Source organism: Sturnira hondurensis, unplaced genomic scaffold (genome assembly GCF_014824575.4).
Source record: "Sturnira hondurensis isolate 20B ecotype Veracruz unplaced genomic scaffold, ASM1482457v3 Scaffold0023417, whole genome shotgun sequence".
NCBI lineage: Eukaryota > Metazoa > Chordata > Mammalia > Chiroptera > Phyllostomidae > Sturnira > Sturnira hondurensis.
The window spans coordinates 134,652-205,900 of NW_028096048.1; the positions used below are offsets into that span (position 1 = coordinate 134,652).

Sequence of the window (71,249 nt, forward strand, 5' to 3'; positions counted from 1 at the left end):
GAAGTGTTTGTTCTATATCTATGAAATATGCCATTGGTACTTTAATAGGTATTACATTGAATCTGTAAATTGCTTTGGGTAGTATGGACATTTTGATGATGTTAATTCTTCTTTTGGACAGAAATCTTAACTAATAGTGTCATTTAGTCCAAAATATTAGGCTATTGTTCAGCTACATAGTACATATGGTTCTGGAAAACATTTTTTTCTTTTTTGCAGAAGCAGAACTCATGAACCTCCACTATAGGAAGCTGTTCTAATTAGAATTAATTATTCAACATAGTGTAGAAACTCAGCTCATGTAAGCTGACTTAAGTTTTTGAATGACAATAAAGAGTTGTTGACTTCAGAGCTCTAAGAACCAGTCACCAGGTAGGTATAAGTAATTGCCCTGAGGCAGAGATTTATATTCCAGAATGACAGAACAAGCAGATCTTACCAAAAATGTCCACAACCTCATGTAAACTATCATCCACCAACCCATGGAAAAGTATATTTCGTAGTTTGTTAACTTGTATCGAGAGTATACTGAACAATGAAAGGAGTGGTTGTAGTTACTCTGGAAGGCTGCCTGGGAAAATTTGTTTAAATCAGCACACAAAAAAAAAAATAAAAAGAAGAAGGTGTTCTCTATATGTAGAATGACTGTATATTCTAACTTCATCTGAGATAATCCTGATTTATAAATGTTACTTCCCATTGTTATAATACCAACTTTCATTCACTTAACAAATTCCTGTTTTGGGTGATAAATTATATGATCACCTTATCCTTAGGAATCAATAATGATAAGNGAGTGGTTGTAGTTACTCTGGAAGGCTGCCTGGGAAAATTTGTTTAAATCAGCACACACAAAAAAAAAATAAAAAGAAGAAGGTGTTCTCTATATGTAGAATGACTGTATATTCTAACTTCATCTGAGATAATCCTGATTTATAAATGTTACTTCCCATTGTTATAATACCAACTTTCATTCACTTAACAAATTCCTGTTTTGGGTGATAAATTATATGATCACCTTATCCTTAGGAATCAATAATGATAAGTTGTTCAAAGTGAGAGTACTATCCTTTACCTAACTATCCTTTACCACCCTCTGTCCTCAGGACCCTGTCCATCTTGGTCTGCCATGGTCATTTTCAACCTGAGCAGTTACAACCCAGGATCCTTCATCCTGGTGGGGATTCCAGGCCTGGAGCAATACCATGTGTGGATTGGGATTCCCTTTTGTATCATCTATATTGTGGCTGTGGCGGGAAACTGCATTCTTCTCTACCTCATTGCGGTGGAGCGTAGCCTTCACGAACCCATGCTCTTCTTTCTCTCCGTGCTGGCCATGAATGACCTCATCTTGTCCACACCTGCTGTTCCCAAAACACTCAGTATCTTTTGGCTTGGGGCCCGAGAAATCACATTCCCAGGGTGCCTTACACAAATGTTCTTCCTCCACTATAGCTCTGTCCTGGATTCAGCCATCCTGGTGAGCAAGGCATTTGATCGCTACGTGGCCAGTTGTTCTCCCCTGAAATACAACACTATCTTGACCCCCAAGACCATCATCAAGCTTGCTGTGGGCATCTCTTTTTGAAGCTTCTGCATCATCTTGCCAGATGTATTCTTGCTCACACGTCTGCCTTTCTGTAGGACATGCCTCATACCCCACACATACTGTGAACATTTAGGTGTTGCTAAGCTCTCCTGTGCTGATATTTCCATCAACATCTGGTATGGCTTTTGTGTTCCCATCATAACAGTCATCTCAGATGTCATTCTCCTTGCTGTTTCTTATACCATCTCATTCTCTGTGCTGTTTTTTCACCTCCCTTCTCGAGATGTCCACCAGAAGGCACTTGGCACCTGTGGTTCCCATGTGTGTGTTATCCTCATGTTTTATACACCTGGCTTTTTCTCTGTCCTTGCCCATTGCTTTGGACATGTTTCCCATAGTTTCCACATCATGTTTGCTAACCTCTGTATAGTTATTCCACCTGCTCTCAACCCCATTGTCTATGGAGTGAAGACTAAGCAGATCTAAGCAGATCAGAGATAAGGTCATCCTTTTGCTTTTTGCCAAAGGTAGAAAATGATATTCCATTGCACAGTGGAAAAACTAGTGTATATTAATGTCGCAATAATTTTTAAAAAGCAAATGCTTGAAAGTAAAAACTGCCTTCAGGTACTTTTGAGTACCAGGAAAATATCTCTATGAAAGAGGTGATTCTATGTCTAAAAAGTTCCTTGATGATTTCTTTATTTGTGGCTATTCTACAGTTTATGACCAAGAAAAAGGAGATGAAAATAGAGAGTTGAGTTACTCTAAGTGGAAAAAAAACAATAAAATTTTGGAATTTGAGATTTACAGTTACGGAGAAAGTAGTACAGCAAGTGTTGAAACAAAGACATGAAAAAGGACAAAGTGAAAATATCTATTAGAAATGTATTTTTCTTTTGTCTATAGAACATGGTTTACTTCAAATCCAAAACACAAAAATTACTCATTTTTATGGACATACTCATAATTTTTACTGCATAAATATTCAGTATTTCTGTATTCACAAGTGTATGTTTATTTCTAAACTTTAGGCTCAAATGATTCATATATATATATATGAATCATTATATATATATATATATATATATATATATCAGTTTAATACAGAGGACCTGTACTTTAATAGATTTGTTCAGAAAATATTTTACATAAAAGCACACAAAACATTTACTAACACTCTTGTCTTTACAACCATTCTTCAGCTGAGATTTGGCTGAAATTCCGCACTTTCTACGAAACATTCCAAGACTGAATATAAGAGAATGTAGTACAGCAAGTTCTCACTTAATGTCATTGATAGGTTCTGCAACTTTAAATGATGTAAAATCAAACAGATTTTACCACAGAGTAACTGAAATAAATAAGAATTAAGTTCCTATGACATCTTCTCAATCTTATAGTGAAATGACATTAAATGAAATGATGTTATTTAAGGACCTGCTGTATTTTGCATACTTCAGCTTAGAATTGTAGCAAAAAGTTCCCCTTTCTTTGATGGTTTCTGCATGGATTACACTCATAAAACAGGAGACTTCAATTTAATTGATTTATAAATAAAAAGTTTTTTTTTGTTTTAACTTATCCCGAACTAAGAACCAAATAGTAGTGTGGAAATTGGATAACTGACACATAAGGGCTGTTTTCAACTAACAGTGGAAGAATTTAATACCTGTTGGTATAATATCATTTATTATTTTGTGTCCAATGACTACCACCTGGAGTGCTATTACCTCAGTATAATCAGTTGGCATCAAAATATGAAGTAAAAATACCTACAGTTTGTATATCAGTCCTTACCTGAATAAACAGATCTCTTAGTGTGTCACACAAAGTGGGATTTTGTTCTAAAGTTTCAGTGAATGTGGCGCATGTGTACAACGTGGTTAACCAGTTCCTGCTTTTTCATTTCCAAGGCTCTTCCTTATCTGGAATCAAGTGCACAATTCTGACAACCATATCATAATGCACTGGCTTATGGTTTGTATATAAAGTGTAACTCAAGCTTACTTTGGTCTATTATACATGCTTTATTAAAACAGTACTGGTGTGTAAAGTGTCTGCAGAGTCCCTTCCAAGGTGCTCTCACACATCCATGTCCACTCACACAACATTCACACTATGTATGGCTGCAGGTATCCACACTAGTAAGCTGTGAGGGCCAGACTCCTAAAATTAGGCAGCTGTTGGGCAATAGAATTGTTGATTTGGTTTTCGATTTTTTTGATAAGAGAAAAGCATGGAAAAATGTGTTTGGCCATCACACTGCTAATTAAGCTTGTGTATATTAATGTATGTGGCAGTAACTTTGAATATTCCTTTTATATTCTATGTACACAGAATAACATAAAGGTTTTTCAGTCAACAGAATATTCCAACTTCCGTGTCAATGCTGCTTGTACTGACTTCTGAATTCATATAGGGGCTTTCCCTGAAAACTATTCAAGTCTACGTAAGTGAAATAAGGCACCACTAATATTGATTTGATCTAGTGGAAGGGGCAGGATGAAAACGATTGCAAATGATCTTACTGTTGGGTTACTTAAATCCACTTGAAATCCCGTCTCTTAACATCCAAAGATTTCTTAGACATAAAGGTGTTTTTTGTTTCCTTTTTCCTGACAGAACCCAACAAGACAAGTTTTGGGATTCACAGTTTACTGTTTCGGTAGCCTATCAAATTGTCGTGTGCCCCGCCTCTCCTGCCCGGATTTCCTTCTTCCCCGGATACTAAAACAGAAGCACAGCACCGGAAATGGGAATCCCTTGCTGTTGCTGAGATTTGTGCACTTAAGTTGCAAATACATTTTTGATTGTCTTTGATTTTTTTTCCCTAAAAGAAAAAGTAACCTTGTAACTTCCCTGCTCTTTAAAAAAAAAAAATCCTGTCTCCTTTTCAGGATGATGAAGCCCCAAACAGGCACCACAAACAACTACAACAAATGATTTTGGCAGCATATGTAAGGTCTAGTATTCAAATTTTCTTAGACTCATTTAGCTTGTACACAATCTGTTGAACGTTTTTTGCAGCCAGTGAACCAAACCCAAAGACACTGGACATTCTGTGAAAAAGGAGTAAGAATTGCAGTTCTGAAGATCCTTGACTTTGGTTGTTTACAAAGTTCAATCCTGTTTATTGTGATTCTTGGTATCTTCTCTCTTTTTTTTTCGTTTATGAATATTTTATTATTTTATTTTATTTGTTATTTTTTAACATTCTTTATTGTTGTCCAAGTACAGTTTTCTGCCTTTCACCCCCACCCCTCCCCACCATCTCAACCCTCTTCACTTCCTTCTGGTTTCCACCCCCGCCTTGTTATTGTCCATGTGTCCTTTATAATTGTTCTTGCAAACCCTTTCCCCTTTTCCCCTATAATCCCTTCTTCATTTGTATATTCTGATTGTTCTGGTTTTAGCAGTCTGTTTACGTAAACATGTTTTTCTTTAAATGGCATTTCACATTCTCGATCACTCTCCATTTGTATGACGTTCAAATCTGAGAGACCATCATTAAATGCATCTTTACCTAGGCAAAGTCCTCTGGAGGCATCCCTGCCAGCAAGTATTCCATAAGGACCCAAAGGGCAGTAGAATTTTCTGCCTCTGGTCAAGTAGAAGACCCATTGGCTGAAAGCAGGGTGTGCGGGGTAGGGAATATTGGAGCAGCTGCTCCGAACTGAAGTCGCTCCTCCTGAGCGGCAGAGTGGCGGCGGGGCGGTCCTCGCTGACCCTGCCCCAGCGCCTGGAACCCGGGACCCCCAGAGCACCCCCAGCTAGCAGGCCCCCAAGCAGCACCAGCGCCACCAGGGCTACTAGCGCCACGTTCTGCAACAATTCCCGGCCCTCTGGTCAGAAGCCCCGGCACCGTGGCCGCCCAGCCGCCCCTTTCTGCTGTTGCACCCTCGCTGCCCCAGCTGGTACTGCCTTCCCTTCGGTGCTGCCCCCACTGCCACTCCCCAGGGTGCCTAGCTTCACATCTCTATCACCCGTCGCCACCACTGGGCACCAGCGCTTTCCTCCTAGAAATTTCCTTATTCAGGGTATTAATGGGTGGATTTCGGACGTTTGTAATAAATAATGTTTGATTCTAATTATTGTCCATGTTATGCTTCACCATAATTCCCTTTGAATGTTCCAGTCCTCCCTGCACACACGGAACATTTTCAGCTAAAGTCTTCTCTAAGCAGTGCATTCTATCAGCAGTGCTGTAATGGAAGTGAGAAATGTAGCATATTTATCGGTGCCAAGGGTGTCCGCACTGGTGCTGGGAGGGAAGAGTAGTTCCCAGGCTCTAAACACCTTGAGGAAGTGAGCTCCCCCAAAGGACATGATCCCTGAAAATAAAGAAAAATGACTGGATTTCTCACTGAGGGGAGCTAAAAATCTCTTTGACCCCTCCTTCATTGTCATACACAGATGAGACTCCAAACTAGTTCATCTGGACACTAAAGTAGAAAGTGCACGCATTGTCCAAAGGACTAGTGGAGCTCTTATCTACGAGTGTACTTTCTTGGTCACCAGAGAGTCAATTAGGTGACACACTTCTGCAATGAGGAAGGGGATGAGGAGGGCAATATTACATTAAAGGAACATTCACGGTAAGATGCATCCAAATGTCCAAAGCGTTAGAGCTGAGCAAATACTATATGCTGTATTGAAGAAAGATATAGAGTCCTTCCAGTAAATTTAAAAATAAATTTTTAAATTTATTCACTTGGGAGTTATTTATTGAGTAAATAATATATTCCATACATTATTCTACGCATTTAGAATATGAGGTTAATAATAAGGAAAGAGGATCTGCCCTGCTTCTATGGAGCTTATATTCTAGGAGGAGTAACAAACAACAAGCAAGAACAGAAATACGTTCATTGCTTTCAAACAGTAATATAACCAATAAAAAGTAAAGCTGAGGAAGCCCTGGCTGGTGTAGCTCAGTGGATTGAGCACGGGCCTGCCACCCACACCATTGCGGTTCGATTCCCAGTCAGGGCACATGTCTGGGTTGCAGGCCAGTCCCCAGCAGGGAACTCACAGAGGCAACCATACATTGATCTTTCTCTCCCCCCTTCCCCTCTAAAGATAAATAAATAAAATATTTTTAAAAAGCTGAGTAAAGAATACAACTGGCTGGAGAAGAAGACAGCAGAGAAGTAGGGAATGCAAAGATTCTGGGCTGGACACAGCGTGGTATGGATTAGGGGAAGAAAAGAGGTTGGGGAGTCTGAAGCAGAGTGAGGTGGGGATATGAAGTGGGGAATCTTTTGGATAGATTCTGGGGGACTGAACTCATCCAAATCTCATTCTTAGCAGAGGAAACTGAAGCCCACAGAATAAAACAGACTTTTCCTAGACATTCTATAAGGAAGACATAAATGTGGAGTTAGACTGGAACCTCTAACCCCCGCAGTTCGGTGATATTCCTTCCCATTGAATGTAGCCTTACTCTTGTGAAAACAGATTCCACAGGAAGGAAAAAATATCAGAGCCTGTTTTTATGAACTCTAAGTTACCTTAAATTAAGCCACAATGGCTGAGGATTCTGCTTGCTGTGCCAACTTGCTAAAAATATTCACAAATATCAGAAGAGATTATCTCTTATTCCCTTCTGGCTATTTCCATCTTGCTGAGAATGTGAATTGGCCAACAGCTGATATTCTTTAAAGTTTGCTGAAGGAATAATAAATAAATAGAGTCTGAGCCTAGATAATTTAAAAGTACATACATCTTTCACCCTGCTAGGAACCCAAACCCACGATTATTCCCCTACATGCACCAATGGCTCCCATGAAAGCTTAATGACCTAGAAAAAGAACAAAGGAAGAGATTGTTTCCTGCACTATCTCCATTTCCTTCTCCTACCCTTTGTCTTTGGCCCAGTTGTCTGTGATTATTTTTCTACCCCTTCCACTAGAGTTCATTTATTTTCATGGCTTTATGGACACTTTGCTGGTAACTCTAGCTTTCAATTTTTATACTTGAGCTTCCTTATAAATTTCAGTGTCTGCTTTCCTACCTAAGGGCAGGAACTAGGATTAAAAAATTGTAGATGAACCCTGACTGGCATAGCTCAGTGGATTGAGCACGGGCCTGCGAACCACAAGATCGCGGTTCGATTCCCAGTCAGGGAACATGCCTGGGTTGCAGGCCAGTTCCCAGCAGGGGACTCACAAGAGGCAACCATACATTGATACTTGTCTCCTTCTCTCCTTCCCTTCCCTTCTAAAGATAAATAAATAAAATCTAAAAAAAAATTGTAGATGAATATGTTTTGAAGATGTGAAAATACTAGTCCAGTGTTAGCTGTGGTGTTAGTATTTTTACTAATTACCACTGCCATTCTCATCTAGGATCCATCATGTTTAAACCTGAGCTCCCTACTATTATTTAGAATTCATCCAACCCACAGCATAGGAAATATAGTCAATAACATTGTAACAACTATGTATGGTACCCAGTAGACTTATACAGATGGTCACTGTAAGTTATATAAATCTAATCACTATGTTGTACACTGAAATTAATATAATATTATGTGTGAAATGTAACTAAAAAACTAATAAAATAAAATACTCCCTTTCCTTTACAGTTTATAGGAAAACAGATTAGGTCCAGCTTTGCTCTTCCTTCAAGTTCAAATTTACTACCTCAGCTGCCAATGACTGGTGAGACTGGTTGCAAATATTCTGTCCCATTGTCGACCATGAGTAAAATTACATGTTTTGGCTTGGATTAAAAAAGAATAATTATAAAAAAATCAGCAAGTAATTTTCTTACACATAAATTGTCTCCTCCTATATCTTTTTCTTTTTGTGAATTCCACATCTGTTATATCAGATATGAGCTATTAAGATCCTACCAATAAGGGAATTGACTTATCTTTTCATCCTGAGAATTTAGAATTCTAGTCTATAGAAGTAGGCATCAACAAATATGCCCCTCATGCTCTCTCTTCCAGACTTTCTATATTTCACCATCCTTTAGGTCTTTGTGATTCAATTTCTGTTGCCTCTTAGATTTTAGCCGTATTCACTCAGCCATCTCATTTGCCCCCATCTTGGCCAGATCCTTAAACCTTGTACCTGGGCCATATATTGCATATATGGTAGATGTCATATGCCAGTCTCAATTAGGTATAGTTATTGTGTTCAGAAAGATAATGTAGGGCTTATTTAAAGTGAGTAGTGAGACAGATTTACAATGTCTTCCTTAGAAGGAAAGAGACAGTTAGAGGTTTTTAATGTCTTGTATCTGCTATTTTTGAACCTTTTTATGTCATAATTCTAGTCCAAGAACTTTCACAAAGAACCTGCTATATGAAAGAAAATTCATACAAACTGGGAATAGAGATGTGAAGCAAGTGCACATTTTGCATACAATCAAGAGGCTTAGAGTTCAGCCTAGGGAGGATATCACATGTGTAGATGCTTATTCAGATTATCTTACACACTGCAATGACAACACTAGGGTCTTAGGACAACACAATGGAAGCCTGCTCAACCATTTCTTGGAATTAAAAAAAGCTTCCTGGGGGAATTCATTTCTATGATTGTAGAATAACACAAAAACATTGAGCCCCAAGAATAAGGAGAACAGAACCTGCCACCAGAGGGGTTTGCCTGAGACTAGGTGTGAAACCATATGTTTCAAAGATCTGCAAGTCTAGGTTGATGGGGGAATCTTCTCTAGTGATGATGACATTGCTCAGGGGTTGCAGGCAGTGGGCAGTGAGAAATGTGGGAGCTCATAAAACAATATTCAGTGGATACAGGGAACTGAAGGAAATATCAATAGATGAGGTTTATAAACTATCTCATAGCTTGATGCTATTGTTGGCATTTGAAAACTAATAATAAATCATACATTCTCTACTTCTAGCAAACTAATTGTGAAGTAGGCATAAGAGTCAGACAGATAGATATAAAAACACAAACTTGTTTCTGGTAGCGTTTAATTTGAGAATGTGACATGACTGTACCTGTAGATTGGCTTCCGGCTATTTTATTTCCAAGTCTAAGCTTTGGAAGACACACTGAAGAACGACTGAAGATTCACAGAACTGTCACACTAGCTTATTTGTTTGTAGAAGGCAACTATCAGATTACAAATGTGGATATACACATATGTGGAAATATGTAGACAAGGTCCTTGAGATAAGCTCTTCTCAAACTGTTAATAAGGAAAGATCACTTTTTAATTTACAAAAACTACAGATTAATGCTTTCATAAAATAAATAATTAGAAAAATAAAATTTAAAAATAGCTTTAGAACATGCCAGTCTTATTTCTATTACATTAAAAAGACACAAAATACATTACAATAAATATAACCAGAATAAATACAAAAAGTAAGGACAGAAATTATATGTAATGTTTATTGAAAGTGTACATGTTAGTGATTAATGCAGAGAACTTACATTACAGAATAACATTTAGTTTTTCTATAATTATAAACAAAAGTTATGAGGGGATAGTAAAAACCTTATATATAAATGTATATACATTTCCCTTTTGAAGCAAGACTATGTATATCAATTTTTAACATTTTAATGTACCAAATGAACTTGCATCTATTTTTAAATATATTTTATTGATTATGCTATTACAGTTGTCCCATTTTCCCCTCTTTATTCCCCTCTACCCTGTGCACCCCCTCCCACCCTGTTCCCCCCCACCCCTTAGTTCATGTCCATGGATTGTACATATAAGTTCTTTGGCTTCTAAATTACACTATTCTTAACCTCCCTCTGTCTATTTTCTACCTACCATTTATGCTTCTTATTCCCTCTAGCTTTTCCCCCATTTTCCCTACCCTTTGCCTGCTGGTATTCTTTCATGTGATTTCTATTTCTGTGATTCTGCTTTTTTGCCCTTAGGTTCGGCTGTTGATAGTTGTGAATTTGTTGTCAATTTACATTCATAGTTCTTATCTTCTTTTTCCTAGTTAAGTCCCTTTAACATTTCATATAATAAGGGATTGGTGATGATGAACTCCTTTACCTTGACCTTATCTGAGAAGCACTTTATTTGCCCTTCCATTCTAAATGAAAGCTTTGCTGGATAGAGTCATCTTGGATGTAGGTCCTTGCCTTTCATGACTTGGAATACTTCTTTCCAGCCCCTTCTTTCCTGTGAGGTTTCTTTTGAGAAATCAGCTGACAGTCTTATGGGAACTCCTCTGTAGTTAACTCGTTTTTTCTCTAGCTGCTTTTAAGATTCTATCCTTATCTTTAATCTTGGCTAATGTAATTATGATGTGTGCTTCCTTGGGTCCAACTTCTTTGAGACTCTCTGAACTTCCTGGAAGTGTATTTCCTTTGCCATATTGGGGAAGTTCTCTTTCATTATATTTTCAAATAAGTTTCAATTTCTTGCTCTTCCTCTTCTCTATCTGGTACCCCTATGATTCAGATGTTGGAAAGTTCAAAGTTGGCCTGGGGGCTCCTAAGCTTCTCCTCATTTTTTTGAATTCTTGTTTCTTCATCCTGTTCTGGTTGAATGTTATTTCTTCCTTTTGTTTCAAATCATTGATTTGAGTCTCGGTTTCCTTCCCTTCATTGTTGGTTCCCTGTACATTTTCCTTTATTCCACTTTGCATAGCCATCATTTTTAATCTAATTTTCAACCATATTCAACCAATTCTGTGAGCATTCTGATTACTAGTGTTTTGAACTGCACATCTGGTAGGTTGGCTATCTCTTCATTTGGGATATATATATATCGGTCTGGGCACACCTGTTATGTAGTAAGGGGTAGATCCTTAGGTATTCCTCAGGGCAGCGCAACCCACATCACTGTCTCGTGGGAGAGGAAACAATGCCACTTGTTCAGCTCTTTGCTGGCTTTCAGTCACTTCTAACATTACCCACAATCAAACTGGGTTCTCTGGTGCTGATTCATGGGTGGGTTGTTTTGTGTACATTCTAAGGCCCTGTGTGTCTCTCCAAAGAACTCTCCTGTGAGGCTGGGAATTTCTCCTGCTGCCTGAACTCCCATAAGTTTTTTCAGTCAGAGATTTTGAGGCTTTATTTCTCCTCGCTGAAGCCCTGGGTTGTGTGGTCTGTCTGCCTCCCCAGTTGTTCCTCCTGGTTTATCTGCATGCCAATGAGGGACTTCCCACTCCACCAGCCACTGTCTCCCTTGGTCCTCCAGCTGCCACCTTGTTGTGAGTCCTTTCCACCCAGCTGCCCATCTCCACCCTTGCTATCCATCTGGATGAATGTTTCTTATTTAATCCTTGGTTGTTGGACTTCCATGTAGTTTGATTTTCTGGCAGTTCTGGTCATTTTTTTGTTTTTAAATTTGTTGTGCTTTTTTTTGGTTGTGCAAGGAGGCACAGTGTATCTACCTAGGCCTCCATCTTGGCTGGAAGTCTAACTTGCATCTTTCTTGTTAATTATCTAATAGGTTGAATTGATGAGAATACTACTTGTACTCAATAATTTATAATTAAATCATCTTTGTGCATTTTGTTTGGTTAGGTTTTGCTTTTTTAGTGTGAGTAGTAGAGAAACCTACTCACAAAAGCTCTATTAATGGGAATGTAAGAAATAATTTTAAAATAATTTCATTATTTTAAGAACATTTATTTTATTTTTTATTTAAAATCAGGTGGATAGTGCTATATTTTATCATTTATGTTCAGTGATTCATTAGTAGACATTCCCAACAGTTTTTTATAAATAAAATAATTTTTCTAAAAAAGAAATAGAGTTTAAATCTTTGAATTTGTATTTGTAAAATTTGGAGAATAAAATTCACAACATTCTATTAAACTTGTAAGGTGTTCAGTGATAACTTTTTGTAGGTGCATAGTATATAGCTCATCACTTATTTTATTAAAATTATTGTTATTTTATTAGATGTAATAATATTCTGTAGAAAGCTCAACCTTTCAAATTTATAACTTCTGTATTTACCTCTAAAACTTTTCTGATTAAAGAATATTGCATGAAGGTATTAAGAATAAAAAAAAAATACCAAATGTAGTCAAATAAGAAAGTCTCACTGCCCAATTTACACCTTAAGAAGTGGAATAAAAAAGAACATTTATTTTCCAGAAGCACTGAAAGTTCATCCCATAATTTAAATATCTCAGCAAAACTTTCCCCCACAATAATCACCATTCTTCATTACGCAGTTACTTGTTTTTGATCAGCTCTCATTCTATCACACAATGAAGAGAATAATCTTGAATTTAACTCATAAATTGTTATAACTCCCCATTCATACTATAGCACTAAACACATTATTTAATTTAGCTGACTTGTGCTTTTCACCACAAACTTTTTGCTTAACATTTTGATGTAAGCTCTTCCATCTTGGTAGCTACTGCAGTGTTTATGTGTACCTATCACAGTTCCATCAGAATACACTTTTATACCAAACTTAAATCCTAAACTACATTTGTTGATATTGCATCCTTCATAGTTTTATATACAGTTCAGAGATATTGGGTTTGTCTGCAAATATGTTGAAAGAATAATTCTTCCTTCACATTATTGCCATGCTGAAGTTGCACATACAATAAAATAACTATCATGCTAGCAATATCTGTGCATTCATCAAGATGCAATGAAAAAGACTTTTCCAGCCTTATTTATTTGTTTTGTGCATTGGACTTCCATATCATTAATGTGTTCCTAAATGTGCATTGTTATGTTATTGGAAAATGGGCAGCTTGCTTAGGGTAGGTACCCCACCAAAAGTAGGGCAGGTTGACTTCCTTACTCAGAGCCCTCAGCAATAAAGCATCAAATTTGCACAGTAGACTTGTTGCTTGTGGTCTCTGGGCCATATCTCAATAACTGCTTTTGCACTCTTTAGGTTATACTGTGTACAGACACACACAGACACACAGACACACACAGACACACAGGCACACACACACACACACACACACATACACTCTCCACAAGGAAAAGACCCAATCTGATAAGGAGATATTGGATTATTCTAGAATATTAAACACACATGATTACAGTAGCATAATTCATGGTAAATTGTTAATTCATTCTGTGACAGTGCAACCCCTGATTTTATTAAAATTAGGTCTCAGAACAAATACGAACTGTGGGTGACATACTGTGAAACATATGCCATTATCACATTCTATTATGTACCTTTAAGTGAAAAAGAGCACATTTTTTTTGGAGAAAAGGATGGTGTTGTGAAACTTATATCTACTATTAGGGCCCAATATCTACCCTATGTGGGTCCAGCAAGTATTTCAGATGGCCAGGGTTTGTCCTGAAGCTGACTCTTTCCAAAGCGTACTACCTAAAATAAGGTTGTGTTAATTCTCCTGGGCTCAGGGACTTGCTAGGTGCTTTATGTATGTTACTCTAATCCTCACAACATTTTGAAGAAGATACACTAATCCTCATCATATAAAGGGAAAAAAACCTAAAGTTAAAAGAATTAAGATACTTGCTCAAGGATATGCAGTAGAAGAGCCTTATGCAAATCCAGTTCTGCCTAACTCAAAAACTCAGGCTCTTTCCATCAAGTCAGTTGCTTTGTTTCTTTGTAAAGCCAAGGGGGAAGAAACAATACTAAGTAATGATGACTGCCCATTTCTAGATGGCAACTAGCTTTGCCCTTAGAGTGAAGCATGTCTCCATCTGGATGTGCTGCTGTCACATCCGTGGTTCTGCAGAGGCCTCTCTGTTTCAGTCTTTACCTTTCCCCAGTTCCTGAGTGTGCCAGGCATATAAACCTGGGGTTCGGGAGAGTCGTTCGGGAGAGTCATCAGGGGTGGCCACAGACATCTGCTAATTCCTCATAAGCAGTTCACACCTGCCACTAGCAGGTCCTCAATTCCTCCAGGGACTCAGGGTCCATGTCCAATTCCTCCAGGGACTCAGGTCCATGCCCTCCTGAGCGACTTAGTGAAGAGAGACCCATGAATCTTTATTACCCATACCCATTCTCTCCAGCTTAACACAGGAGCACCTTTGGATCCCTTAGGTCTCAAGTGCAGTGACTGCTGAATGGACAAGCAGGAGTGGCAGAGACTGAAGTAGCAGAGGGTAGATAGATAGACCCTCTACCTACCTAGCAAGCGTAGGTAGAGTCTGGATGCCCATTCCTCATCTTTAATCCCATCTCCACAGCAGTGAGGTGAGAGGCTCCTGTCCCATCAGCAGGAATTCATCAGCCAAGATCAGTCACACTCTAGACAAACTTTGGGACTCCTGAAAATGTCTCTTCCCCATTTCATACACAAATTTATTTCAGATTGAGCCAAACACTGAAAGTCTTTCTAAAAGTGCCCATTCTCAAGGAGATGCTCCAGGAAGCCTTTTAGTCCTGATGGAAATGGGTTGTTTGGACTTATTGTTAGAAAACAACTTTGGGGTGCAAAGAAGACCAGTGTGGCTACTAACTTTGAGAAATGGGGCTAAGATGTCTCCAGTTCCATTCCATCTCACCATTCCTGGGTCAGAACAGTGTGGAATTTTGTGTATTGGGAACAGGGAGGAGAAGACAGTGCTGCCAAATTCCCCATTTTATTTAGAAAGAGTCTTGTACTCAATCTAATTTTCTTGGGTCTATTGGCAAAGGAAATTCTTCCTTTGGTTTTATCAGATCAAATCTGAACCTTTCAGCCTGCCTTTTAGCTATGATTTTTTGAAGTCCAAGACCATTATGCTTTCAAATTACTTTAGCACAGTCCCCAAGTCATCTTATTTTTAAAGATATAATAAAGGATTTTTAAAAAATCAGATTATGAAATTGAGAACTAAGAGTTTAGTGGAAAATGATGGGATTCCAGGAGCAATAAAAGTACTAAGGATAGTAATAACAAGACTGTTTAACGTGTTAGGCATTTACTGTATTTCAGGCACTGTTGTACCCTACATAATTGCTTTACATGCTCTATTTATTTATATTTTAAATATTCCTGTAAAGTAGGCATGTTCATTATTATCCTGATTTCAGTGATAAGGAAACTGAGGCATAGAGAAACTGAGTAGCTTGCCCAAAGTCACACAGTTTGTATGTAGCAGAAGTAGGATTCAACCTTGCATGCCTTCCTCCAAAATCAATGTGGGGATCACATGTTCTGTTTGAAGCAAGGCTAAAGTCACCCCAAGTAATATAACAAACCTAGACAGCTGTCTGAGTTCAATTAGTGATCTCTTTTCACTGTGCCTTCTTTTCCCCATAATGCATCCAGATGCATTTAATATGTTCTTTGATTTTCTACTCTTTCATAGAGGACAAGGAGTACCTTGTCCCTTAGCTTCCATAGGCAGGACACAGTATGTAAGCTCCTCTGAGTAGAATAACTCTGAAGGGCCAGAAGCCCTCTGAGAAAGATCAACAGAAAAAGAGGAAGGGAATGCACTCTGGCTTGGAATCCCATGGAGAGAAGGTAGAAGATGGTGGGAGACAAGTCATAGTCTGGCTGGTGCATGCAGGTCTGTGTACCACCAGCAGCCCCACAGTCTTATTTCAGAAAGAAGGATTGTGAATGGAGTCGGAATGAGGACTCCCTCAGAGTGGAAGTGGGAACCCAGAGCTGCCAAATCTGCCTGAGTGATAAAGGCAGCTTCTGCCAAGGAGAAAACTGTTGTCACTTGAGGAATAAGGCAAAAATTCCAGGAGAGGAAACAGTCCTGGAATGGGATCCAGGAGATCTTATTCCTGGTCCTAGCTCTGTGTGATCCAATCTGTTCTATACATCAGGTTCCTGATCATAGCCAGGGGCACATGTGAGTGCCACAACTTTCAAGTGCATTGCCCCCCAGGGAAAGCACCAGGACTCCAAGCAACAGGTCAGAGGTAGTCCTGGGCCTGGGAGCTCAGAGAGAGTAGAGAACCTATTTCACTCCTCTGTCAAAGTATCCTTTGCTGAACTCCTGACCTATAGAGGAAGCTTAGTGCTGTTGGGCCTGGAGACAAGGTGAGGGACTGGGCAGACGAGGAGAGCAGAACAGGCAGGTGGACAATGGAAAGGGTGCGGCTGTACCTACAGAGAACCAAACACAGAACAGGCTGAGGCTGGGCAGTGAGTCCCAGCTTCCTTCCCCTCCCCATCACTTAGCCAAGGGGAAGAAATGAAGGAGCAGAAGTGTGGGCTATGTACACAGGGGAAACAGAGAAATTGTCTCTGGAATTTTGTCAAGAGGAAGTATGCCAGTAGGCCCTACACCCTGAGTGCAGGATTTTCTTACTGGACTCCTGCCTGGGTACAGTTGTGCTTACCCTGTGGTTTTGGGAGAGATGTTCTCAGGGCCTGATGGCTTTGATATATCCTCTTTCTTTTGTAAAGGCTTGGCCTTCCCTGTTGGTCCTGGCAGAATGTTCCCAGGGTTCAGAGGAGCCCACAAGTACTCCCATTGTGAGAGGGGCCCCATGATCCAGTGAAACCTCATCCTTCAGAAGGAGGCTCTGGTTTCTAAACCCACAAGACTTCCATGTAGAAAAGTCTAGCCTGGTTTATTACCTGGCCCTACCTTGCAAGAGTCAAAGTGTGGGGGTGTGAGAGAAGGCCCAGGAGGCAATGCTGACAGGGGGCCAGAGCAAACACACAAGCTTCAGAGCTTCACCCAGGGCCAGAGACCCTTTTTTCTGCTCACCTGCCCCAGGTTCCTCAGTCCCCAGGACGAGGTTAAATATCAGATGCTATACTTTATAAAGTTCAAGGACCTTACTGTGGTATTTAGGTAGAGCATGGAAAGCCTTCTTCTAGGCTATTTTTGTTTTTTGACTACTTAAACCCAGATAAGTAAATTCCTGCTACCCCCATCATTTTAATCTGACCACCAACTGCACTATTACTGTGGCATCTGACTCCAGTTGCTTCTACTGCAGCCTGACCTGGAGGCTCTGCTGTACCCTCAGGGGGATCAGAACTTTCCCCAACTGAGTTCTGTATAACCTAAGGACTTCCCCCTGGACAAAGGACAGAAGAAAAAGAGCCACAGAACTGAGTCAGGACATGAATGTCTAAACTGGTCAATGCAGGAATTAAGGTTTGTGACCTAGGTACGTAGAGCTACAGTGTATTGAAGATGAAGGAAGGGATGTCAGAGGACATGGGCAGCTGGGGAAAAGTACTGGACAGTCTGGGAGGACTGTAATGTTTCCAAGAGTGGATCTGAGCTATTAAGTGGCCTTTGGAAAAGGACCTTAGGAGAGGAGATTTGTCTGAGCAGTTGTTCTGTCAGTAAGTGAAGTAGAAAATAGCCATTGCATATTTTCTTCCTCTGCCTTACCTCTCCCCTAGTATGGCGGGAACACAGAGGCTGTACAGCAGTTGGAGGGATTAGGCGTAGATAACACGACTGATGTCATCTGGGACAGGGCATCCAGAAAAGCACACTTCAATGTCTCCATGAGCCTGAGCTGAGGAGGAGACATCCAGAGAAGACTGTCAGAAGAGCAATAGTGTTGATACAAGTCCTGGTTCTATTTGTCAGATGTGTGATCTGGAGTATGTCTGTTAATCTCTCGGGAACTAAATTCCTTGATCTACCCTATGGGAATATTAGCAACCCCACAGACTGTTGGGAAATTTGCAGGTCAGGCCCTGACCAGGTAGCTCATTTGGTTGGAGTGTTGTCCTGACATTACCGAGGTTGTGGGTTTGATCTCTGATCAGGACACATACAAGAATCAACCAATGAATGCATAAGTATGTGGAACAACAAATCAGTGTTTCTCTCTTTCTCTCTCCCCCCTCTCTCTCTCTTTCTTTCTTCCTCTCTCTCTCAGTCTCTTTTTCCCTCTCTTTCTCTCTCTCTCTCTCAAAAAAAGAAAATCTATAGGTCAGCATATGCCAAATTCGTAAAACAGTGTGTGGTACAAGGATGGCTCTCAGCGAAGGCTGTAGTGCCCTGAGCCCTGATCCCCATCTCCATCTACCCAAAATCTTTGTAGAACTGTAGATTGCCTCTCACAGGCTCCATGTATGCCTTGCATGGACAGAGCCAACTGGAACCAGGAGATGGATCTAGATCCCATATTGCCAGCTTTCAACTAAACTGTGCTCATCTCTGGGCCTGGGCCCTTTGTCTTGTGGTGAACACCAGGACTACAGGCCTTGGATGCCTGGCTTTCTGTGCTTGTGTTCCTGCTGTATGTGGCAGCTATGGCAGGGAATGCCCTTCTTTGGGGGCTGGTGGCAGTTGACAAGACACTACAGGCACCCGTGTACTGGCTACTGGGACTTCTGTCAGCCATGGACTAGGTTCTGGCCACAAAGCCCTGGCTGTGCTCTGGGGTCTGTCAGATGAAATCTCCTTTGGGACCTGCCTGGTTCAGCTCTGTGTTGTCCAAGTGAGTCCTCATTGCTGCTCACTGTGGCTATAGACTGGCATGTGGCAATCTGCCAGCCTCTGTGCTATGTTTATTGCTGACCCAGCATGTGGTAAGTTTAATGGCAGTAGCTGCTGTGACCTGTGGTACCTGCATGATGGTGCCCCTTATAGTCCTGCTCCAGAGACTGCTCTATTTTGGACAACAGGTACTGCCCCACACCTACTGTGAGCACATGAGTATGGGTCAGCTGGCCTGTGGTGACACACATCTCAGTGCCTGGTACATGTCACATGTTGTGACGTCACTTGTCACACATTGCCTTCTCCAGCACTGGACCTAGGGCTCATAGAGGCTTGCTCATTCTCCATGTTGCTCATTGCCTGCCATCCCATGGTGCCCCCCCCAAAGGCCCTGGATATCAGCAGGGCCCATGCCAGTGTCAGCACTCTTTTCTACAAACCTGCCCTCTGCTCTTTCCTGGCTTAGCATTTTGGCTGCCACACAGTGTTCTGCCACGTTCACATCCTACTGGCTAACCTCTCTATGGTGGTACCACCTGCTTTTAATGTCTGAATCTGGGGGTACAGTGAGAAGTCAGGAGGTAATAAAGGATACATACAAGGGAGCTACAAAGACCAAATTCCTCATTGGAAAAATGGGGGGTGGGTGGTGAGAAACTCACACTTCACAGAAAATCTGATATCCACCTGGCATTTGGGTGAGTGTGACACTCATCACTGCCTGAGAAGTACTCAAGAGGTGTAGCAACACCAGGGACTCAGAACTATGATTCGTTATCCAGGACTCAGGGAGTCCAGTTGAGAGCCCAGAGGACTGGGGGCTCAATAATAGGCTCCTGTGACTGGTTAGAAGATATTGGGAGGGAACTTTCCTGAAGGACAGACATTGGAGGCTGTTGATATCAGGACCTTGAACTGGGGGCTGTGTTTGAATGGTGGGAAGGGATAGAAATGTTTAGAGGGCCTACAACAGTGCACGAGACTAATTTCTAGGGGTAAGACAGGGCACATAACAGAGTAGACCAGTATGGTGTTGCTGAAGCAAACCTCCTAGATACACATTTTGGCTCTCATCCAAAGGCACATGGTTCAGTTAATGGCTCTGTCCTTGGGAAGAAGCAGGTAAGGTTGCATTTCCTACTAGAATATTTCTGCCCTCAAAGCTGAAGGACACACCATAATCCTTCCTGAAAAGGACCCATCTGAAGGCCCCCACAGAATGTATCAGGTTTGCCTTAATCTGTTTGGACAGGGGGGCCCAGCAGAAGGAGGACAGATCTCAGCTTGGGGATGAATGAGGAAGACCCTGTTTGTAGTCAGAAACTCATTCCCATCCCACATCTGCAGGCACCAGTGTGTCGCAACCTTTCCCTCCCACCACTTATCCTCATACCTTCTCCACAGCCTCTCCCATTCTCAGTTCATTCAGATGTTGAAATCTGTGCCCCTCCTGGTGAGACTATTCACTTGGACCAGAGATAAAAGCCTGGGGGAACTCAGAGGTCTTAGTCCATCCTGCAGCTGATGCAAGATGCAACCCATCCAAGCCCTTCTGACTACTCTGCTGCTGCTGTACCTGGGGCTCCCAGGACAGCCTCAGGTACGGGTGGACAGTGGGGGGATCACAAAAAGGGAGGGAGATGATTCTATGCTTTTATCGGCTCCCCCCACTGCTCAGATCCTTCAAGAACCCCCAGGTTCTGGAAGCATGATGGTGGAGATAGATGAATGGAGGAGGAGAGAGTACCCTGCCTGCTCTGATGATCCCTGGGCTTAGGTGGGCACAGGGTGAGGGAGGGAAACAAGGACAAAGGTGAGTGGGAAGAATTCTGGACTGTCTACCTGCTCCTCCTGAACCTTCATTTTATGCAGAAGTTCACTACTCTTTACCTGTGCTAAGGGTGCAGGAACTGAGGGAGGTCAGCCTGGGCTGTGGTATGCATGTGACCTCTGCTCCATTATCCCCCCAAACTACACTATTGAGCTGGAGTCATGGCAGGCTGAAGACAAAGCCAGACTAACTACTAGGGACACAGAAGCTATGTGTGGGACTACTCAGAGGAGGATCAGGGACATATCTTAATTCTTAAAGATTCTGTAGAGAAACCACAGCTGGTGCCACAAGCCTAGTCAACAACTTGGGGAGAAGTCTGCAATCTAAGGCTGGCTTATCCAGCTTCAAAATTGGAGTGGACAGATGGCCATAGAGGATAATAATAACTAACAGGCTAATAAGAGTCTTAATAACTTAAAGTCTATAATAACTAATAATAACCATAGATTATTAAGAGCCTTTGTAAATGAATCTCTACATGCATTTTTACTTCTTAAGGTAAAACATAAGTATCCTTACTTACACAAAAGAACACTGGAACAGAGAGAGTGATCACCCATTGTTGCAGAGCCAGAAGTAGAACTGAGGCTGTCTGGCTCTGGAATCAGTGGGTTATAAATTAAGATTATAGGTAAAGGGAATAAGACCCCAAATTATGCATCTCTCACTTCTGGAAACTTTCCTCCTCACTCTACTTAGCCGAGGTAAAGCTGCTGCCTGCCACCCCCACCCTGCTGGCGTGCATCACACACACCCCCTGACGGAGCTGGAGCTTTGCAGCTCCCTTAGGAGCACAGGCACAGGACTTAGAGCAAACATGAGCCCTGCAGGCAGATGGCAGCCTGGTCACTTATGAATCATGTGACTCCATAAAGTATTATTTTTAAATAGTCAGGACCTCTAGTTTATTTATCATAAAGTGTACATTACAAGTCCTACCTTGTCATGTTCTTGTGAATGTTGAATACCCATCCAGACTCTCGTGCCTGATCATGGGGTTAATATTAATTTTCTTTCTTTGGAAATTTGTAACTCTCTGCACCTACTGTCTTCGAGACAACGAAAAGTTGTGGGGGTCCGCTAAATCTCTACAGTGGGGGTACTGCAAGGAACTGCAGCCCCCAAACCAGTCCCCTCACAAGTCTCTTTGGAGTAGCCTTACTCCATCTCACAGAGCATCCAGTTATGGGAATTGCAGCCAGATCCAGCCAGTATACAAAGTAGGATGAAGGTGGCCCTATGAACAGGAGCCAGAAGGGGACTGTAGCTTCAGTTCTGAGAAGTCAAGGAAAGGGTTCCTCACACTCATGGCTGAAGAGTGCCCACAGTCAAGAACAGCCTCCTGTGCAATGAGGCAAGAGAAGAAGGGTCAGCCTCTTCTCTTGCCTCATTGCCAAAAAGTCCACTGTGCCTCAACATATATGCTTAATGTGCCTGTGACCTTGCAGGTGATAAGAGATGTGCCAGGCTCTGTTGATAAGGATGGCATATGCCATTGTATGGTTTACCTGCCCAGCAACCTCATCCCCTTGAAGCAGCTGGAACAGCTACTGAGTACAGCCCAGGAGCTCATGGGCAAGTATGAACAGGAGCTGTCCAGGGTGAGTACTAGGGCTGGGGCTAGGGTTGGGGCTATGTCTGGGACAGGAAGTAGCAAAAGGATGAGCTCTGGTGGTAAAGAAAAAGCCTATAGAAGCACAGCCCTCATCTTTGAGGCAAATCCTTAGTATGAAGGGAAAACTAGGTACTGCTTTGGGGATCCTCAGGGGTACTAGCAGAGAGGCTTATGTAATGGGTATTTCCTACATCAATGGGTGAATTAGTGAGTTTGGATTCACTGGGGGCTGGGAAGAGCATAAAAACAAGAAAAGGCTTGGAAGTGGAATGACCAGTGCACGGGAGGCAAAAGAGGATTTGAATAGAAGAGTTAAAATAGGGACCGTCAGTGGAGAGATGTATGGGCCAGGCTGGTGAACTTGGAATTGGTGCTGTAAGTGAGGATGGGTAAATAGAAATGTTGCATCAGCAGTGTGATGTAGGCAATTGTTTTATGTGATGATCACTAGTGGAGCTCTTTGGGAAGGTCAATAGGATGGGACCAGACTGGAAGCTGCAAATCAGTCCATTTACTCCCTTACTAAACCAATCCTGAGAGTATGTGGCTCTGAAAAGGAGAGAGAGTCTGGGTGGTTCAGGGGAAAGACTTACCATATTTTGCCATAAATAATATACTCTTTTTTTTTGCCCAAATTTTTGAGGGAAAAATAAGGATGAGCATTATACATGGCTAGTACTAATTCTGTATCTGTATACTGTAAAATGGGATTATTTTCCTGAAAGTTTAGGCCAAAAATGTGAGTGTGCATTATTCATGGGAGCACATTATATTTTTCCTGCAGGGAAAAAGATGCTGGTATTCTCAGTTGTGAAATAGGAATAATGTTAATGGTCACCTCAAGAGCTTTTAATGGGAGCAAGTAGGGTGACAGATACGAGAGAATTTTGTAGGCTGTGTGGCACTGGTCGGGGGGGGGGGGCTGTAAATAGATGGGAAGAACCATAGTTACTGAGGTTTGAGGTAACTGATTGTCCATTCTCCCATGCCCAGGTCAGTGAGTATGAACATGTCACTGAAACTCAGGACAACCAGGTCCTGGAAATGAATCGCGCCCTGAAGTTCAGGAATCCTATTGCCCTTGCTGCCTCCTATGAGTCCCCAGCCTTCAACCTGCTGCAACTGGAGCTGGAGGGAGCACAGGAGTTGGCAGCCCAGCTTAAGGCTAAGGGAAGGGTTAGTGCAGCTGAGGACCTCCTCTACCAACTCCAGAGCCAGGTATGTAGGTGGATTTAAGAACCACTCTCCCTTGCCCTGGTTGGTGTGGCTCAGTGAATTGAATGACAACCTGTGAACCAAAGGGTTGCTGGTTCAATTCCCAGTCAGGAGATTTGCCTGGATTGTGGGCCAGCTCCCCAATGGGGGGGGGGTATGTGAGTGGCAACCACATACTGATGTTTCTCCCCCTCTCTTTCTCCTTCCATTCCTCTTTCTTTAAAAATAAAATAAATAAGATCTTAAAAAAAAAGAATCTCTCTTCTCTTTCTAGCCCCTGTCTCATCTAGTTGAAAATTTGAATTTCCAAAATCACTTCTTTCTGGAGAAGACCCTGAGCTGAGAAATGTGGGATCCTGAGTTCAACTCTTTTTTTTAAAAATTTTTTTAAATGTTCTTTTTTTAAAATTTTATTTATTTATTTTTTAGAGGGGAAGGAGAGAGGGAGAGAAACATCAGTGTATGGTTGCCTTTTGTGCCTCCCATGCTGGTAGTTAGCCTGCAAGGAACCGGCCTGCAACCCAGGCATGTGCCCTGACTGGGAATCGAACCACGATTGTCTGGTTCGCAGGCCCGCGCTCAATCCACTGAGCTACGCCAGCCAGGGCCCTGAGTTCAACTCTTAAGATCATTCAGTGACCCACATTTCTGGCATCTCATTTCCATAGGTGGCTAATGCCAGCCTCACACTCAAGCTTCTGGCTGACTCTGACCAGCGCAGCTTCCGCGCTCTCCACCAGGAGGTGGATGTCCTTGAGAGCCGGCTAAGTGAGTGTGAGAGGGAGAAGGAGAAAGAAGAAGCCTCCAGAAAATCCAGCCCATTCCTTCCCCCTGGTGAGGTTTCAGTTTAAATATTCCAAGATATCATCTCCCCAAGGACGGGGTTGGGCATGTAGGGTTGGCTGTGGTGTACTGAGGGGTGGGCAGTAAAGATCTTGATGTAGAGTAAGTCTTTCATTCCCTTGTTTGGTGCATCACTAAGGAATGCAGACCTGGAATGGTACGCTCTCACACATTGGCATACCCACATACATAGACAAGTAAATACACCCACAATCAGACATATGCACTAGTCTCTATTCAGGCACAATTACACATGCTTATACATACATTTGTATAGGCACTCAGGTGCATGGGCATACACTCTAATGCACACATAAGTTCATACTCTGCTCTCTGTGGGTCATATGCTTCACATCAAGCTCATACCTGGCCTGCTCTCTAGGCTCCTGCGCTCATGGAGGCCTCCAGAAAGTCAGCAGACCCCTCGTGGTGCAGCTCAATTGGAGAGGCTTCTCTTACAAGGCAGGGGCCTGGGGTCGAGACTCAGCCACCAACTCATCCTCTTCCCTCTACTGGGTGGCTCCTCTGCGTACAGATGGAAGGTGAGTCCAGAATGTTTTTTCTTCTACAGCCAGGTTCATTCCAAATATTCCCTAACCTATCCTGACAGGTTTCCTGTTATCCCCATTTCAGCTTCTTCTATTTCTACACCCCTGGGAAAACTTAGTCTAGGCCCGACAGGTTACCTCCTAGTGCTCCTCTCATGGATTAAGGATGGCCCAGATGGCCCTAAGCTTCGTTTACAAATTCACTGTCTGAAATGTCCCATCCCATCTAATCTAGAGCTGGCTGTCTTCAAGCCTGATCTCATCTCCAGAACAAATTCTTCTATACCTGGGCCTCAGAATACTACCTTCTGCTCAGAAAAAGTTCAGAGGATAAACTTGGCTATGCTAGACACTTGGAGTCAAACAGATCTGAGATTGATTCTCAATGCTGCCACTTAAGCTAAGTGACCTTGTGAGTTAACATCTCAGACCCATCTTAGCCAGCTCTAAAATGAGAATATCACATGAGATTATATAGAAAAGTGTAAATGATATAATAGGTGCAGAAAAATGTTTGTTAAAGAATGGCTAAATGAATCTATGAGTAGACAAATACACTCTTCAATAAACTGGCAGTCTGGTTAGGAAGGCAGATGCAACTCCCAGACCAGGTGTTTGAAGCGAGTACAGACACAGTATGATATAGACTCAACTGAGTAGGAGGTCATGGGAGGAAGGGGTGAATGTGGATTGAACTAGTTATTGAAGAATCCCAGTTGAGAGTTACCTATGAATGATGAGCTCTCTGCTGATAATAATGCTCCCCAATTTCTACAGATATTTTGTAGCATATAAAACACATTTGCATTCATTATTCTTTTTAATCCCTCTTACTGCCCAATATTAAGAGATGGCAATACTTACAATTTAGGAATAATTTAAGAGACTTTCCGAAGTTATCTTCTGAATCCAGGTTCAAAACTCTATCCTACTACAGGGCATCTGTGCCTCAATGGCAAAAGGAAAGCAATGAAGTTTAAGAAAAGATTACCCATAAATAAGAAAAAATAATAGCTACCACTTGTTCATTACTTACTTTGAAATGAATGCTCTAGTAATTATTTTATTTGCGTTATCTTAGTCTTGACAAGCAGGTAATTTATTTGTTTTACAAATTTTACTTCTGAGCTGAGTAACCTACAGCTAAATATTTAACCTTTATGAGATCTATTCTCCCAGCCCATGGAGAGAAAACCTATCTAAAAGTTATTTTATTATAATTAAATAAGATAATGCAAATATATATATATATATATATGTAAAAAACAAACAAAAGATAAAAAAAGAAAAATAAGAGATAATGCATATATAGTGCTTATTAGGTATCATTGTTGTTGATGTTATTAGTATTACTGATACTGGTTTTTTACAATTATTTATTCTCTTGTAGTATATTGTAAGTAAAAAAGAAAGATTAAAAATCAATTCTGCTCGATTCCAAAGCCCCCACTATTACTGAGGACATTAGCCTGCTCATTTTTTTAATAGCAGTCTATTTCCTTGTTTCTTGCTGTCACCTGCTGATTCTGGTTTGGCTTAGGTACTTTGACTACTACCGACTGCACAAGTCCTATGATGACCTGGTACTGCTGAAGAACTATGAGCAATGGAAGATGGGCTATGGTGATGGCAGTGGTAATACAGTGTACAAGAACTTCATGTACTTTAACTACTATGGCACAGGTGAAATGGCCAAAGTGGACCTTTCTTCCAACAGCCTGGTTTTGCGGCGCCCATTGCCAGGTGCCACCTACAACAACCGCTTCTCCTATGCTGGTGTGTCCTGGAAAGACTTAGATTTTGCTGGTGATGAGAAGGGGCTATGGGTGCTCTATGCAACAGAGGAGAGCAAGGGCAACCTAATTGTGAGTCGCCTCAACCCCAACACCCTAGAAGTGGAGGAAACCTGGCGCACCAGCCAGTACAAGCCAGCTCTGTCAGGGGCTTTCATGGCCTGTGGGGTGCTCTATGCTTTACGTTCTCTGAGCACCCGCCAAGAGGAGATCTTCTATGCTTTTGATACCAACACTGGGAAGGAGCACCATCTCAGCATCCTGCTGGATAAGATGCTAGAAACACTGCAGGGCATCAACTACTGCCCCTCAGATCACAAGCTGTATGTCTACAATGATGGCTACCTGGTCAATTATGACCTCAGCTTCCAGACACTGAAGAGAAGGCTACCAAAGCCACCAGTTGAAAGGTCATCTGGAGCTAAGGCTCCACCTAATGCTGTCAAACCCGGCAAGCCCCGCAGGCCTTGAGATCCAATAGTAATAGCATTGGTAGAAGTATGTCCTCTTCTTCACTCCCCAAAATAGCCATTAGCCTTAATGATTGGTAGCATTGATTATATCTAGTAAATTTTTTATACTTAATATCTCAATCAGCACATTAAAGTTCTCTTTAATGATGGTTTAGGTGGATTTGAGTTTTTTTTATATATTTTATTTATCTATTTTTAGAGAGAAAGGATGGGAAAGAGAAAGAGTGGGAGAGAAACATCAATGTGTCGTTGCCTCTCATGTGTCCCTTACTGGGGACCTGGCCTGCAACCCAGACATGTGCCCTGACTGGGAATCAAACTGTGACCCTTTGCTTCACAGGCCCGCGCTCAATCCACTGAGCTACACCAGCCAGGGCTAACTGAGGTTTGATTGGGGAACAAAATATGGGCTGGAAAACATTACTGTCTCTTTACCAGAAACCTAGAATTGTAAGAACTGCAATTTTTAAAAAAAAGTATATTTTGTGTTTTGAAAACTGTGAATCCAGCTATAATTATAGAATTCTGTGAGCTAGATTTAGAATCATCTTAGGTCTAGAACCCCTGGTTCCAGTGCCACAGATCCAGGGGAGCTGATCATTAGATTGAGATGTGTAAGTTCCCTTCTTATCCCCAACCACCTGTGGGGTACCTGGGAGAATAAAGGGCAGTGTCTTGGTGTGAAAATCAGTGTTTCACTATCCTGAGTATATCTCACTTCAAGTACAATTGGGAGAGGGCTTAGATTTGAGTCATGCTCTAAGAAGTAAACAACTGATAGCTGAGTATGAAGCAGGCCTGACTTGGATTGGGGTGGAGGTCCAGGCATTCTAGTAAAGAATCCTTTAGTGTGATAGCAGGAAGTCTCCTAGACAACTATCTGTAGTTTCTTTGTTCAACTTCAACTCACTGATAACATATGGGCCTGGAATCTCTACTAGTCACCTATCATCATGATGAACCTACCCTCTAGGCAAGAAAATGGAATGTTTAAGGTTTCAGACCCTGAAGTCTTCACAGTCATACAGATACTAGAATAACCAACACACTGCTTTATTCTTATACTTTCACACATATTCATTCACAAATATATATCCAACTAGACATGTGCATTCTCCTCGTTGCACATGTATGGTATTTCTGTCCATGCCCAAACATCAACATTGACATAAATATGAATTTAACCTATTTATGAATGCATCTGCTACCAAAATAAAAATCAATCACTGTTTTCCAAATTTGCATGGAACTGAGAATCTGACTTTTTAGTTGCCATTAGGAATTTCACTGTTAACACCCTTTACTTTTACCTCTCGGTTTACAGACATTTCTTTCTATTAATGCTTCAACAAAAAGGTAGGCATTTAAGATGAGACTAGAATATTGAAAGAAATTATTTAAAAATTCGGCTGTAATAACACAGAATAGACCAAATGAAAAGCAAATTAATGATACTTTGCACGAAACAACTCATTAACATTTTGTTCTGAACGCCCCTAGAGCAGGGGTGTAAAACTCATTTTTATCAGGGGCCACATCAGCCTCTCGGGTGCCTTCAAAGGGCAGAAACAATTTTAGTATAAATGTAACTACTGCTTAACTGTTAAGGAGTTGAAATGACATTCAGCCCTTTGAAGGCTGCTGCGAGGATGACATGGCCCCTGGTGAAAATGAGTTTAACACTCCTAGAGGAAGCCTCCATGGCTAGTCCTGTTCCTGCTTCCAACACACAGCAAATTCTGCCCGTCGCACTCCACCAGTGCCCTGGGAACACTCTCAGTTAAGTCTAGAATCCCAAAATTCAGACACAAAGGAAAACACGACCTCTTCTTTCACTTAAGAACTTTGTTCTTGCTCCATTTCCCGTTCTAATTCCCAGCTCCTACCAGATCACTAAAAACGCTATGAGCTTTTTTCTGTAAGAGATTCTGTTCTTATCCACATTTATGTACTTTTACCTATGGCTTCAGTAGACACCGCTTTTCTTACTACATGCTTAGAAACTCAAACATAGCACAGCATATCCCACGTAACCAATCTGGTTTTTTATTTATTTTTTAATAGTTCCATCCTGAGAACTTGTGCCCAATTTCCTGGATAATTGTCTTATTTTATTTCATTATGTAGACATGGACTCACTAAATATGTCCTCTTTTCCCAGTTAGTCCTGGCAGAAACTGTGAGGCCAGAGTTAACATCACAGTATCTTTTTTCTGAAGAGGTTATGATCTTGGTTGGTGGGGCAGGGGAGGGGAGGGGCAGACCTGGGAGGAGTCATCTCTACTTAGCCCACCTTGTACCGGGTATGAATCAATAATCAAGACAGATCTCTGCTGGGCCACCTTTGGAGAACTGGAGTCGGGGTAGAACTTCACAAAATACCTGGCTCAAGCATCATCACTCATCCTTTTTGGAGCAAAAAGCCTGTGACTTGAAAACACACCAGCTGAGACAGAGGCCAGTGGTCTCCTCTCACTCCATCTGCCCCAGCTTCCACTTGTTCCCCATTTGCCTTTCCTCCAAGGTTCATGCCGCATGTCATCTCTCAAACATACAGGATGGCCCAGATTGGGCATCTTTCAGGTCAGCCTACCAATAAGAACATTTCTTCAAGTATCATTCGAGTGATATTAAAGACACCAGGCAAGCAGGAAGACTTTATGATAGCTGCTGACACCTCAGTGAGGCAGTTCAAGGAGAAGCTATCAGCTCATTTTAAATGCCAAATGGATCAGCTAGTGCTGGTCTTCATGGGCTGCCTTCTCAAAGACCATGACACACTGAGCCAGAGGGGCATCCTGGATGGTCACATCATCCGCTTGGTCATCAAGTCTAAACAAGGCTCCAGATCCCTGACCCATTCCTCCCAGAACATGCCAATGAACAAACTGCCACTGGGACAGAAACACCAAAGGAAATAGCAGCGAGGTATTCCGACTTGCTGTTATGAGTCACGCTTCAGTGGAATCAGCCCTCTTTGTGGAGCCTGATGCACCCCAGGGGCTTACCCAGGACCTGGAAGTGGGTAGACCTGAGTGCTTAACCCAGATGCAGAAAAATTCAAGCACCCTGTTGCTTCTGTCCACCACCGACCTTGTGAGACAGTCCATCTCAGAACACCCAGAAATGCAACAATTGATGCAGCAGAATTCAGAAGTCTCACACATCCTTGACAATTCTGAGATCCTATGACAGACCCTGGAACTGGCCAGGAACCTTGCCTTGATTCAGGAGATCATGCAGATCCATCAACCTGCACAGACTCTTGAGCGTTGTCTGAACTCACCTTCACAACTGGGTCTAGAGACAATCCCAGGTGGAAACAATGCCTTGGGCCAAAGCTATGCTGATTTCAAAGATCAAATACTGAACATCTCACAAGATCCCTTTAGGGACAACCCATTCACAGCTCCCATAGAAGGACAAGTGCAAGAACAAGTTCACTTTTCACCCTCACATCCACTATTATTCCGGGAAAGGCTGGACCAGCTTCCTGTAACCCAAGTCATCTGTACTAGTTCTTGTGATTTATCTGCAATCACCTCATCCAATGCTATCCCCAACAAGGTGAGCCATATTTCTAGGGGTAATACTGCTACTAATTCCACCAACGGCCAGAATCATACCTGTGACATTCAGCAGTGAGCTGGGGTACAAGCCTTACCTAGCAGAGAGCTCAAACAGCAACTCCAGGCAGAAGACAAAGATGCCACCATCTCTCTAGATAGCTCTGGCCAGAGGTTGAAGGATGACCTCGAACTTTCAGAAGAGCAGATTAGTTCCTCCCAGATCATAGGAAGCATGATGAAATTGCTTTTGAACAACTCCTGCCTGGCAGTTCAGATGATGATGTTCATGAGTATGTTCCAGCTGAATGAACAGTGGAGGCAGCAGCTTCTCACCTTCCTGCAGCAGACACAGCTTTCTGACATTCTTATAGCCCTAGCCAACCCTAAGGCATCTCAAGCAATGTTGCAGATTGAGCATGACCTACAGCTGCTGACTACCGAGGTTCCTGTTCTTCTGCCCTGGATTTCACCTTATCTCTGGGGCTTGGGTTGTCTTCCTGCCCCCAGTTGCAGCTACCTTGACACAGTGCCCAGGGCCTGGGTTGTGCCAAATAAGGCTGAGCCTGAAGGGCTTGAGTGCTGCCATAAATCTGGAGCAAGCCTGTAGAGGCTACAGTCCATACCTGAAGATCCTTCCCCTCTTCTACAAGCCCCTGAGACTCATTTCAGCAATGGAATCACTTCAGGCCATGGGATTTGAGAACCACCACACCAATCTCCAGGTGCTCATTGCTACTGAGGGGGACATCAGTGCTGCTATTTGCAAGCTCAGGAGATACCAAGGATCTAACTCTCATGTCTATTTCCTTGTTACCTGCCTGCTGACCCATTTGATCACCTCATTTGCCAGCCAGAGAAATCCTGGAGTAGGAGAAAGTGACCAATACTTTCTCCACCAAATAATTTACCATTGGCCATTACTGGAAGACCTGTCAATAAAATGGCTATACCCCACTCACCCCCATCTGAGGTTTCGCTTTGTTTCTTTCACAAAAAAGGCAACTATCTGAGTGCAATATCCTAGTCTCACCTACCTACATCCATGAACACACATATTCACATCACATGTCTATATTAATATAGAGAATCACTGGTGCACACAGAGAACCACATGCACAGATACAATACAATGATTACATGCCCAAGAACATGCATATTTAGTGTCAGACAGATGTGAACAGGTGCACAAGTTCACATGTCTCAGGTCCATATATATTCACATATATAGACACAAATTGAACACATAGGTATGCATGGCCATATACTCACATAAATACACACTTCCTAGAGACACATAACAGATCCACATGACTGGAAGGCAACACATACAAAAGGGAAAAATACTCCTGATGGATTCAGATATTTAGTCATAAAGACTTGATTTCTCAAATACAAATTGTTCAAATTTGAAAGTGGAAAAAGAAAGGCCTGGTGGGTCAGTGTGGGAAAAAGTCCATTTTATTTTATTTTATTCTATTTTTTTAATTTGTAAAGCAACTAAGGAAATATTGTCAGTTTAACAATATTGTGTATTTCAATCATAGAAATAGTGTGTCTTCCTAGGTCATCCTTATTTTCATCTTTAAAGTTTGTTACCTTTTTCTTTTTTTAATTTATTTTTTTATTTAATTCTTATTCAAGTACAGTTTTCTGTTTTATATTCCCTCCCCTGCCCCCCTGGTGCTCCCCACCTCCCTCCCATTTCCGCCCCCACCTTAATTATTGTCCATGTGTCCTTTATACTTATTCATGTGAGTCCCTCCCCTTTTCCCCTATGATTCTCTCCCCTCTCCTCTCTGGACCCTGTCAGACTGTTCCGTATTTGAGTGTCATTGGTCATATTTTGCTTGCTTGTTTGTTTTGTTGTTTAGATTCCTGTTAAAGGTGAGATCATATGGTATTTGTCTTTCACCACCTGGCTTATTTTGCTCAACATAATGCTCTCCAGTTCCATACATGATGTTGCAAAAGGTAGAAGCTCCTTCTTCCTTTCTGCAGCATAGAATTCCATTGTGTAAAAGTTCATTTTAGCCAGGTCTTAATGACTATTCACCCTACTAAAAGTTTCTTACTAACTGACATTTTTACAATCATAGGGCTTTTCTGGACTGTTCCTATTCTCTATCACAGGCAATCGCTGGCACCCTCACTCACATTCCATCTACAAAATGCACAGGCCTCTGTGGGGCATAATATTTTTCAGCAATATTCTTTAGCATATCTAGTGTTTGCAGCTCTTATTTTCTATAGTTAGCCAAAATCTCATCACCTTTTCCCCCCCAAGAGTATCTCAGCCAATTGGTTTAAAAACAGTTGTAACTCAACTACTCAATTATTAAATCATCTAAGAAGCTCTTGCCATAAGTTAATAAGTATTAAGGCATTGAAGAAATAGTGATAAAACAAAGACTCATTACTTATGAAATTTACTTTCTTTTGTGGTGCTACAGTATTCACCTTATGGACATGTTAGGTGGTGATACACACTATGAAGAAAAATTAAGCAGGTTAAGCTGTTCTAAATAAGGACTAATCAGGACAGGCCTCTCTGAAAAGGTGACAGTTGAGCAGAAACCGAAAGGAATTTGAGATTTAAACATGCAATGTCCTGAAAGAAGTATGTTCCAGGCAGGGAAGGCTGCATAATAAAACTAAAAGCCATCAGGTAGGAGTTTCATTTCTTTGAAGAATAACAAAGAGATGAAGTAGCTGGAGTGAACAAGAAAATGGTGATAAAAAGAGATCAGAGAAACCATGAAGAGATTTGTAGGTCTGGTGAGGAATTTGTATTTTACTCTGAAAATCCCTGTTGCACTTTGAGAAAAGAAGTAATTTTTTTTAAAAATTTATCAGCCTGGCTGTTGAGTTTGGAATAGACTGTGGTAAAGAAAAATTTGGAAGCAGTAAAACTAGTAGATGTCTTTGTAACATAACAGGTAGAAGACAGTAGTGCCTTTAACTAGGGCAGGATCAGTGAAAGGAGTGAGGAGTATCCTGATTCTGGACTCAGGGGGTCCAGAGATGTCGCAAAGGGGATCTACAGAGATGTCAGTGCTCCTCGCAGACCTCCAATTCTCCAGCCTTGACATCTTCATCAGCAAGAGTGAAGGACAGGTCCACAAAGCTCCAGGTGTGTCTAGCAAACTTGCTGCCAAAGACACCCATTCCACCACTGCAACCTACCAAAAAGATATGTCTCAAGAAAGGAATTATAGCTAAAACTGATGCTATATATATCTCCCCAATAAAACACCTCTACTAATCTAATTAAGCCTTTACCTTGGTTTCCTCAGTTTACAAAAAAAAGCCTAAGCTCTCCAGGTCATCTTTCTAATTATCATCCCAATATGCTTGAGCATCTCTCATCTGACTCAATATTCCACTTGTCAATTCTTCAAATCTTTCCATCCTACCAATTAGAACTCATAATTTAGCAACAGCAGAACCCTTCTACCTTCAATTTTCCGAATGTTCCCTCAACTTTCTTTGTTGTAACTTAATTCTGGTTGTCCACTCGGGACACTGCTTCTCCAGCAGTGCTGGTTGCTTGTTGCATTCCCTATGGAGTTAGAAGAAGGGGTCAGTGTCCTCCCTGTACCTTCTTTTGCAATTTGACCACAATTCTATACCTCCAACATTATTCCATATCTATCGGTATAACCATTCTGCCATAGCACTCACTTAGCAAACTCATAATGATCTATCCAACTCTGCCTGCTCTCTCTTTAGGCACACAAAAAGCAGACAACTGTGCTGACTAATTTCATCTAAATTTATTACCAAAATCCATAATTAGTCTGTTAGTGATCCTCCTACATTTTCCTATTCCAATATTTCTCAATAGAATCTGCATTAAAATAATCTGAAGAGTGTGTAAAACATGAATTTCTGACCTCCATCCCAAGAGGGTCTGATTCAGTAGGTTTAGAGTGAATCCCCAGATGTTGCTGGCCTGGGGAACCACACTTGGCGATCCAATGCCTGAGTCAATTCACTATCTTATTTTTTTGAAATGAACATTTTATATATTTTCAGCTCTTCTTAAACTTTTACCATCCTCATTTCTATTTTTAACTACAGCTGGTGTTTTGAGTATTCCAACAAGGAGACAAACGTGATCAGAAGTGACTTATACCTGTGTCCACTACTAAATTAGCGTTCATACTTATACATATTGCCCTCCAACCTGTTGTATTGAATAACCTGTCCATGCTCCTAAATCAAACTCTGTAATATATCTTCACAAACATTTACTCTTGAAATTGTTTTCTCTTTCTTATGCATCATTTTTTTCTCATTGGATTGTTTCCATCAGAATAAAACTATGTAATATTCTCATTTAAAAAAAAAAGAACAAAAAAGGCTTTACCCTTTGAAAAAGCATTCCCATACAGCCACCATTCTTTTTTCTCATTTAAAGTACTCTTATTGAATCCACTATTTTTCCAGTTCATTTGTTTTTAAATTCACTCCATCAGGTTTTCTGCCCCCACAACTTTTCTAAAAGTTGTTTTATCATGGTCCTAATTCTTTCTTGTTAAATCCAGTATCAATTTTCAGCTCTCATCCTCCTGACCTACCAACATTATTTGACACATTTGGTTACTTTATCCTCCTGGAAACTCTTCATCTTCTCTGTTTTTCTTTGATTTTTTGACTTAATGCTTTTTTTCTAAATATTCTTTGCTGAATTCATCTAATCTTCCAGACTTCTAAATATTGTAGGGCCCTATAATTCAGTCTTTTTACCTCTATTCTTTTCCTATATTTCCTAGGCTCATGATTCTAAATAGTTTGACAATGTGGATGAATTCTAGACTCATGGTATTGAATTACCTTCCTACATTTCCATTTTGATATAAAATAGACATCTCAAGTATAAGTGCAACTGACCTGTTTTTTTTGTATAACCGTATTTCCTCTTTTACTCTGATGCCAATAAATAGCCAATCCATTCTTTGAGTTCTTCTGAATAATAATAATAACAACAATAACAATTTATTTTTATTTAGAGAGAGGACAAAAAGAGAAAGAATGAGAAATGTCACGTGAGATAAAAACATCAATTGATTGCTTTTGATTCTTGCCCTGACCAGGGTCTCAACCTGCAACCCAGACATATGTTTTAACTGGGAATTGACCTGGTGACCTTTTGGCTTGTGGAACAATGACCAACCAAGTGAGCCACACCAGCCAGGGCAGAAATATATATATATATATATATTTGAAGTTAAAAAAATTTTGTCACCCTCTGCCCCTCTCTCATAGTCTAGCTTCTGTTCATCAGAAAGTCAATAGTTTGAAAATATGTGATGTTGACTAATGTTGAATAAGAGAAAAGACAAGAACATAAGATAGCAAGAAGAGGGTTCACTGAGGAGTACCTGAATTTGATTTTTAATGGGAACATGAAATATTAAGGAGTCTTTCTTAGTTCTTCAATATAAGTGATTCTCCACATACCACATAACAGGGCTTGTGGAAGCAAGACTCTTGGACTTAGAAGGAGGGTAAGCCAATGAGAAAGGCAAATGAGATAAAGAAAGTGGAAAAGTTAAAGGTTGTTGGAGATGGAGTTCCCAGGGATCCAGAGTACTTTAGAGGAACCTCAAGAATCCATTGTATGAGGCTGTGATGTCAGTGGTGAGGTCACAGAGGTGCCCTGACACAGTGGGTTCCAGCCCAGAAAGCTTGAGGGGTGTCTGTTCAGCAAGATGAGGGTGGTTTGGAGCCCTGCGTAAGAGAAAGGACAGGGTCACAGCTGTTTGGTATGTATTCCCCAAACTGGGTCATTCTTCATTCCATTACACCTCTACTCATCAACTATAGACCTCTTCCCCAGGGCCTCAGTTGTTCCTTCCCTGACTTCAACATCTGTCAAATCCATAGTCCTCTCCCAGGGGAGATAGCATCCTATCCCAGGGACCTCATTGCTCCTTCTTTGTAGATCCATTTGTTTCCTCACTTTGAGATCCCAGGCACTCTTTCTGCTCACCTTTCCTACTTTCACCATTGCCCAAAAGGATGATCATTGTCTTCCATTCACATCCTCCAGCTGTGTCCCCACATACCTGGGCCTCCAACTGCCTACCATGGCCAAAAGCGGAGAGGCCCTGCCACAGGGCAGCCCAGCACCAGTCCAGGATCCTCACCTCATCAAGGTGACAGTGAAGACACCCAAGGACAAAGAGGATTTCTCAGTTACAGACACTTGCACCATCCAGCAGCTAAAGGAAGAGATATCTCAGCGCTTTAAGGCTCACCCTGATCAGCTGGTCCTAATCTTTGCTGGCAAAATCCTCAAGGACCCTGACTCACTGGCACAGTGTGGAGTTCGAGATGGACTCACTGTTCACCTGGTCATCAAGATGCAGCACCGTACCATGGGCACCAAGTCCTCAGCGGCCTCAGTTTCTACCCCAACCCCTGGAGCATTTCCTCAGCCAAGCTCCATTTACCCAGCAGGTGGGCCATCCACCTTTAGCTTGGGTGTTCTCACAGGCTTCAGTGGGCTGGGCCTGACTTCTGGAAGTTTCCCTGACCAGCCAAGCTCACTGATGTGGCAGCATGTATCTGTGCCTGAATTTGTGGCTCAGATCATTGATGAGCCTTTTGTCCAGGGACTGCTGTCCAACACAAGTCTGGTGCGCCAGCTGGTTCTTGACAACCCCCACATGCAGCAGCTGATCCAGCACAATCCTGAAATTGGGCATATTCTCAACAACCCCGAAATCATGCGGCAGACACTGGAGTTTCTACGCAACCCTGCCATGATGCAAGAGATGATGCGTAGCCAGGACCGGGCACTCAGTAACCTGGAGAGCATTCCTGGTGGCTACAATGTGCTTCGGGCCATGTACACAGATATTATGGACCCGATGCTTAATGCTGTACAGGAGCAGTTTGGTGGCAATCCTTTTGCTGCTACCACTACTGCTAATGCTACTACTAACAGCAGCCAACCTTTGAGGATGGAGAACTGTGACCCTCTTCCCAACCCCTGGGCTTCCACACATGTTGGCTCAGGTGGCAGGCAAGGCAGGTGGCCTGGGGACCAGGACATATCTGAAATTAGAAATAGGGTTCCCAACATTCTGGGTAGTATAGGGTTCTATGACTATCTCCAGCAATTACATGAGATTACCCAGTCCCTGGGAACCTACCTACTAGGGACAGCTTCCACCCTCAGCCCAAGCCAAGAAGCACCACCACCAGGAAACCGAGGTCCCCCAACTACGCCTGCACCCCAGAAACCTGAGTCAGACCAGTCACTCCCCAAGGAGTCAGTAGCAATCAAAGGCAATCCCTCTTGCCCAGCATTCTTGAGATACTCCTTAGAAAGTAGTCCTAGACAAAACAGAAGCCAAGACGGTACAGGAAATGGCTCCACTGGTCACAGCAGCAGCATGCCTGATCTTATCTCAGGGCTAGGAGGCGCTGCCAATAGGGCCCCATTTGTTCCTTCACCATCTTCCTCCATGGTGGCTACCCCTGGAATCCCTGGACATGCCTGGCTACCACCACCAACATATCCTAGATCTATGTGGCCAGCCAGCATGAATCAGGCCCCACAGCTGCAGGATGAGATGCGTCGGCAGCTGCCCCTTTTACTGCACCTTCAGGCATCCATGGCAAACCCTCGTGCTATGCATGCCCTGCTGCAGATTGAGCAGGGTTTGCAGGTCCTGGCGACTGAAGCACCTCACCTCCTGCTCTGGTTCATGCCTTGCCTAGCAGGACTGGGAAATATGGCAGGAGGTGCAGAGCCTAGAGAGGGGACCCTTATGCCTGAGGCTCCCCCCGCAGCCCCAGCTCCTGATGTTCCCCCAGCACAGGGCTCTATGGAGCTAGGCCTCCATTCCACTCCCTTCCTCCAGGTACTGCAAGCCCTAGCTAGTGCCAATTCCCAGCAGCTGCAGCCTGAGAATCATTTCCACGTGCAGCTAGAACAACTGCGAGCCATGGGGTTTCTGAATCCCGAAGCCAACCTCCAGGCCCTCATCGACACAGGGGGTGATGTGGATGCTGCAGTGGAGAAGCTGAGGCAGTCATAGGAGCCCAAGTTGTTCAGACTGTATCTTCCCTCTGTGCCCTTTCCCCCATAGCCCACTGCACAGCTCTACCACTCTTGGATGCAGCTGCACTATGAACCAAATTTACTATGATGCCCTTTACTCTGGAGACAATGCCATTCCAGAGTCAGTGAGAAAGAATGAAGGCCAGAAACAGGGTGGGGTGCTGGGAGTTACCCAACCACCTCTGCCATTGTACCATCATGGGGCCCTAGTCTGAGCTCTGCATATGCTTGTCTTGAGATGCAATTACATCTAATCTCCAGTGTCACTTGTTGCCTGAGTTTGATTCTTTGTGGGTTCTGAGGGGAGGGGAACACATGGGAGAAGAGGTGGTATGAAAGGAGCTATATCTGCATGAATGGGAGGGCTTTAGGGGAAACTGGAATATTTGAAGGTAGAAGATTCAGAGGCATGGAGACCAGATCAGGGCAAGCTGAGGCAGTTTTCTTGGTGTCTTTTCAAATGTCCTCCAGATTTTGTGTCCTTTAGGACTTGCCACTGTGTACTCCATTTTTTGGTGCTCTCACCACCAGCCTGACTAGAGAGTGAAAGTGGCAGTTTCTTATTTTTGTTCAAAGACTATCCCATGGGTGGCTCTCTTGTTCTGGTTCCAATGTTGATCCCATAGTGGGTTTAGATAGAACAAGATTCTAAGATTTTTCTCATCTAACCAGGTTTACAAAGTTTCTCTAGCCACCACATTCAGAGAGTTGTCATTGACATAGACTCCCTCTCTGTGTCCTGTAGTTTTTGCAACTGCTAGGTCTGAAATTGCCTGCCCTGGGCTCAGCATTCACTATTAGGAGTTCAATGCGAGTAAAAGAGATGTGACCCTGGCCTCACCTGGTAGCAAGAACTGTTCATATTGTATTTGAAGAGTGCTCATTTGTAATTACAAACTATGAAAAATGCTGTGAAGACAAAGAGGGGAGTGTGAAATAGCTTAATAGGTTTGATCTAGTTTGGGGAGACAAGGAAAACTGCTGTGAGTATGTACTCTAAGCTACTATCTGCAAAGTAAGAATGAAGTAGGTAAACATTGGAGAGGGGCGGGAAGGTTATTCCAGCAGAAGGGCCATTACACACAAAGGCACTGAGGTGGGGCATGTGTCACACATGGGCAATACCCTTGGAATTTTGGACTAAATTTTACTTTGCACCCGGGAATGCTTCTTGTTGCCTGTGTACTGCTAGAGTGAATTTGTTACTATTCATAAATCAAGTGAGTGAACTATGCCTTCCAGCCCCCATACATGAAAATGTGCCCATTGGCTCACGCTGGCTAGCACACTATAGAAAAATGTACCAACACGCAGCGCATATTCACAGGTAAATACACTTTCACATCTACGCAATTGATGTCCATGTATATGAGCATACACACACAACACATTCTGTTGGAGTTTTAACATAGAAAGGAATTACAAACATATTTTAAAAGTATGCCACATTCCTGTGAAAGAAAGAAAGTGTCTTTGGTAGAGGAAACCACTGTGGTACAAGTGGTTGTGGAGTGTGTTTAAATGTCCCTCAGTGTTGGAGGTCCTTCAGGGGCAGGGAGAAACGGACCCTCTTCCTGGAATCCAGGATACTTGGACCAAAGTATATATTTTAGCTGCTTGTAGGTGGTAGTTTAGAAACAAAAAGAGCTTTTGGGGACAACTTTTGCCTGCTGCTCTAGGGTCCAATCTCTAGGCAGAGCACCAGATTTACCTTCCACTTCACTCCTTGTATCAGTGGGTGACTTCTTGGCCAGATCAAGGGAACTGTAGTTATTGATGCTGTTATGGAAAATAAAGATAAAAGTCTCACCTCTCTGTTTTCTGAAACTAACAAGGCAAGTGCTTTGGGCTGTCTCTGACTGGGGAAAATGTACATATACAATCTCTAATTTCCATTCTGGTAAGACCAGGTAGGTATAAAGAAAAAAAAAGAGTAAAAGAAATGTTGCTGCTTTCATCTGTCATATATGGGAAAGGGAAGCATGAAGGCTCATGTGAAGAAAAGCCAGCTTACCAGGGCAGACAGCAGGTGGGAGTCTGCATCTGAAAGTCCTGGGTAAAGAGAAGAGTCTTTGTTTAATGGACTCATTTCTGGCTATATCCTTTTGAAAACACTCTATAGCTGATGGGGTATCTAGAATCCTTGCTATAGGCTCATCTGTGTCTAAACTCATCAGCTACATGCCCTGCTCCACCATAAGGAAGTGAACTTCCAGGAGAGGGAAGTCCTGGGGCAGGCACCATCACAGTTCTCCATGAGTTAACATTGGGTCTGGTGCATGGAAAGCACTTAGTAAATGATTGTTTGAGCCAATGTTGTATGAGGAATGAGGAAATGAGAATGTGGTTTGGGAGGCTAAGTAGATACGAATCAAATAGAGGATATTGCAGAACTGAGGATAGTGCTTGGGGAAATAAGGACTGCTGGGGTTTGGGAAAGAGAGATTCTTGTGGGCTGATGTTACTAGAAGGGCAGGTCTCCAGAGATGTTCCATGTGCAATCCCAGCTCTGATTCTCACACTGTCAGTAGTGCTCCAAGTCAAATATCAGGGCCTTGGAAGAACCCCACACTAGGGGGTGCTGTGGGTGGAGAATGGAAGCAGGGTCAGAATTCTGGTCATACTATTACCCCTATGAGTGTTCCCTAAGAATATGGGGCCTGTGGACACATTGGGCAGTTAAGGCTTATGTGTATTCTGAACTAAGGAGAAGGCAGGGGTCTGGGATTTCAAAGGGGAAGTAGGCAATACACAGGTAGATAAGAAAGAACAAACATGGTTAACAAAGTCTTGCTTGGCCACCCAAATACAGGGAGGTGAAGAAAGCCCAACAGGCTGTGTAATTCTTCTCTGTCTCCCCACATAGTTCATGTTATGTTAAGGTGATAAATTCCTTCCCTTAAGCAGATTTTTCTATTTGTGATCCTTCAGGCAGTTAAATGTTCTTTTGGAGTCTTTTGTTTCTTGAAATTAAGCAGCTTAAAATAATTTATATACTAAAAACATATTTTGAGGTGAAAAACTCTGCTTCATCTCAATGTCCAGAGTGCAGAGGATAGGAGGGATAGTGTGTCAGGCTGAGGTGGAAAGACAGGTGAGTGCTAGATTGCACAGGGACTTTGTTGCTCATTTGAAGTGCTGATTTCATTCACAATTTATGCAGGATATGAATGAGAGTGGTAAGGGTGGAAGCCAGGTCCTGTCGAAAGACCTCTGTAGTCATTCTAGCCAGAGATGGGGTTACCCTTAGACTGGGGTTTTCCACAAGGACATGTAGCAAGAAGTAGACAATTGAAAATGTATCTTGGAGATAGAATTTATAAAGCTTTCTGATAAGTTTGGATGTGCTAAGTTAAGAAAACTGATGATTTATTTCTTTACTTACTCGGGCAATATAAATTGAACACCCTTTCTACGTCAGGGCCTGTGCTAGGTGCTGAAGGAGGGAAGTGTTCCAGACACAAAGCCCTGTCTTCACAGAGCCAGAGGAGAGGGAAGAGGTGCCAATCAGTATAGTTTGAAATGAAGGGAGAAGCTAAGAAGAAAGGAGGGTAAGGAGATAGAGATCCATAGGTGAATTCTTTTTGGGTGATAATCACAAAGAATGTCATTTAACCAGAGATGCGATTAATAAACAGATTTATCCAAGTGAAGGTAGGTCAGGAGCTAGAGTTCCCAGGAAAAGGGACATCAGTTAAAAAGCCAGGTACTAGCTTGGTGTGTTTTGGGGACACAAGCAGTCTGTTTATTACTGGAACAGATACTTGGGAGATGGGGTCAAGGAGGCTGGCATGGGCCAAATTATTAGGGCATTTTAGTCTTGGTAAGGCATTTAGATTTAATTAAAGCATAATACAAAAACTTTTGATGATTTTGGGTGCAGAGGTGAGGTTAATTGAGCTATATTTTTAAAAGATGACTTCTGGCCAAGATGGAGGTGTAGGTGGAAACACTGTGCCTCCTTGTACAACCAAGTTTAAAGACAACAAAGTTTTTGTAACAAAAACACAATCAAAACACAGAAAAATTGAACTTTATGGAAGTCCAACCACAATGAACCATTCAGCCAGATTGGTAAGAGGGGCAGAGTCAGCAGCTGGTGGAGTCAGTGGCTGACAGAGCGGAGTCAAGCTGGAAAAAGCGGCTGGACCCTCGGGCGCACAAGACGGCGTTTGGCAGATCCTAGGCGTGGGGTGGCAACGGGCGAACCCAGTGGGGGCGCGAGGTGGCTGGCTGACCTGACCCTGGTCACACATCCACACGCAGATAAACCAGGTGAAGGAACGAGCAGTGAGACAGACCACACAGGCTAGAGCCCCAGCGACTGGAATTAAAGCCTAAAAGCACCAATTGGAAAAACTTTCGGAATCGAGGTGCCGGGAGAAGCTACCAGGCCTACAGAGAGTTTGTTAGAGAGACCCATAGGGTCCTAGAGGGTGCACAGGCCCAGACATCTGGGAGCTGGCAACAGGGAGGCCGGGTTTGCTTGCGGGAAGCAGCAGAGGGGACCAAAATCTGAGAGAGAGCAGAACAAACTCCACTGCTCCTCTCTGACCCCGCCCCCACATGCAGCGTCACAACCCAGCAACTGGGCGCCTATGCCCTGGTGAACACCTAAGGCTCCGCCCCTCATACATAACAGGTGCAAACAGATCAAAACATTATGGCTCAAGAAGGACACCTCAGAGCTCCAGAGCCAATACTTCTAAGCAACCAAGAGATAGCCGACCTATCAGATGCACAGTTCAAAATACTGGTGATCAGGATGTACACAGAACTGGTTGATTTTAGTCACAAATTAGACGAACAAATGAAGGCTAAAGTAATTGAAATCAAGGGAAATGCACAGGAAACCAATAGTGATGGAAAGGAAACTGGGACTCAAATCAAGGGAGTGGACCAGAAGGAAGAAAAAAAATGACCAAACAGAAAAGAATGAAGAAATGAGAATTCAAAAAAATGAGGAGAGGCTTAGGAACCTCCAGGACATCCTTAAACGTTCCAACATCTGAATTATAGGGGTACCAGAAGGGGAAGAGGAACAGCCACAAGTGGAAAACTTATTTGAACAAATAATAAAGGAGAATTTCCCCAATCTGGCAAAGGAAATAGACTTCCAGGAAATCCAGGAAGCTCAGAGAGTCCCAAAGAAGGTGGACCCAAGAAGGAACACACCAAGGCACATCATAATTACATTAGCCGAGATTAAAATGAAGGAGAGAATTCTAGAAGCAGCAAGAGATAAGGGGACAGTCACCTACAAAGAAGTTCCCATCAGACTGTCAGCTGATTTCTCCAATAAGACCTTACAGGCAAGAGAGGCTGGGAAGATGTATTCCAAGTCATGAAATCCAAAGACCTACAACCAAGATTGCTCTATCCAGCAAAGCTTTCATTTAGAATGGAAGGGCAGATAAAGTGCTTCTCAGATAAGGTCAAATTCAAGGAGTTCATCATCACCAAGCCCTTATTATATGAAATGTTAAAGAGACTTATCTAAGAAAAAGAAGATAAAAAATATGAACAATGAAAGGACAGCAAACTCACAGTTAATAACAACCACACCTAAAACAAAAGCCAACTAAGAGGACAGCTAGATCAGGAGTGGAACCATAGAAATGGAGATCACATGGAGGGTTAGCAGCAGGGGAGTGGGAGGAAGAGAAGGGGGGAGAAGGTAGAGAGAATAAGTAGCATAGACGGCAGGGAGAAAATAGACAGGGTGGAAGGTAAGAATTTTATGGGAAATATAGAATATAAAGAACTTGTGACACATGGACATAAGCTAAAGGTGGGAAATGGTGGGGGAGGGATGTGCAGGGTGGAGGAGAATGAAGGGGGGGATGGGACAACTGTAATGGCATAATCAATGAAATATATTTAAAAAAATAAAAGATTATTTTCACTTTTTATAGTGTTAAGACCTGACAGTGCTTTTTCTTTATTTGTAATGCAAGTGCCTGACTTCAGCTTTGATATCCCAGACATCCACTTCAAAGAGGCATCCACTTCAAAGACTGCTGTCTCCAAAAAACCCTGCCATCTGCAGACCTAGATAAGGAGAAAGAAACCCCTCTGATAGTTTTTTTTTTCTCTTGCTGTGGTTTAAATTCCTGCTTCTGAGTTTTAAATCCACCAAGAAAGAGTAAATCCACACACTAGGCCCCCACTCTTGGCCTCAATAAAAGCAGAACCCAAGGTCTGTACTCTCTTCTTTGTTTGCCTCTCTCTCTTCCCACTCCCCCATCTCCAAACCCTGTTAGGTGGTCCCACATGGCCGTGTTGTGGGGGTGCTCCACCTGCAGAGCCCCACCAACCCATCTACCATGGATGAGAATAAGTCTACGAAGACATAATCTGCATGGGAAGGAAAGGTGGCCTATATCTTAAAGGAGAAGGGCCAGGAGCTTATTCTTCAATGGGCTTTTATTGGGTTCAATTTACATAGGAATATAGGGCCTATAGGTAAAGCTCATCAATCATTGTCAGTAATGATTAAAATATAGATAACATTCAAAGAACTATCAGGGCTTATTCAGAACAAGGGTCAGATAGCTGAAAGGCCACAAAACTTTAGGGAAGCAAACTCATTCTTTGCTTGGACCCTTATCATTTCAATTGAGGGTATTCTTAGCAAAGCAGGGGAACCAGCCCTTTTCAGCACAGGGCTGCACCCACCTCTGGCATCGTTTTAGGCTTAAATCAGGCAAGGGAAGTAAGGCAGCCAAGAGATTAGGACTCAGGCTATGTCAAAGCTGAGGGGCAAAGGTCCATCACCCTCTTTTTCTATAGCCCCCAAGTCCTTCCCTGAGGGCCTCTTTGAGATCGTGCTTGTCTTAGGGTATCCCTCTTTTGAGGAATCTTACCTGTTACTGGCTAACAAGTCATCCGTCCATAGCCAAGCAGGGTAAAGTAAAAGGGGGCAGAGCCTGTGCCCCTTCCAGGAAGATAAGCTTTGTCTCCTTAGTGGCTCATGGTCTCAAGGCCTTTTTACTCAGCCTTAGCCACAAGGGGGTTACAGTTTCTGAAGCCAGGCAGGGTGGTTCCCAACACTATATAAATTCCAGGACCTGTAAATATTGGGTTCGCCAAAAAGTCTGTTTAGTAAAATAAAATACACATTTTTCATTTTCAGTAAAATAAAATACACATTTTTCATTTTCACTGATAACTTTACTGATTTGGATACTTTGAGAATGTCAGCTATCTCCCACATGGTATAACATTGATTGTTCTCAATTAATATCTTGGTTTGATTGCTATCAACCTCAACTGGTCTACCTGATCCTGAGGCATCATCCAGCCATGAAGCTTTGAAAATGCTTTTGATATGTTTGATCAGTCACAGCACCTTCTCTATACACTGCACAGATTTTTTTTGCATTTCATTTGCATTTTTATCATTTTTGAAATAAAGCATAGCATGCAAAAATGTGTATTTTCTTCTATCTTCAATATTAAAATGGCTACACAAAAATTTACCAGTTTTGATAAGTTTGTTTTATTTATTTTTTTGAATTTTTAAAGAAGCATTTAAATCTTAGTTTATTGCTGTGCAATTACAGTTGTCTCCGTTTTCTCCCCATTACTCTCCCCTGCCTTACCCACCCTACCTCCCACATTTAATGCTCCCCCCACCCTGTTGTCTTTGTGCATGGGCCCTTTATACATTTTCCTTGATAAGTTTTTTTAAAATTTACAATGATATGACAGCTGTCACAATACAATCTAACAAAATTGTTTAGGATGAAGTTAAAGACAACTAACTGCTGCTAGAGCCATCTTACAGAAAAAAAAAACTTTTTGCCTAACCCAAGAATAAGTCTGTCTCTTCCAAGATTTCCTGATGGCTATTGCTGAGGGGTGTCTTGCAATAATAGAACCACAAGGCCCGTCCAGCCACAATAATGGTTATTGATAGGTTAAGGCCAGCACAAAACTGTGGGAAGTAGAGACTTTGATGGTCCAAGAAAGGAAGCAGGGACACAACCTAGCAGGCTATTGAGGTATTGAAAGTATTGAGGTGATCAGATTGAGGATATATTTCAAAGAAAAAGCTCATAAGGTTTGCTGATAAGTTGAATATGGAAAGAAAGGACTCAAGGATGATTTCTGTGTCTTGGGCTTGAACAACTGGTCAATAATCTTACTAGAAGAGGGAAGGAGACTGGACAGATAGGCAGATTTGAAATTCTGTTCTGATATCAGCTGTTTTGTCTGTAAACTTAGCTGAGATACAGAAGTCTGTGGGAGAAACAGGTTTGTGGAGAGGCAAGAGTTCATTCACGGTTATATATTACTTTACTTATGACAGCAGAGAGGAAGGGGAAAAATACGTAAGTAGAAGGAAGAAATTTCTATTGGTGTTAATAAGCCAAGAAAGCAATTTCTATAATAGGTGCTACTCAGCTGTTATTCTTTAGCTACAGCCAGTGGTGCTAGTTTCAAAGAATGCCTTTCATTTCCAATGCTGTCTTCAGTGGGTCTGCTTTCCTGTTAGCTTTGCACACCCATTTGGAATTCACTGTTTTTTTTTGTTTTGTTTTGGCCTACTCTGAAGGTTACTGACCCTGTTACAGAACAGACACACAGGGACCTGGACCCTGGAGGATGGTATACTAATACCATCCTGACCACCTACTGGGCTGGTCTGTCTGTTGCCAGAGGAAAGACATCTCTCAATGCCAGAGATTTGCAAAGAGGAAAGGAAAGGTTTATTTAAAGCTGTACAGACTTAAAGTAGTGACCCAGTGTCCCCATTAAAATATCAAAGTCCTTTAGGATACTCACAGCGGCCCACAGCCCTTCCTTCTCCCCCTGCCCTAATTCGGGGTACCATAACTCAGGAAAAGAAGCACACGTTCATGTTTCAGGCTGCTGGCACCATCAACTGTGTCACCGTCCAGGCAGGATCTCTAATTACTCCAAAGCCATGTGGCACCTTCTCATGGTCTACTGGCAAAGAGTTCTTTCACCCTTTTTCCAGGCAAAGTCTCTCCTGATTCCCAGGCCACACAGCCAAGGGGAGCACCTCAAAGCTGCGTGGTCCTCTTCTACCAAAGCTGCAGGGGTCTGCACTCTGGTCAAAACCAAGTGGTTCTTTCCTTCACGTGGCTGCAGGGGCCCCCACTCTGCCAGAAGCATGTGGCTTTCCCTCTCCACTGCCACAGCTTCACAGTTTCCTCTCTTTAAATGGCTGCAGTGTCTGGGTTTAAATCCTAGCGCCAGTCCTCCTTTGCAGACCCATTTCCAACTCCTCCTACAATCGGCTACACTAGCCAGCACTCCTGTATTATTCCAAGTTTACTGGCCTGCCATCAGGAGTCTGGGCAGGTGTGGCTCCGGGCGTGGAGCCAATCATCTCCAAGCTCTCACACAGGCGCTGTAATGGGGGCTGGGAGTTGCCTCCCAGTTACATCCTGCGTGGAAGTCACTCCCTTCTCTCTGACTCAAAGCGTGGCCACAGCTATTTAACATATCTATGAAACCAGTTAAAGGTTAAATGACCATTCTAGAGGTTGTCAGTGAAACTGTTGTTACGCAAAACAGTTGTCAATGGCCCTGCTCCATTTGTCCCTTCCCCCGACTGACACCTGTGGGGGTGGGTAAGGGGTGAGGACATCTTATTTGTCTTTCTAGTATTTCCTGGACACCCTGGGTTCTGGACCCCATTTTAAATCCCTTTTTGGGGTTCCCCTCTTGGCTGCACACTGTTACAAGCCTAGTCCAAACATTTCAGAGGTTTGAGAAATAAGGTGTACCAATTAATTCCTCTGGGGTGGCAGCTCTGACTCTATTTAAAAATGGCAAAAATCCAAAACAGCCTGATATATTTATTTTTACAGTAAAAAATTATAATTGCTATAGGGATTAGAGACTTTACTCTAGGGCCCCACTAGACACTGGAAAAGACACAGGCATTCTTGCTGCCTGTCACATACTGAACCCAATATGTAGAGACAGGGATTGAATCTTTATGGGCGCTTTATCCAGATGGCCAGGAATCTGAGAGGTCTATGGGTTCATGCCCCAACAGACCATCTTACATTTTATTCCAAGCCAGCCTTTTTGTAACAGAGAACAAAGTGCAGTGGGGTTTTGAAATTCAGGGAAAATTAGATTAAAAAAATAACTGCAGTATTCTCACCCTGGGCAATTAGCTGTTCCCAGGGGTGGGCTGTCTTCTGTCTCTCCCTGGAACACAATGGCCTGGATGTCTCCAATTGTTCCCCAGGTGGTGATCTTTAGCAGTGCCCCAGGAGGTCTGCTGTTTCTCCTGGGAACCTTATCTGTAGTTTCTGAAACAATAACTTTCACGTATTCATTATCTTCTAGGCTTACAACTATTTACCTTAAACTAAAATTTTCCAACTCTTAAGTCTCCTAATACCACCTGCCTGGAGTTGTCAAAACAGTGCCTGAGAGTTTCTGATTTTTGTTTTCACAGCCAAAATATGACTCCTCCCAAGTGACTAATCTGCTTTTCAAATATACCTAAAATCTAATTGTTAAGTTCTAAAAACCTAAAGTCAAACTGTTAGTTTCTCACAACTTCTTTTGTTGAGCTCTGTTCCTGTGAGAACTGAAATCATAGTTTATCTCTTTGGGAGCAACTTTGTTTGCAAGCTCTTGGGGAGCACAATGCGATGCTGTCTTTCCTGGAACTGGGTTTTTCAGCCTGTGGTTCTCACATGCAAGCTGCCTACAAGACCCTGAGTGAAGCTGGACAGACTAATTACACATCTCTTCATTCCGTTCATATAGAAAAGGGAACCTGTGGTCCCGAGTAAGCCATGGCCATTACATAGTAATTTAGTGAAAGGTAGGTGACTAGAGCCAGTATTTTGTGAACTGGTTCTATGGTTGCCTTTTCAACTCAGCTATATTCATTGACTGAACTCATTTGGTATGATTTTCAGCAGTAACAGAGGCTGGTGCAGAACATGTTCTAAAAAGAAACATTATTTTTTTTTCAATTACTATTTAGTTCAAATCATCAAGAGAGCCAACCTAAGGCAGGTGGTAGAGACCTTGTTGCATTCGAAACCGCGAGAACAAATGTCGGAGACTTTCAGGGTTTCAAAGGTGTTACTTTATTGGCCAAATTTAACCTGCGCAGGGGCGAACTCTCAAAGTGTCCAAGGACACGGTGCCCGCGAGGGCTGCAAACGAGAGTTGTGCCAAATGCTTACCGGCTTAGGGTTTTATGGAGGCGCGCAAGCAAGCTGGTTACAGAAGCAGATGTGGCGGTTAGCGGTTGGCTCAGGGGCACAATAGGGTTACTGAGTATTGGTGAGTTAGCTCGTGCACTGGCTCGTGCTCCTTTACTTGATTGGTCAGTTGAGCTCGTGCACAGGGGTAAAATTTTTCCCCTAGTGACTGTCTATCTGCCTGACTGACCGTTGCTCTGGCACACCCCGTTCTTCCGGTGTGTCCCAGAGCCTCTTTGCATTAGTTAGCAAAACATCTTTTACTTCCTTAAAGCTACGCTCTGGCTAGTTCCCCCTTGCCCTCAACAACCTCTGCCCTTCCCCCATTCAGGTCTCAACTGTGACCTCATGGCTGACATCACATCCACTAAGGCGGCCCCTGGAGAAGGGCAGCGGCTGTGCCTGTGGGAGGTAGGTGGCTGCAGGAGTAAGTTGGGAGGTGGTACCCATAGGACGTGGGTGAGAGGACATCACTGGACACCCACTGGCCCCTGCCCACAGGTGTGCTCAGTGTTACATCTACGTTTCTACTGGCCCTCAGGTGCTCCTGTACCTGCCTTCAAGAAAATATGGCATGGGCTAGGGAAGAAGCAGGAGACAGCTGCCTGGTGTCTGGTCGAGAGACATCACATATCATCAGAGTGTCTGTCAAGACCCCACATGACTGCCAGGAATTTATGCTGGCAGAAAATAGCAGTGTCCGCCACTTTAAGAAACAGATCTCCAAACGCCTTCACTGGGACACTGACAGACTGGTGCTCATCTTCACTGGAAAGATCCTCCGGGATCAAGACATTCTGAGCCAGCGTGGCATTCTTGATGGATCTACGGTCCACTTGGTGATCAGAAACCATCTGTCCAGTCCCCGAACTCTGCCGGATCCCACAGGCCACTGCACCCATCGTTCTGAAGCCTCCACCTCAGACCGTGCTGGGTTGGTAGCCAGGCTGGGCTGGCTAGCCCGGAGCTCACCTGACCTGGCTGACTTCTTCAGCCAGCTGGCTCAACTGCTGACGGCTGCGCCTGAGCCTGTGGTGCAGTTCTTGGAAGATCCTCTAGTTCAAGGCCTGGCAAGTGAGAAACCAGCCAATAACAGCCATGTTCTTGAATCCTCAAGGCCAGTACAGAAAACTGAGTCAGCTTTTAGGACTCCAGAAACCTTGCAGAAAGCAGCTCAGCAACAGGAGGTCCTGCAGGCAGACAAGCAGGGGCTAGAGGCATCGAAGGCAGTGCCAGGTGGTGATAATGCTATGCATCCGGTTTCCTCTGATATCCAGCAACTCATGCTCTTCGCTCTTGCCCCACTGGTTGCTTCCAGAGGCCACAACACAGGTTCAGAGCTTTGCAGAGGGGAGGCCAATGCTCACAGCAGTACTGATACCACCACTGTCATCCCCACTGCCTCTGTCCCCTCTAGGTCAATGGCACAGGAGGTCAGTGTGGGAGTAGCTGCTCAGGCCAGAAGCATGGCCTCAAACCAGGCCAATTCAGGGTGTGGGACCAGTGTGCCAGACTCATACTCAGGCCAAGAGCTTTCCTCCCAGGATGGCCAGCAGCCCATAGGGAAAGCCACTCTAACCAGTCAGCTGAGACCCTCGCCCTCTGCCTTGCGTAGAGCCTTGCATGTCCTCCAGCAAAACCCAGCTCTGTTACACCAGCTGGCCACTCATAGCCCCCTGAGACATCATATACCACTACTTCCCATCCTCACCAACCCACGAGCACTGCAGGCATTAGTACAGATAGAAAAGGGCCTGCAGATACTGTCCAGGGAAGTACCTGATCTGGGACCATTTTTATGGGGCCCAGGTAAACCGCATGGGACTACAGGAGCCCCTGAAACTAGGGATGCAGGACGGGGTCACAGAACAACCCCTGTGCAACCTGCCATGGCAGTTTTTCAGCTACTTCATGAATTGGCCAATGCCTGTTCCCAGTCTACCCAGTCCTCACTATCCTCACCCCTCCTCACTGACAGCAGGTACCAGCAAGGACTGGAATATCTGAAGGCCATGGGCTTTGCTAATCGTGATGCCAACCTGCAGGCTTTGATGGCCACAAGCGGAGACATCTATGCTGCCATTGGGAAGCTGCTGGGGGAACCAGAGGCCTAGGGTCTCCCAGCTGATGCTCACAATGCACCACCTCGTGGAGAGGGAGGAAAAGAGAGGGAAAGGGGAAGGGAGGGGAAGTAGCTTATTTTGGGAATTCCTCCTATTCAGATCACGTGCGCACTGGTACAACCCAAGCCTGTTCTACATTAAAAAGATTGCTTGCATCTCATGTGTGATGTCCATTTAGGGATAGACAGGCAAAGGGAATGTTGTTTGGGGGAGAACAGGATCCTGTTAAATGGTCTTGGGTTTGCACTTGACCCTCTCATACCCATGATCTCAGGGTATTTTCCAAATTTGAACAGTCCTATCTTTTTCAGTATTTTTTGTCCTGCTCAGTTGGCAACACAGTTCCTCACCAACATTACCATCATCACCATGAGCCACCTCTAATTCCTACTCAAGTGGCTGAAGGCATTCTGGGATTTGCCAGTCTCTCCCCTGCTCCCAAAGCCATGGCTTTTTTTATGGCCTATGGAAGCCATCTACTTTTTGACTATTATTTTGTCTTCAGGTCCAGTCTCTTGGTATTGCAGGAAAGATGTTTAACTTCTCCCTCAGCTAGGGCTCTCCCTTTGATACCTTCTTCCTGGGCCAGAATCCTGCTTTTATGAGATCCATACCCACTACTCCAGAAGCTACATCCTCTCCTCCTATGCAGACTTCCTCCCTTTACACTGCAAAATGCATGACTCTGCTGCCTTATTGGTTACTGGACCAATAAGGTCCAGTTATCTCTCCTCTTATCTCTGAATTTCCTGAAAGTGTCTGCCCTGCCAGGGATCATGTTTTGCCACCCTCTGTAGTCTCTGCTAAAGTGCCCCAGGATGGGGCTGAAACTTTCTCAAAACTCTTTCTCATTCCTGATCTTCCCACGTTTTTCTATGGAACTTCATATGCTGACCTTTCTTTCTTCAGCTGCTTCATTTAATCTACTTTTAATCCATTGCCTTATAGAACTTCGTGGGAGTATGTTACACCAAATATTTTATTCATCCTTCAGAGGGTTTGGCCATTTCCTTGGTTTTTGCACATATTTCTAACAGCGTGGTTCCCAAAGCTGAATTTATTTGTACTTTCCACAGTGTACTAGCCTTCCCTTTGGGTGTCCCAGAGGAACCTCTGGCTCAGCATGTCCAAATATAGCTCAGCTGCTTTTCCCTGACTCCCATTCCTACTTTAAATTTTGTAGTCCTAGTGCCTTAGTGAAAGTCATCACTACTTTTCCAATCCACCCATTATTTTCTGTACAACTCTGCTCTATCAGTGAGGTGGCTCATGGCAGATGGAGCATGTGCCTTATTTAGTTTTCATTCTCCTCAGACCACACAGTTGGTGATTGACAGAGATAAGTGAGCCCAAGGTCTTTGATTCCAGAGTTTGTCCTCTTAGCTTTACACTGCCTCCACAGCCAGGATCAATCAGTGAGCAGAAAGTGTATCCCGTGTGGTCCAGGCACAGAGGAAAGTACAACTTAGGTTGGTAGTAGGGAGGGTTTTGTCAGGGCTCAGAGAAAAGGATTTTTCTTTTTTAATCGTACATTACAAGAATGTGAATCAGTGTGAGTTTGTGTTTGTGTTTGTGTGTGTTTTCTAAGAAAGGCATATGGATTGATTTGAAAGTGGTGGGGTGAATTCTAGTCCTGAGGATGGGCTATGGCATTGGGGAGAACTCAGCAGGTGGCTGTTCAGGACCTCCCAGAGCTGAATCACTCAAAGTCCAGTTCAAAGTATCTCCTTCAGCACATTGAAAGAGCTAGACTCAGGGCTAAAAGAAGCAAGAATCTCCAGTACAGCAGGGTTCCATGGTTAGGCTTTTTGAAAACTCTTCTCTGCAATTTGGTAATTGCACTGATTCCTGTGCAAGTGTATAACTCGCAACGTGGTCTGGCAGAAAGGTTGCTTGGGTCTCTAGCAGGGCCATGCTCAGCGTAGGCTGAATAATTTGCACATTGCTGGTTAGTGACTTTTGTCTACCCTCAGAAGTCAAATTCCCTTCATGTGTGTTCTTAAGAATGGATGATACTGAAAGCTGGGCTGTGGTGATAAGGAAAGTGTCACGTGGGAAAACATTGCTTTCTGCTATTAACCACTGAAGTAAAGTAAACCTCACTTTACTTCAGCCTTGAGTTAAAACTGATTAAAGATTCTTAACACACACACAGACACAGACACAAGGAAACTTTCAGAGGTGATGGATAGTTTTAATACATTGACTGTGGTGACAGCATCATGGGAGTATGCATGTGTCCAAACATATTAGGTATACTCTATACATGTACAGTGTTTGTATATCAATTTTATCTCAATAAAGCCATGAAAAAACTGAGCTTGATCCATCACAGCTTCAATAAATTCATAAAACTTGTAAGGCTGCACATTTTTCTGGTCTTGGTCTGGCTTTGCAGGCCCCTAGGAATCTAATCTCATCAAGCTTCCTTGGGCTCTTCCAGCAATGCTCTTGGTTGGCTGTTCCTGCACAGCTGTCCCGTTCCTCCTTCACTTCCACTTCCTGATCTACCCCTTTGTTCTTTCTCCCTGAGCTCCTCTGAGGCCACAGACATGACAGGTCCCTGAGGGTGAACTTGCCTCTAAAGCTAGACTTGAACTTTTCTATGGCCAGAACTGACATTTCTCCTTTTGTCTCACCAAATTGCAATCCTGAGTAAAAAACTTTTCCCTCTCTCCTGATCCTTGTGGATGTGACTTCATCTGATCAGCCCAATGCAATATAAAATAAAGAAAATCCAATTGTTTGAACATCTCCTGTGAGTCTGCCATGCTTGACATACAGTGTCATTAGTTATCACAATAGCACGATGAAGACATCAATCACTAATACAACAAAAAAATAAGATGCGTACCAGTATGGCCCATAATATTTTTCCATAACATTTATTGAGACAATATTAGCATTATGTAAGAAACAGGTAAGATGTTTATTTTGATGAACATTTAGAATGCTAATATATGAATCAAGAAGTACCTAAACAATATGGATTATTTTAGGTCATGTAAATATAATAAAACATAGCATACCTTTATACACTTAATAATCTTCATACATTTAAAGGTTTTTTAACCAAATTCTATCAACTACCATCAATTTTTATGGAGTGCTTGATTATGTCAGGTTCTAAGGCTGAGGCTGTTAAAATAGCACAGACTAGATTATGCAGCTGATAGCACATAAGGAAGTCAAGATTTTAGCTTAAGTATATCTGGATCCACATATTACATTTCCTTCCATTGTAAAACACTGGATAACATATGAGATATTGTCCATACAAGTGCATAATCTTAGGACAATGATCCTCTCTGAACCACAGGCTCTTCACTTAAAATGCAGATAATGACAACCATATTTTTGAGACACTGGGAGGAGTATCTGTGGGCCTGTTTGTGTATTTTGGAACTGAGGTTATTAATGCAATAAAGACTTATTTTAAAAAAGCTTTTGTATTCTGAGGCATCTGCCTTGAATCCTTAAGAAATTACTTTGTGGCTAAGAAGAAAGGGATCTCAAAATGGAAGACCAGAGAGGTGGAGAAAATGCAGTGTTAGTAAGCACTATTCATAATATGAACATGTCTAAATATTTTGAGTTGTGACATAGTTATCACAATAACCCTGTGAAGTTATATAATATAAAACAGCCCTAAATAAATTATAACTTGGCTAAAAATATTTAGAGAGGTTACATAGCTTTCTCCTCTTATTTTATTGAGCATGTTACATGATAGGCAATGTCTTAAGTTTTTTTATATATGTTAATTTATTTATTCTTCACCACAACATTAAGAGTTAGATACTGTCAATACCCACTATTTAACAGTTTGTCAAACTGAGGCATAAGACGATTTAACAAGATGCTGAAGGTCACAAAACTTGCAAGTAGGGGAACCAAGATCCAAATCCAGACACTATCTGACTTTAGATCTTGTGTGCTTCATCACTCAAAATATTCAAATTCAAATTCAATTTACTTCACATGTTATTTTTTCTATTTGAATTCACAGTAGAGCATCCCCACTATGAAACCCAGAATGTTTTCAGAAGAGCAACTGACTTACTCTTTAATAAATTGTAGATACTACTGAGACAATATTTAAAATGTTATCATTGTTCTGGCTACTCAGAGTTGCTTAAGAAGCCTCAGAAAAAATATACTTCCATGTGATTATTGATATCTCCAATTTATTTGTCCCTTTTTCCTCCTTCCAGAGTTTTCTGCCACATAAACACATTCATATCATAGGTCTCTGCCCATGTAACTTGCATCTAGGCTACTATTATGCAAATGTAATCTTCTGATTTCTAACCTCTGCTCAGAATTCATATTGAAGTCTTTAGGCGAACTAGTCTTAGAAGTCGACTTCGAATTTCTTTGGTCCGAGCCCCATAGATGACTGGGTTGAGCACAGGAGGCACCAGCACATAGAGATTAGCCAGAAAGATGTGCACGTGCTTGGGGATGCGGTGTTGGCCAAAACGGTGGGTGAGGAAGGAGAAGAAGGCAGGAATGTAGAAGACCAGAATGACCCCAAGGTGGGAGCCGCAGGTACTCAGAGCCTTGTGCTGGGCATCACGAGAAGGAAGACGAAAGACAGCACGAAGGATAAAACCATAGGAGATAGTAATGAGAATAGAATCCAGACCCATGGCCAACAGGGCCACAGTCAGCCCATAGATGATATTGACAGTGATGTTGGCACAGGCCAGTCGAGCAATGCCCATGTGCTCACAGTATGTGTGTGCCATGACATGGTGCTGACAGTAGGGCAGTCGCCTCAATAAAAAGATGAAGGGGGAGACAATGGCCACACTACGGAATATCCCAACAAGGCCAATTTTGCCTATGACTGTATGGTTGAGGATGACTGTGTATCTCAGTGGGTTGCAGATGGCCACATACCGATCAAAGGCCATGGCAAGAAGGATTGAGGACTCCAAAGCATAGATAGAGTGGACACAAAACATCTGGGCCAGGCAGCCATCAAAGGAAATCTCACCAGCCTGGAGCCACAGGATGGCCAGCATTTTGGGCACGGTGGTAGAGCTGAGAGCCAGGTCAGAGAGTGAGAGAAGGCAAAGGAAAAGGTACATGGGTGCATGAAGCGTGCTGTCCATGGCAATAACCAAGATGAGGGCAGCATTCCCAGCCAGTGCTATCAAATACATGGCACAAAAGGGGATGGCAATCCAGATGTGGGCCCACTCCAGCCCTGGGATCCCAGTCAAGAAGAGAGTGGGTGGGAGACTGTCATCACTAATGTTGGAAGTTGACATTCTGCCTGGCAAATAAAAGACTAACCAGTAGGTGCTAGTACACCTGTCCTGTAACATTAGGTGTTTGATTCATTCACGTAAAACGATGATCTTTTCTGTGAATAATGTATTTCAGATTGAGAAAAGTGTTTTTTATTAGATGTTCCAAAGTCTTAAAAGGTACTGTTTAAGTATGATCTATTTCTGTCATTTGCCATGTTCTATGTTCTAAGCACCAAGGTAAGAATTTCCCCTGTGTAATTCTTCCAGATTTATCTCCTACCACATCCTGCACATTATTCACTTTATTTTGCCCACATACATCTAGAAAAATCTGTTGCTTCTTTTTCCAGTTCATGCTATTCCATTTGCCCAAGGAGTACTTTTTCTTTTGTTTTCTGTTAACCTCTGTGATTTGTAAATATCAGGTAGTCCCTCTGTCTCCCAGAAGCCTTCCTTCTCTAATCAAGTCCTTAGTCATCTTTACTAATTTTTATTCATCCATTACTTTTCAAAAGTCTGTTGAGCTGGGAACTATGTCTTCACACTGTTGTAAATCCCCACAACTTACCCATACATAGAAATTTTGCTCAAAATTCACTAAAAGGCTCAGTTCTAGTAACTCTTAGTGACATACCTTTGACATCTTGCCTTAATGTCATAATGTTTTACTGACTTAATCTGTGTTTTTGTAACATAGCTGCCCAGATAAACATCAGATGGCTTATTTTTACATCTCACCTAAATTCTCTAAGAAGAGGCTAGGCCACCTGAATACACTCAAATGCATGCTTAAATAACTACAGTGTTTTGAACAACCATGCGGGTAGTGTGTGAGAAAGTAAGACATGCATCAGACATGCTGGCTGGGAAAACAGCACTGATAACTATGGTGAAACTAGTTCCATATAGTGTATGCCAAACAGTGGAATGGTTGAATTAATGGATTGACCAAATGTCTATTATTAACAAAGGCAGATCCAAGGAGTGGAGCGTCTTAGAGCTCACCAACAGTAGACATCCTGAAAGAGTGAATTGCTTTTGGATGTAGAAAGCTACTATTATGTACATTCCCCCTCTCCCCAGTAACATTGTATTCCCCCCAAATCCTTCGTAGGATGGCTGGAATCCTGAATTTCAGTCCTGATTCTATCACTAGAGTGTTATATAACCAGAGACAATCCTTCTCCATGTTGAGAAGTCTTAATTTATAATAAGAAACAAATTGGTAAGTATAGTATAATCACAGAGAAGTAAAGCATAAAACAAGGAATACAGTCAATAATATCATAATAACTATGTTTAGGGCCAGAAGGGTACTTGAAATAACAGGAAGATGACTCCTTAATTTATCATTGCATAACCACTATGCTGTACTTATGACACGAATACAGAATAATATTGAATGTAAACTATAATTAAAAATAAAAGAAAATTAAAAACAAACAATTCTGAAACTCTAGTCTTTCTTTTTTACCATTCACTATTCAGCCTTGGTAAGTCTCATTGCCTTTTTGAGACTCAATTTTCTCATTTCCAAATTAAGGATGACAACACCTGGCTTCCTTATCTCACACAGTTTTTCTGGTTGAGTAATAGTGAAGTATATGGAATTAAAAATTTGGACACCAAAAACAATGTCCTCCCCATTTTTACAAGCCCTTGGCCTCATTGCTACATGTAAGAGTAACACAGAATATAATAATCATACTCACCTCTGTCTTGTCAAGAGGAGGTCCATGTTCAGAGAAGTGAACTGATACACTCCAGATCACAAAACCTGTTGCTGTCAGAACTAAAATTAGGTTTCAGTTCTTCTGATTTAACAGTTGGTGTTTTCATCACACTCACTGCCGATTTACATGGCCAAACACTAAATTACTACTTTTTTAAAGCAAAGGCAGCATAATATCAGTATCTAATGATACAATCAGGTTACTCCTCTGGATTCCAAAAAGAATGATAAAAGTGGGGAGCCCCTCTGATTTGCCTGTAGACTTTCACTAATGGCCTCAGACACTAGAAGAAAGACGCTTGGGTTGTAGACAGAGGAGGGTTGAAGTCACTACCACCTGCTCTTCTCCTTTTCCCCTAGCTTATTCTTACCTGCAAGAGAAGATTCCAAATCATTGTTATAAGGAAGTTGTTACTTTGTGAGCATCTGTAGTTGTGAGAAGCAGAAAGATTAGTTATAAGCAAGGTGTTTTCGAGGGAAATGAATGAGGAAAAGACTGAGCTGAAGCAGCACTCTGGATGGAACAGTGCTAGCATCCTCCCAAATTTGTCTCACTCAGCCATATCTCTGGGTCACCACAGTTTCTCACTGCTTCTTCCAAGACCTAGACTTCAGTAAATGAACTCTAAGTTCTTTCTTTGGGCACAGATATTTGAGGACTCTGATTTCAAGTGAGTGATGTGTGTTTATAAACTGAGGTTGGAGCTCTGTGACCCATGTCGTATGTGAGTGTGAGGCTATGTGGGAAGGCATGTAATGTAGTGAGAGCTCTTCCAGGAGTGGTGTACCTGAATACAATGTCTTGTTTAGGGATGTGAGAACTGTGGTTTTGTGTAGGCTGTATAGGTGTGATTTGGAAGATAATGGTATCTGAGTGTTGACATGTCTGAGTTTAAGTGGAGTGTGGGTTGAAATATGTAATTTGTCCTTAGTTTTGTGAGCTGAGTGAGTATCTTCAGCTTAGCTCTGGGTTCCAGTCTCCTGTGGTCAGGGGCTTAGAAAGTGAGGTTATTTATCGACTCTTTGTGATATTCATGTGTGAAAACCCAGGGGGCCTGATCTAGGGGTTTGAGTCATGGTGCTCATTTGTGGGAGAGAATAAGGAGGGGATGAGCAGGGGAGAAAGAAATGAGAAAGGGAGGGAAGCTTCCCCTAGAGAATTTTCAAGAAAAGTGGGAATATAGCCTGGTAATTTTTGTTTTTCTTCCTTGCTCTTCTCTTCTGTTTTCTTCTCTTTCCCCCTAAATACTGTGCATTTCACTGGATTTTTGTACATGAAGGGTAATGGTATTCTGTGTGCATAGTGTATTATTAATGCTATATGCAAAGATGGTGGGAAGAAATGACAGTGGACATTTTTATGCTCCACTGTTTTATTAGACTTCATTTCACAAAACTTAAGTTCAAAATTAATTACTAAAAATTCCAAAAGCATGGAAGCAGAACATTGAAGGAAACAGAGGACTGTTCTGGGCATGAGCCTTCTGCTACTGCATAGGTTCCATGCCCACAAAGCTAGCCCTGGGAGTTAGCAACTTCAGTCTTCTGGCAAGATCTCCTTGTTTTTGATACCATATGATCTCACCTTTGACAGGAGCCTAAACAACAAAACTAACAAGCAAGCAAAATATGACCAAAGACACTGAAATACAGAACAGGCTGACAGGGACTAGAGGGGAGAGGGGAGAGATTCACAGGGGAAAAGAGGAAGGATTCACAGGAAAAAGTATAAAGGACACACAGGGAATAACTAAGGTGGGGGGAGTCGGAAGGTGGTGGGGACCACTGTGGGGGGGCAGGGCTGGAAATATAAGACAGAAAACTCTACTTGAACAATAATGAAATAAATATATAAAAAGATCCCCTCGTATTTGATATTAGACATACATCAAGCATTTGTATCAAGAATTTCTTCCTCGATACATCAAGCCTTCAAAGTACTATATACTCCTTTCTCTTGTGCATACAGTAGTCCCCTCCTAGAAATTTATTCATAGAAGATATGTTCCAAGACCCCCTGTAGATATCTGAAACCATGGATAGTACCAAACACTATTCCCCCCACCTCCCTCCCATCCCCCCACCTTAGTTTTTCTCCGTGTATCTTTTATACTTTTTCCTGTGAATCCTTCCCCTTTTCCCCTGTGAATCTCTCCCCTCTCCCCTCTGGTCCCTGTCAGCCTGTTCTGTATTTCAGTGTCTTTGGTCATATTTTGCTTGCTTGTTTGTTTTGTTGTTTAGGCTCCTGTCAAAGGTGAGATCATATGGTATCATATGCTATAGAAAATATCTATAGTATATTTTCTCCTACACATACATACCTCTATTAAAGCTTAAACTACTCTTGAGCTTTGGAGTCATTGTGGAGTAAAAAAGGGTTACTTGAACACAAACACCGTGATAGTGTATCAGTCAATCTGATAACTGAGATGGCTTCTGAGTGACTAATGGACAGGTAGTATATACAGTAGGGATATGCTGGACAAAGAGGTAATTCAGGTCCCTAATGGTATGGTGCAATACTTTGTCACACTACTTACAATGGTGTGCAGTTTTAAACTTATAAGTTATCCATGATGAAATTTTCTGTTTTAACAGTTTTCAGACCATGATTGACCACAGGTAACTGAAACCACGGAAAGCAAAACCTCAGATAAAGGGGGACTACTGTTCCTTTCTCCTCTCATATTAAATCAAACCCATGGTGTTCAAAATTTTTGCCTGGGTACTTTGTAAAATAAATTTGAAATAGTATATGTTCCCTCAAAAACATTGAGATTTCAAAATTGTCATTTAGACCTGGCCTGGTAGCTCAGTTGTTCAGAGCATCTTCCCAATACACAAAACTTTGGTGTTTGATTCCAAGTGGTCAGGGCACATACAAAAAATTAACCAATGAATGCATAAATGAGTAGAACATACTGGTGCAGTATACTGCAGTGCTCTCAACATCTCCTTAACCAGGGCAAATATGCTCTATAATTTGACTTATAATTATACTGTGTGTGTGGTCAGCCAGTGTACCAGTGCTTCTTATCATGCCTGGCGTCACTTTGTGTATGATTGAGGTGCTAATTTCACATGCTCTAATAAATTCAGATGTTGACATTAATTTATATATGGCTTAAGCACTCTTTATGGGATTCTTGTGGATACTTATCATAGTTGCATGGTAAAAAAAGTCACAAGCTAAGTTAGAAGACCTAGGTTTAAATATTCTGCCATTGACAAGCTGCACACATTTGAGATGTCCCTTTTTCTTTGTAGGCTCTAATGATCTGTTCTCTAAAATGAGGGGCTACATAGAATACTCTTGGAGGACCTGTTTTGATCTAGTCTACTCCTGTATATGAATGTTGAAACGCTGACTGAGAGAGGTGTGGAGCACTGTGGATACTCCATATTCCCAGTAGTCCTTGAGCTCCTGAGCTGATATGAACTCCTGAGCTGTTAGAAACTCAAGGGATTTCCTGGAGGCAGGCTTATATTGCTCAGGCCAGGCAGTTGGCAGAGGTAACTGGTGGCTGTGGGCAGGGCATACAACCCCCCACCTATTGCTCTCCCTTTGTCTGCACCTCCCATGCATGGAGCTGTCACAAGTAGGTAAATTGGGAGGTCAGATGCTCTAGACTCAGGCTAAGGCAGTCTGCCTCTACTTTAAAAATCCTGAGTGTTAGAACATGACAGTATGAAGGAGGAAGTGCTGTTCCTTATCAGTCAGATTCTTTTTTTTAATGCTTGCTTTCACTTTCCTCACCTACCCAGGTTTGTATTTTCTGTCTGTTGTTTGTTTGCTGAAGTCCTGCCATTCTTTCTGCTTCAAGTCATTACTTTGCCTGCAGAGACACCATGTTAGGATACACTTTGGATATAGATGCCTCGGTGTAAATAAGTACCCCCTCACTTTTCTCAGAATGATCTGGTATAAGGGGTACAGAAAACAACACTGGCTGCTTTGTAAGCCACGAGGCAGGACCTTACATAGTGCTAAAAGACTTCAAATAGAAGGTGTCTGCATACTGCACACAGAGGCAAACAAAAGTTGTTAGGAAGTGTTTTCAGGTGGGAAAAGCAAAGGGGTCCTACAAATACGGAGTGAACAAAAAATTGCATAGAGAAGGGGCAAAGGCAGGTATGGTGCAGGCTTTAGAACTCAGAGTTGCACAGTCTCTGTATGTAAGCATTTTCACACCTGTCCACCTTTGGATCTACACAACAGCTACAGCTAAGTTTCTTAGCATCTCTAATTTACAACAAAGACAGCCGAAAGGGATCTGTGATTTACTTAGTATACCTCCTGTTGGAGAACCTGCACTAACCATAGCTGGGACTTAAACAAAGAGTCAGGGTTGAGTTCTTGCACCTGGTGAGTCAGTAGAAAAGATAGGACTCTCAGAGGTATAATGCAGGCTGGGAAAGAAACAAGTACAGAAGGAGATGCAAACCTATAGTTGTGAGAATGGTGGGAGAGAAGTTACCTCTGCTGGCAATGACAAACCAAGTGTTCATGAAGTAGGGCATCATTGATTCTGGACCTGGGAGATGGTTTGAATGGGTATGCACATTCTGGGAAACCTCTGTCTGCATTTAGAATCTTTGCAAGTTGAGGAACTGTGGTTCATGTTTGGGTAACAACAAATATAGATCTATCTGGGTACCTTGATGTTCAAGAAAAATTTTTTTTAAGACTCCAGGCCAGAAATATTGATGTAGTACTGACCATAGAGGGCCTTCAATTCTCGGCTTGTGAGATTGGATTTGACTAATATTAGTTTGTATTAGAAACTAATATTTCCCCTTGGCAATGGGGAAACATGCAAATTTTCTAATCAGAACAATGTCTATTTTAGATTTTTCTTTAAAAATATTAGTTTTACTCCAGAATAGAGAATGAGATAGAGAGAGGCATGGGATTTATTAGGAGACTGTTATTATGGTACAAGGATGTAATTTCTTAGATATAAAGTATATGGTACAAATCAAAGCAAACAAAGAAAAGTGCTGACAGAGCTACTTCTGGGACTCTATTTGTGTCTGTTGTTACCAAATTTAATGTAGAACATAAAGGGAAGAAAGAGCCAATGATGTTTGGATTCAGAGCCTCAAACTTAAATACAATGATGTTGTTATTTAAAAACATGTGGAACACAGATGTGCTCTGGAAAATCATTTTAACTACTTGCTAAGTAATTATTAATTATAAACAATTTCTTTTTTTTAATACAATTTTTATTTAATTCTTGTTCAAGTACAGGTTTCTGTCTTATAATCCCAACCCTGCCCGCCCCCCACCCCATGCTCCCCGCCTCCCTCCCCTTTCCACCCCCCACCCTTAGTTATTGTCCATGTGTCTTTTATACTTGTTCATGTGAGTCCATTCCCTTTTCCCCTATTACATATTATTAAATAATTATTCAGTTCTAAAATGAAATGTTTGCAAAGATGAAATGTTTGCAAAATGAAATGTTTGCAAATGTTTTCAACAAATCATGTTATTCAGGGAGACAAGTAATACCATAAGATAGATAAAGGAATAAAAAATGAGGGGAACCACAGGAGCCAAAAATGCATCTGATGAACATCTGGAAGATTATCTCTATGTATTCATAGCTTCCTCTCCATCCGTCTTCTGTCTGGACAAATATCTGGAACAACTGAGAGACTGCAGTAGAATAGAAAAGGTAGGGGTTCATAATAAGGTAAGTGTAGGTATAAAGAAAGGCAACATAATCTCTTTAGCCAGACAGACAGACTGAAAAAACTTGGACAATTTCAGAAATGTTAGTGACAATGAGAAACAAGAATGAGCGACTTGGTGAACAAAATTGACAAATGTCATAAAATGAGAGTCTGGATGGTACTTAAGGGTCTTAAAATATTAGTCCTAGGCCACAGGTAAAACTGTGTGTTTGTTTTCTTTACAGGATAGTGATCAGAGAATCTAAGAAATAGTTCCAGCATGGGAGGTAACCGTGACAACAGTTCAGGGCTGCCTTCCTTTACCCTGACTGGTCTCCCAGGACTTGAGACCTCCCAACACTGGATATTTCTGCTCCTTGGTACTCTCTACATTGTCTCCATTGTGGGCAATGCCTTTATCCTTTTTATTATCAAGGAGAAGCAGAGCTTGCATCAGCCTATGTACTACTTCCTGTCCCTGCTATCAGTTAATGACTTAGGTGTGTCTTTTTCCACACTGCCTACTGTGCTGGCCACGTTTTGCTTTCACTTAAGGGAGATCAGCTTTGATTCTTGCATGGCTCAAATGTTCTTTATCCACTTTTTCTCTGTCACAGAGTCTGGAATCCTGCTGGTTATGAGTTTTGACCGCTATGTGGCCATCTGTAATCCGCTACGCTATGCCACAGTGCTCACTGATGCCCGTGTGGCACGCATGGGCCTGTCTGTTATCATTCGCAGTTTCTGCACAGTTTTCCCAATGCCTGTCCTTCTGAAAAGGTTGCCTTTCTGCAAGGACAATGTACTCTCCCATGCCTACTGTCTTCATCCAGATCTGATCCGCCTGCCCTGTGGTGACATCACCATCAATAATATTTTTGGTCTAACCATCGTCATCTCTACCTTTGGTGTGGACTCTGCACTCATTCTTCTCTCCTATGTGCTCATACTACGCTCTGTCCTTGCCATTGCTTCTTGGGAGGAACGGTTAAAGACACTCAACACATGTGTCTCACACATGTGTGCTGTGCTCATCTTCTATGTGCCCATGGTTGGTGTGTCCATGGCAGCTCGATACAGGAGGTATGTTCCACATTATGTGCACACACTCATGTCCCTCATTTATCTCTTTGTTCCGCCAATGCTGAACCCTGTTATCTACTCCATCAAAACCAAAGAGATTTGCCGAAGGCTTTTTGAAATATTACTGGGAATCAAGTTTTAAGCAGGAATCATGGTGAAGGCCAACTTGCAGAAAATAGTTACTGTTATTGGACAAATCTGAACTTTCCAAAGCTATTTTTATAAGACTTTCAAAATGTCCTTTGGTCAGTAACCTACTTTTAGGACTTCTGCCACCTGATGTTTAGTGATATCTTGGCACTTGTTAACATTCTAGTCAACATGCTTTGGCAAGGTTAACTGGGTTATAATTCAGCAAAAAAAACATTTGCTCAACCCTTCTGTTTATTTTAATTCAAAATGTACACTTTTATAATCAGTCCCCAATGTTGTCAAGATGGGTTTTTATTATCATTGTTTAAAGTGAATCATCACAACCAAAACTACTTATTACCGTGGAAGTAGTGGCACATTGGGTGAAGGGTTCTTTTCCCTAGTGTTTGGCAGAGGCACTGTTTCCCATTCCCACCAGCAGTGTGTAGTGTCCAGATCCTTCCACATCCTGCCAATTTGTATTGACTTCATCTTTTTCTGGGTAAATAGTCATCTTGACCAGTGTGAACTGCTATTTTCTGTGATTTCAATATGAATTTCTTGATAATTAGAGACATTGAATATTTTTCATATATTCTTGGTCATTTGTGTGTCTTCTTTGGTAAAATGGCTATTCAACTCCTTAACCCATTTTAAAATCAGGTTATTTGTACTCTTTCTATTGAATTGTAAGAAGTTTCTTTTATATTTCCCAAGTTACTCCCCATCAGATGTATGGTTTGCAAATATTTTCTTCCACTTCATAGGTTGCCTTTATTCTATGTTGATTGTTTTCTTTGTTGTACATAAACTTTTAGGTTCATATAGTCCCACTTGTTAAACTTTATTTTTGTTACCTCTGCTTTTAGTGTCATTACTACATGATGCATTAATGACACTTTTGGGTATATGTTGAAAATAAGTGAAATAGGATCTCAAAAACCTACCACCACTTCCACAGTCAACACAGCACTAATTACAAAATTCAAAATGTGGGAAAACCTAAGTGTTTATCAACCAATAAAGAAAGAAATAAAGTATGGTATACACATACGATGGAATAGTAGTCAAGCCTTTAAAAAGAAAATTCTGTAAGGTGCAACAACATGGATGACCTTCAAAATATCACGCTAAATGAAATAAGCCAGACACAGAAAGATAAATCTCCTATGCTTTCATTTATATGAACTAGAAACATAAGCAAATTAGTAAAATTAAAGAGTGAAATGATGATTGTCAGTGTCTGGGGTAAGGGAAAATGAAGAGTTACTGACCAATGGGCATCGTACCTGTACTCAATGATAAAGTATTGTGCACTTAACATTTTGTTAAGAGGGTAACTCTCATGTTAAGTGTTCTTATCACATAATATAAACTAAACATGTCAAAAGAATATGAATTAAAATAAAATCTCTATTTTAGAGTAGCTCTAGATGTTCACGTCAGTATTTATTTCAACTACATACACTGTGCACCCAGTTTTTAGGATGAGATAAAGGTAGTTACATGTGAATTGTATGAAATATTCTAACTTTCAGTAAAATTAACATTTGGTAAATTTGGGTAGTAGTATTATGAAAAACAAAAGAGAGGATGTTACAAAATTAAGCATTGAATTTACAATATTATAAAACAATACAGAAATATGCAATATAATTGCAAAAAGTTTAAAAAGGAAGAAAATGAATGTGAATGGGAAAGGGTTAAAGTGATCCAATAACTGATTTTTTAAATAAGCTAACTGAATGAACCAACCTGTGGAAAATAACATCAAAAGGAAAAGAAAACTTAATCGTTTTGTATAACACCAGAGTAGATTCATTTCTTAAATGACAGTAGAACATTCTGTAAGTAATTTGAAGTCTTTTCTAAAGTTATATTTTATTGATTATGCTATTAGAGTTGTCCCAGTTTTCCCCCTCCCACTCAGCACCCCCTACATCCTCAGCCAATCCCCACACTTCTTTTTTGTGTGTCAGTGGGTCATACATATACATTCTTTGGCTACTCCATTCCTTATACTGTACTTTACATCCCCATGGCTATTCTGTAACTATGTATTTGCACTTCTTAATCCCCTCTTCTCTTCATTCATTCTCCTACAGCTCCTCTCATTTGAGAACCATCAAAATGCTCTCCCTATCCTTGATTCTGTCTCTGTTCTTCTTGTTTGCTTTCTTTGTTTTTCAGATTAGATATTAGTGGATAGTATTTTTACCACTTTATTGTTCATAGTTTTGATCTTCACTTTCTTAAAGAACTCCATTTAACATTTAGTACAACAATGGTTTGGTGATAACGAAGTCCTTTAGTATTTCTCTTCTTTGGGAAGTTCTTTATCTGCCCTTTGATTCTCAATGATAGCTTTGCTGGGTAGAGCAGTCTTGGCTGTAGGTCCCTGCTTCTCATGACTTTGCATATCTCTTGCCAATCCTTTCTAGCCTGCAAACTTTCTCTGGAAAAATCAGCTGAGAGTCTTATAGGAACTCCCCTGTAGGTAACTAATTGCTTTTCTCTTGCTGCTTTTAAGATTCTCTCTTTATAGTTAACTTTTGGCATTTTAATTATGGTGTGTCTTGCAGCTGGCCTATTGTATCTATCTTGTTTGGGACTCCCTGTGCTCCCTGGACTTTCATGTCTATTTCCTTCCCAAATAAAGGAGTTTTCATTCACTATTTTTATCAAACAGATTTCCAATTCCTTGCTCTTTCTGTTCTCCTTCTGGCACCCCTGTGATGTGAATGTTGGAACACTTGAACTTGTCCCAGAGGTTCCTTCCACCATCCTCAGTTTTTTTAATTTTTTTTCTTGTTCTGATTGGCTGTGTTTTGCTTCCTGGTGTTTCATATCATTGATTTGATTCTCAGCTTCATGAATTCTACTGCTTTTCCCCTGCAAGTTGTCCTTTATTTCAATTAGTGTATCCTTCATTTCTGATTGTGTCTTTTTATGCTGTTTAGGTCCTCATTAATTTCTTGAGCACCCGTATAACCAGGGTTTTGAACTCTGCATCTGATAGATTGCTTATATCCATTTTTTTTTTAGTTCTCTTTCTGGAGTTTTGATCTGTTCTTTCATTTGGACCTTGTTTTTTTTGTGTCTTTCTTTTGGTAGCCTCCCTGTGTTTGTTTCTATGTATTAGGTAGGCTTCTATGTATGGCTTCCTGTCTTGGGAGTGTGGCCTAATATAGTAGGTAGGCTGTAGGGTCTAGTGGCACAGCCTCCACTATCACTCAAGCTGGGTACTTGAGGCACATCCATCATATGGTTTGATTAGACCCTCCTCTTCTACTTGAACCTGGACTGTGTTGGCAGGTCAATGGGATAGGTCACCCAGTCCATTCTGCTGCAAAGACTGGCTGTGAACACTCACCACCAACCTCCATCCTCTGTGGAGAATCAGTTGTGCAGGGGCAAGCTGGTGGTACTCTGATGTGGTCTGTATCTATCCACTGGGTGCATAGGCTCTGGCGTTTCCCATTGGTGCAGGCCCAGTTCTAGCTCCCCTATCTGTGTTCTACCTGGTGCCACCTTGCATAAGCTATAAAGTATTCTGAGATGACTGCTACTTGTGTTGGGCTTAGATGTTCCCAGGCATAGCAAAGCTGTGAATCTAGGGTGGCTATTGCTAGTGCTAGGCTTGGGGTCACTTAGCAAGAATTACTGAGGTGAGGGTTCACTGAGGGTGGCTGTTGCTTGTTTCAGAGAATTGATGAAGTTGTGATGCAAGAACCTAGGCCAGCCCTTCATATGGAAAAGTCACTGTTAACAACTTGGGTGGGTCCATGAGTTGGGTGAGATGGAGTTTTAAGGGGTCTCCAGAGCAGGGAAATTAGTGTTAGCCGGGTTGATGGCATCTCAGAGATGGCCTGCTGGATCTTTGTGGGGAGGTTTCAGAAATGGAATAATAGCCACTGCCTTCCTTTCTGTCTGGGAGAAAGCTGTCTCCAAGCTCATACACTTTGTTTCCTCCCTTTATGCCACAGTTGCCTTTGAAGGTGCTGCCCCAGACTTAATTCCGAGTAAATCTATGTATTAGTTCTTTAAGAGGAGCTCTTTGGGACCCTAGAAGTTTTTCTAGCAACTCAATCCCCACTGGTTTTTTCACTCAAAAGTTTTGGCCCTTATGTTTCTGGCACTGGATTCCTGGGCTTGGGGTCTGGGTGAGGAGATGAGGCTCCTCATTCCTGTGATATTCCTTCTGAATTTTTATCTACCACATGTGGGTGTAGAACAAGCTCATTCAATGTCTCTGTCTCTCCACCAGTCTGGATGAATGTGGATTTTTTAATTTTGTGGTTGTGAGGCTTCCATTCAACTCAATGTCTGATGGTTCTGTATCATGGTTGCTGTATAGTTTACCCATGCTGCCATCTTGACCAAATTTATAGAACATTTTATAAGTAATGGAAGTCTTGAATAAATTGGTACTTTGAAGAAAATTATAAAAAATATAAATAAACACATAAATAAATAAATAACTGGTGATTGAGAAAGTAATTGAAAGTTAACAACTATTTTTCCACCATATCCAACCTATTATAGTACAAGACCGTTTTCTTTCATTTCCCCCCAATTTTAAGCAATAGATAATTATTTTTATTCTAAGCAGAATTGAAAACCTATGCAATAGGTTAAATATGGTACTGATAAGAGACACAGAAAAATTTATATCAGCACATTTCTATAGCTTAAACACATAATGAAAACATATGTGTAAACACTAAAAGTTATAAATACAATTAAGCAAAGTACACAATGAATAATTGACATATCCTTGGATTAAAAAAGGGACCCATGTTTTCAAAATCTCTTAATATGATTCATGTTCATGAGTGAAATAATGAAAAAATATACAAATAATAGCTGATTCCAGAAAATGTATCTAATGGAAAAAATTCTATCGTCTAAAAAATGAAGAAAAATATCTGTATATTTTCTTTACATGTTAAATTGCACACTTTCTGGCCAAAACAAGGGGAAAAGAATTTTGTTTTTGGACATTGTTATTGACTAGTGTTTTAGGGGACTCTTTTAATAATGTAAGAAACCTTGAGAGGAAAATGAGCTCTTTTACCTTACCCTTTTATCTGTAATTGGGTACTAAGTCTTCAAAATTCTAATTAGACTTTGGCTTATCCAATCTTTGCCTGTACTCCACCACTGTTGGTACCTTATTTTGGGGCTGAATTATTACACTCACTTCACCCTGGCAATATCTT

General features: G+C 41.9%; 7 protein-coding genes and 1 pseudogene across 7 annotated transcripts; 6 read left to right on the forward strand and 2 right to left on the reverse strand.

Moving 5' to 3' along the window:
* Positions 1 to 1,120: 1,120 nt before the first annotated feature.
* Positions 1,121 to 2,087, forward strand: OR52H1 (olfactory receptor family 52 subfamily H member 1). Its single transcript, XM_037037750.1, is given in 2 exon segments — positions 1,121 to 2,023; positions 2,025 to 2,087. Coding segments are annotated over 2 exon segments (957 nt in total). The 5' UTR covers positions 1,121 to 1,129.
* A 2,319-nt stretch (positions 2,088 to 4,406) lies between these two features.
* On the reverse strand, positions 4,407 to 14,319 carry LOC118981018 (membrane-associated progesterone receptor component 2-like; annotated as a pseudogene).
* Positions 14,320 to 20,322: 6,003 nt separating this feature from the next.
* Positions 20,323 to 27,311, forward strand: LOC118981027 (olfactomedin-4-like). The gene is made up of 6 exons (XM_037037755.1): positions 20,323 to 20,440; positions 22,123 to 22,275; positions 23,283 to 23,507; positions 24,173 to 24,338; positions 24,730 to 24,889; positions 26,436 to 27,311. Exons 1-6 carry the CDS (start codon positions 20,372 to 20,374, stop codon positions 27,157 to 27,159), a joined length of 1,497 nt encoding a protein of 498 aa, XP_036893650.1. The 5' UTR covers positions 20,323 to 20,371; the 3' UTR covers positions 27,160 to 27,311.
* A 2,131-nt stretch (positions 27,312 to 29,442) lies between these two features.
* On the forward strand, positions 29,443 to 31,653 carry UBQLNL (ubiquilin like). Its single transcript, XM_037037752.1, is given in 2 exon segments — positions 29,443 to 30,048; positions 30,050 to 31,653. Coding segments are annotated over 2 exon segments (1,647 nt in total). The 5' UTR covers positions 29,443 to 29,689; the 3' UTR covers positions 31,338 to 31,653.
* A 5,169-nt stretch (positions 31,654 to 36,822) lies between these two features.
* Positions 36,823 to 38,784, forward strand: UBQLN3 (ubiquilin 3). The gene has a single exon (XM_037037756.1). It carries the CDS (start codon positions 36,823 to 36,825, stop codon positions 38,782 to 38,784), a length of 1,962 nt encoding a protein of 653 aa, XP_036893651.1.
* An 11,802-nt stretch (positions 38,785 to 50,586) lies between these two features.
* Positions 50,587 to 52,131, forward strand: LOC118981019 (ubiquilin-1-like). The gene has a single exon (XM_037037746.1). The coding sequence runs from the start codon at positions 50,587 to 50,589 to the stop codon at positions 52,129 to 52,131; it is 1,545 nt and encodes a 514-aa protein (XP_036893641.1).
* A 4,334-nt stretch (positions 52,132 to 56,465) lies between these two features.
* Positions 56,466 to 57,428, reverse strand: OR52D1 (olfactory receptor family 52 subfamily D member 1). Its single transcript, XM_037037754.1, has one exon. It carries the CDS (start codon positions 57,417 to 57,419, stop codon positions 56,466 to 56,468), a length of 954 nt encoding a protein of 317 aa, XP_036893649.1. The 5' UTR covers positions 57,420 to 57,428.
* Positions 57,429 to 65,092: 7,664 nt separating this feature from the next.
* Positions 65,093 to 66,037, forward strand: LOC118981030 (olfactory receptor 51I2-like). The gene has a single exon (XM_037037758.1). It carries the CDS (start codon positions 65,093 to 65,095, stop codon positions 66,035 to 66,037), a length of 945 nt encoding a protein of 314 aa, XP_036893653.1.
* Positions 66,038 to 71,249: the final 5,212 nt, after the last annotated feature.

Bases quoted from the DNA above. Each gene is read 5' to 3' on its own strand.
- LOC118981027 (XM_037037755.1), top strand. From the start codon at position 20,372: ATGCAACCCATCCAAGCCCTTCTGACTACTCTGCTGCTGCTGTACCTG. The intron at 22,276-23,282 runs GTGAGTACTAGG...TCCCATGCCCAG, and splicing joins ATGAACAGGAGCTGTCCAGG to GTCAGTGAGTATGAACATGT. The intron at 24,339-24,729 runs GTGAGGTTTCAG...CCTGCTCTCTAG, and splicing joins CAGCCCATTCCTTCCCCCTG to GCTCCTGCGCTCATGGAGGC.
- UBQLN3 (XM_037037756.1), top strand. From the start codon at position 36,823: ATGGCCAAAAGCGGAGAGGCCCTGCCACAGGGCAGCCCAGCACCAGTC.
- LOC118981019 (XM_037037746.1), top strand. From the start codon at position 50,587: ATGGCATGGGCTAGGGAAGAAGCAGGAGACAGCTGCCTGGTGTCTGGT.
- OR52D1 (XM_037037754.1), bottom strand. From the start codon at position 57,419: ATGTCAACTTCCAACATTAGTGATGACAGTCTCCCACCCACTCTCTTC.
- LOC118981030 (XM_037037758.1), top strand. From the start codon at position 65,093: ATGGGAGGTAACCGTGACAACAGTTCAGGGCTGCCTTCCTTTACCCTG.